Source organism: Amblyomma maculatum, chromosome 5 (assembly GCF_055883805.1).
Source record: "Amblyomma maculatum isolate TAMU_Amacu chromosome 5, ASM5588380v1, whole genome shotgun sequence".
Classification (NCBI taxonomy): domain Eukaryota; kingdom Metazoa; phylum Arthropoda; class Arachnida; order Ixodida; family Ixodidae; genus Amblyomma; species Amblyomma maculatum.
In genome coordinates, this window is record NC_139348.1 from 69,094,934 (window position 1) to 69,167,022 (window position 72,089).

The 72,089-nt window shown below is 45.7% G+C and overlaps 1 long non-coding RNA gene across 1 annotated transcript; it reads right to left on the bottom strand.

Moving 5' to 3' along the window:
- Positions 1-13,181: 13,181 nt before the first annotated feature.
- On the bottom strand, positions 13,182-23,071 carry LOC146188465 (uncharacterized). Its single transcript, XR_014707211.1, has 3 exons — positions 22,956-23,071; positions 19,980-20,040; positions 13,182-13,442 (listed from the first exon to the last, which is right to left on the bottom strand). It is a non-coding gene; the product is annotated as an uncharacterized LOC146188465 (long non-coding RNA).
- Between the last annotated feature and the right edge of the window lie 49,018 nt (positions 23,072-72,089).

Genomic DNA, 72,089 nt, shown 5'->3' on the forward strand with positions numbered 1-72,089 from the left:
GAGCAGTGGGAGGCGGCCCTGACCAGCGACAACCTGGACCAGCAAGCCTGGATTATCCAGCTAGTCCGCAAGTCAGCTGCTGCCAGCGGAGCCCTGGACTAGGGGCACCGACCACCCAGCTCCTGCGAATTCTTAATGATTATTATGCTCATTGAGTGTTTCTCTCCCTCTCTCTCAGCACCACATTTTGCTCTCCGTAAAGTCAGCTGTGCGGTGTGGGTATTTTGCCCACATGCTCTGTCTAAGACAGCATACACAGTTCAGTAGGCTTGCATTCGAGTATGTATGGGCTGTCTGGGTAGCAGCGTTTGTTGCACCCCAGAGTGTAACTATTTCTCGTGTTACTATTGGGGTCAAAGTTGCATAGAATACTTCTGAGGGTGCCAGAGGTTTATCATTTTTTATAGGTGTATATGGCTTGTTTAAATTCTCTCGCAAAGGTGGTGGCTCCAGTGCAGATTATGTCTGTTTCTCTGGGGGATTCTGCTGAGGCTAACGAGTTGCAGGTTATGATGGTTCCAGCAGTAACATCCTGTATTACCCAAGCCCGGTAGTGTTCCCAGCTGCTGTCAATCACTATTGTCATCAAATAGTCCAGTTAGGAAGTGACGCTTCCCTATGTGCGCAGAAAACAAGTGTTCGCTGTAATGAAGGGTATCCGCAAAGACGCATGCGCTCGTATTTCCAAGACCACGGTTTCATTCCCTGGTCAGTGTTCGGCGTGGCTGTATAGGTTTGCTATCCTTATGATGTGAAGTGTGTGTCTCATTGAAAGTAGCTCTTAACAATTTTATTCATCGCGACTAAAACATAATTTTATCCTTCGACGCGACGCTGCGCTCGCCACCAAGGCTTCCCACCCACCTACTTGGGCTGCTGTTGTGGGGCTGGGACTAAGTCGACCCGGCCTTCACTTGGTAGCGTGCAGAGACTCCGGGTTGATGAAGGATTGAATCTTCGAAGTTGGTAAAATATCTACAAGCAGGTTTTATGGCGCTTTCAGAAAACTTATTTACATGAAAAAAGGGTATATCAGCAAAAAGGCAAGCGTTAAGAGTTCATAGCGAGAAGCGTCTGGATGAGCCGTTTACCCAGGGCTCAGAGCGTCTTTTCGTGCTCTGCAACGTCCTTAAATCCCCCTATGTCCAGCCCCTCTCTGAAGATGCTGACCAACCAGTTCCAGGGCACGCCCCTCAGATATCGGCATCCAATTGAACACATCACTGCACTGATGGTCCGATGCACTGACTGGGCGGTATTGTTTCGTCGGGCGTGGTAACTTGTTGGCGGGTAGAGCTTGAGAACCGCGAGGAGGTACATTTCTATTCAGCAAAGATCCGATATGGTGGTTCCGGCAAGTGGATTTCCTCCTCAGAAACCCAAGTGTACGTGCGCGCCACGAAAACTGCTCCCAGCATTGTCCCTTTCCGGCAATTGCAACTCTTTCCTGCATTCCCGGGAAATCCTCTAATGGCCGTATTCGTCATGCTTCTTTCTTCTCCTGTAAGTCAGCGGACGTGTCATTCCGATCGTCTCATTTGGACAATAGGCATTCCTCACTTGACAATAGCGCCTCTCGACGGGAAGGGTGAACAGTTGAACAAACGCACTTCCGGCTATTTCCCACAGGGCGACATTTCTTTGTATTTTTCTTGAGGTTCCCTTGACAGGGCCAATTTAGCAGTTGTAGTGTCTCGACAAAGCAAAGCAGGCTCACACAAAACGATTTCTGGAAACAGGCTCACTTAGAGCCCTTGCACCAACAGCACATATTAATGCCATGCCCACAGGCGAACAATGGGGCGCGCAAGCGCGGACCATGCACGGTCACAACAGCCACCTCCCCCGCCAGAAAAGTGACGGAGGGCAGCAGTCGCAGCTGCTGCATGAAGATACGACTTAATGGCCTGCACATCAACGCTTGAAGCTCGCTGTCGCTTGTCGCGTTGTCTTGATTGTCGTTGGCCAAATGGCTTGAGCTATCTGAAACTCAACCACATGTCTAAGCAAGCACTCGGCTCCCGTCTGAAGAGACCAGGTCAAAAGAAAACTGTCATCGTTGTCCGAGAAAAGCCCTTACTCAAGACGCTCAGGACCCACATATGCCTAGAAAACCAAACGTGCTGCTTCACATAGTCACATAAATACAAGCGCACGAAAAAAAAGAACCTGAGTATCAATTTAGACACATGGTGAGGAGCACCTCGGACCGCATAGAAACAGCGGCTAAGCGCGTCCGCATTCCCATTTAACTTCCCCTTTTTGTACAATATTTCAAAATTGTACTGTTGTAAAATCAAGCTCCACCTCAGAAGGAGACTGTTCTTCGATGTCGCAGTTTGCAGCCAAGCCAGGGTACAATGGTCGGTCTCTACGGTGAATTTCGCCCCTCCAAGATAGCACTGCAATGTTTGAATGTCCCATACAATGCAAGCGCACTCTTTCTCTGACGCGTAATAAGCCCTCTCTGCTGCGCCTCTTTGAGAAGCTCCTGAGAGTTGCTTTCTTCTCCGCTGAGGCAAATCAAGTTGTCCCCCATCTCCTCGGGAAGGTTTAACGGTAGATTTACCACGGCTTCCCTCTGCACATAAGGCTTCATAAGGTTGCAGTGATAAATGCGCACTTCTTTACGCCTACCGGGGATTTTCACGCGTAGTTAGTGTTAGAAAGCTTTGCAATGACTTCAGAAGGTTCTTCCCACTGTACTTCGGGCTTATTCTGCCTTGAACCTCTCAGCAACATCACCTGGTCCCATATACGAAACGTCCTTCGACGGGCTTACTTATTATAGTACACTTTGAAACTAGCCTGGGATGACTTCATGCTGGCCTCAACGAGTTCTTTAGTGTTATGTAAGCGATTCAAGAGGTTCAGAATGAATTCTGCTACTGTTGGGTAGTAGAATTCATTCCCCTCCCAGGCTTCGCGCACCATTCGCAAGGTGAGCGCAGTGACATTCCGTACACCAACTCGGCTGGGCTAAATCCAGTGGATTCATGCGGCACTGACTGCAAAGCGAAAAGTGCTGCAGGCAGGCAGGTATATCCCATTCGTGCTTGTTTTCATAGCCCAGTCCCCTCAGGACGCGTTTGAGAACAGAATGACATCTTTCTACGCTGTTGCTATGCGGATGGTGGATCGAGCTGTGCACTACCTTAATGCCGCATCGCCTGAGAAATGAGGTGGTGAGGACACTTTTGAAAACACTACCCTGATCACTTTGGACCTCGGAAGGGAATCCAACTCGTGCAAACACTGACAGCAGCGAATCCACTACACTCTCGGACGTCACCTCGCGCAGCGGAACAGCCTCTGGAAACTTTGTGGCTGGGCATAACATAGTGAGGATATAACGGTACCCTGACTCTGTCACAGGAAGTGGCCCAACTACATCTATTACTAACCGGTGAAACGGCTCGGTAATGATTGGCACTAACAACATCGCAGCTTTCCACTTATCTTGCGCCTTTCCAACACGCTGGCACGTGTCGCATGAGAGTACAAAATTTTCCGTGTCCTTAAAACATCCAGGCCAATAGTATTCTTGCAACAGCCTCTGCTTTGTTTTCCTTATTCCAAGGTGACAAGGCCACGAGCTGCCATGCGAAAGTCGCAGTAAGTCTTCGGGGTACTTTTGGGGAACGACTAATTGGTCCCGCTCTACTCCGCGCTCATCCTTGAATAAGCGATACAGCACTCCATTTCTCACCTCTAAATTAATATTCTTTGCTGTCTTAGTGGCGCGGTGGCGCTTCCTTATCTCCTGTATCTTAGGATCATTGGCTTGCTCCATAGCTAAGTCCTCTCGTGTTTCACTTAGCAGTCTCGTGAGATTATTAGACACTGGCAGCAAGAATTTACTCTCAAGAACGTCCTCATTCCGCGTCTCATCAAGCTCACTTTAGAGTTGACTTATCTGAGATGCCTCGCTCTCAAAGTTTTCTGACCCGCTATCTTCCTCATCGACCAGTGTTTTAACTGTCGTTTCCTCCGTTGTGGAATTTTCTGGAATGAGCAATGTAGCTAGTTCTCGTGCCCTTGAACGTGTCAAGGCTTGCACAACTCTGTCTCCGAAAAGGATGCCTCTCTTTCGCAGCAGCATGTCCGATTTGTTGGAAAACAAATACGGATTGTACTTAGGAAGCTTTCCTGAAACGGCAGCCTCGGTTGTTAACTCGCCGAAAGGGCCCTTGATGACCACGTTCGCGATTGGCAAGCACACACTCTGTTCCTCCACTACCTGGCGGATCCATGCACACAGTCCTGTATAGTCGGAAGGAGACACATACGCCGGATGGACAACATCCATCGTTGCGGCCGAGTCGCGCAGTACCTTGCAAGGCTTCCCGTTGACTACTAGGTCATGCAGGTAGGGCTCCGAAGGCTGTATATTTTCATCGCAGTCACTGACATACGAGAAAGCAATCTTTTCTTTCAGGCAATTGACGGCAATGTGACCCTGCTCATTACACGTAAAGCATGTGAGCGGCTTCCTAGCCTCAAGCTTATTCTTTGTGTTCTGCGCGTTGGTCACATCCCCACTTTTCTCACTGCCGTCCTTTCTAGGGAGTTTGCCTGAAGAAACCCTAATTCCTTCGTTTGCAACTCTAGCAAAGTGCCTTTCCTGACGGTTATTCACACTCAACTTGGGATTGTGGGGCCTATTCATTGCTGGGTTGCTGAATTGTCGGCGCGAAGCGTACTCCTCAATGAATTTGGCAGCTTCAGTTGCCGACCTAATGTCGCCTCGGTCCTGTAACCAATTTCTTTCATTTTCTGGGAGGCAGTAATAAAACTGCTCCAAAAGAATTCGCTCGAATACAGCGTCCCTATCACTGTAGGAATCTGTGCTCTTTAGCCACTCGCCCAAATTGACTTTTAAATTGTGCAGGAATTCAGGGTAACTCTCGTCCCTGGACTTAGTAGCGTTCCGAAAACGTTGTCTGAACGCCTCGGCGCTAAGCCTATCTATATTTTCTCAGAAGACAAGCCTTGACCTTCTCGTAGTTGTCCGCGTCCTCCTTGCTTAGCCGCGAGACAACGTCCGCTGCCTCGGAGGGCAGAACCGTCAATAATCTCTGAGACCAAGTTTCTCTTTGGAAGGACTGTTTTTTGGCAGGTTCGCTCAAAGTTAGCCAGATACAGACCGATATTCCCTGATATCACATATGGCTGCATGTACTTTGACATCTTGAAATCTGCCTCCTTGTTGAGCAGAGGTACCGCTAGCTGGGGACAATTGCCCGACCTCTTGCTCAACTCTACTTCTAATTTCCGGAGCTCAATTTCATGCTCCACCCTTTTTCCTTCTCTCTCAAGTTCACGCTCAGGCCTCTTTTCCTCTTTTTCCCGCTCTTTCTGCTGTCTGAACTGCTCCTCCTTTTTTGTCCGATGAGATTCCATGCTTGACAGAGCTCCACATCATCGGTTCCCAAATCAGTGATTGCCTTTAAAATCAAAGGTTTTCGAGCCAAACCACTTGTATCAATTCCCAATCCCTCACACAATAGCAACAGTTCCGGTTTCTGCAGCTTCTGTAGGTCCATGATCGCTCCGAGTGTCGGCTACTTCCAAAACAACTGTGCAAACTACCAAACCTAAAGGCGTTTCAACACACTTTACCAGTTATAAAATCTAACCCTGTGCTAGAACCTGGTCCACATCACAAGAAAAGTCAAGCACTCACCCACACATGCGATCGATGTTCCGAGCTGGTCTCTTGTTGGCCGATTGTTGCTCCTACTTGTTGAGTGAGATGCCACCTCCGATCACCAGATATTGTGGCTTGTAGCTTCAGATGCCAATTCCGATCACCAGATGTGGCTTGTAGATTATGATCCACCTCCAATGACCAGATGTTGTTGCTTGCAGATTCAGATCCCACCGCTGGTCACCAGTTGTCGTGGGGCTGGGACTAAGTCAACCCGGCCTTCACTAGGTAGTGTGCAGACTCCGGGTTGATGAAGAATTGAATCTTCGAAGTTGTTAATATATATACAATCAGGTTTAATGGCACTTTCAGAAAACTTTTTTACATGAAAAAAGGGTATATCAGCAAAATGGCAAGTGTTAAGAGTTCATAGCGAGAAGCGTTTGGATTTGCCGTTTACCCAGGGATCAGCGTCATTTCGTGCTCTGCAACGTCCTTAAAACAACCTATGTCCAGCCCCTCTCTGAAGATGCTGACCAACCAGTTCCAGGGCACGCCTCTCAGATATCGGCATCCAATCGAACACATCACTGCACTGATGGTCTGATGCACTGACTGGCCGGTACTGTTTCGTCGGGCGTAGTCACCTGTTGACGGGTAGAGCTTGAGAACGGCGAATAGGTACATTTCTATTCTGCAAAGATCCGATATGGTGGTTCCGGCAAGTGGATTTCCTTCTCAGAAACCCAAGTGTACGTGCGCGCCACGAATACTGCTCCCAGCATTGTCCCTTTCCGGCACTTGCAACTCTTTCCTGCATTCCCGGGAAATCCTCTAATGGCCGTATTCGTCATGCTCCTTTCTTCTCCTGTAAGTCCGCGGACGTGTCATTCCGATCGTCTCCTTTGGACAATAGGCATTCCTCACTTGACAATAGCGCCTCTCGACGGGAAGGGTGAACAGTTGAAGAAAAGCACTTCCGGCTATTTCCCACATGGCGACATTTCTTTGTATTTTTCTTGAGGTTCCCTTGACAGGGCCAATTTGGAAGTTGCCGGATCTCGACAAACCAAAGCAGGCTCACACAAAAAGATTTATGGAAACAGGCTCACTTAGAGCACTTGCACCAACAGCACATATCAATACCATGCCTACAGGCGAACAATAGGGCGCCCAAGCGCGGACCATGCACGGTCGCAACACTGCCTAGATCTCGATGCTAAAGGTCATTCGATAGCGCACTAAAATATACAATTGTGGGCTTTTGTGCACGCCGCGGTTGAAGAAGCCGCAACCGCTATGGATGGTACTTTCTTGTGCAGTGGAGCTTCGCAGATTTCGAAAGCGTACAACGTGTTCGCGTATACCTCTGATCATTACGCTTAGAATTTTGTCTGCAGGAGTGCTCGAAAACGATACTTTCTTCTTGCAGGGAACTCAGCCGCCAATGTAGCAATGTACAAAGCCATGTATTCCAGTGGACGCCTAATTATGATTTCCTTGACGTAGCGCAAGTAAAAAAAATGTTGAAGACAGCGGAATAAGCCACTGATGTGCACTTGCTGTGGGAGAGGATGATCGAGTTATGCGTGCATATCACCATACTTTTCACAGCTTAGTTGTCTGTCATGCAACCAAAGATTGTCGCGTCTATGGCTGGCGATGGTTTACATAGGAGGCAATGGCCCTAGGGAAGGTTAGCCTGGCTGGTCTGTCTATCTTGGCTTGCGTATCCTCCAAATCGCAAACCTACACGGATCATCTTCGTTACTCGCGGCATCTACATATAAGGCTTCTGCGACATGTTCAGGGTGTCAGACCTGAATTGTACTAGTCGTTGTTAAGTGGTGTCACAAAATTCCTATGCAAAAAGAGGTCCCATAGTCGACAACAGAAAAGGAATATTAGGTTGCATGCACCCATGCAAAAAGTAAACGCGCTGCATATTACAGCTACAAGGCACGTAATTATCGAATACGTAATATATATGTTAGTATGGCTCGAATAGAATGACTACATCACGAAAACAACTAGGAGTGCTAACAGTTACAATATCTGCCCAGCCGCGGTGGTGCGTATTTTAAGATGCTCGACTAATGTGCCGAATTTCCCGGGTAGGTTCTCGAAATCTGGCGGCTGCGCTTCGATGGAGGTGTTAAGGTAACGCGTCCGTGTGCTGTGCGATGTCGGTGCAAGTAATATTTGATGCACCGGAAGGGAAGGGTGCAGTATCTGTCGCACTACCCAAGCAGCACACCAGCATTGGTCCAACAATGGTTCATTTTTGGAAAAGAATGGCATCAATATTGGATTGATATTTGCATTTGGGCCTTTTACTGCATTCTCCATTCTTCGCCCATCTCTATTTCCAAGTCTGGTCCAGTGTTCAGCCAAGCTGGAGCCACCAATGTAGGCACAGTATATGACTTTCAATTTATGCACCATGATTCTTGCCAATACTGTCCAGCATTATACCAACATTGTATTACCAATATTTGTTTAATACCAGCTATTCCATTGATGACTTATTGTCAATGCAAATATGATACTGATGGTTAGCCATTGCAGGTGCACTGGCTATTCCATTCATGCCGCATATTGTCGATACCGATATTCATCCAATGGCTCATGGGTACACCGGCTACTCCATTCATGTACAATTGATGATGTCAAGATTACACATTTTGTGGCACTGCCTGTGCAGGCCATAAAATGCAGCCTTTTGCATTCAAGCAATATTCGTGACAGCACATCGAACTTGCTGGGACAATAATGGTCTTTCAAATAGGAGTGACCATGATAATTCAAATTGCAGCTCATGAGCAACCAGTCGATATTCACGAAAAAAGGGCAGGGTTCACAAAAAGATAATATTTATTGCAATTGTTACTAGACAGCAGTTGTTACTAGCCAGCGCTGAGAATACACACAGCCGCAGCTGGCGGGGCAGTGGCAGGCATAGTAGCAGCAGGGGCGTGCAGGGCAGTGGCAGGGTTGGGCAGAGCAGGGCGGGCTCTCGAGAAGTGGAAGGGGCCAGGGCAAGGGAGGGCACACTCATAGACGTAGTGAGGGGGCTGACCGTGCAATTGCCTTCACAGGTGGCATGCTTGGTTCGTCTGGAGAGGATTCAGCATAATGCCTTTTTTCTTCACCCATTCTGTCACAGGAACCAGGCAGCCACTTTTTCGCAAATGGCACCTGCACAAAAACAACGCGGAAACAAAATTTATAACACTGTTACGAGGCATATAAAATCGCGCGCATTATTTTAGGAAGATGTAGAAAATTCCAGGATTCATGTACCGAAATTCATGGTCAATGAGAAACGCTATACTGATTCGCAGCTGGCTGCCTGGTCCCTGTGACAGAGGGGGTGGAAGGAAAAGGCGTTATGCTGAAACCTCCCCTAGCGAACCAAGCATGCCACCTGTGAAAGCGATTGCACGGTCAGCCCCCTCACTACTCCTATGAGTGTGCCCTCCCTCGCCCTGGCCCCTTCCACTTCTCGAGAGCCCGCACTGGTCTGCCCAAGCCTGCCACTGCCCTGCACGCCCCTGCTGCTACTCTGCCTGCCACTGCCCCGCCAGCTGCGGCTATGTGTGTCCTCAGCGCTGGCTAGTAACAACTGCCGTCTAGTAACAATTGCAATAAATATTATCTTTTTGTGAACCCTGCCCTTTTTTCGTGAATATCGACTGGTTGGTCATGAGCGGCATTTTGAATTATTAAGGTCACTCCTATTTGAAAGACCATTATTGTCCCAGCAAGTTCGATGTGCTGTCACGAATATTGCTTGAATGCAAAATGAACCATTCGATGAATATTGGTATCGACAATATTCATCCTGCAATGGCTAACCATTGGTATCATATTGGCATTGACAATGGGTCATCAATGGAATAGCTGTTATTATACAAATATTAGTAATATAATGATGGTATAATGCTGGACATTATTGGCAAGAATCATGGTGCTTGAATGGGGTCTAATATTGTGCCTACATTGGTTGCTCCAGCGCCCCGCCGGGGTGGTGCAGTGGTAAGACGCCCGACTACTGTGCCGGAGTTCCCGGGATCGAATCCCGGCCTCGGCGGCTGCGTTTCGATGGAGGCGAAACGAAGCGGCGTCCGTGTGCTTTGCGATGTCAGCGCACGTTAAAGATCCCCAGGTGGTCGAAATTACTCCGTAGCCCTCCACTACGGCTCCCCATTCTCTCAATCCACTTTCACTCCCACCTTCATCCCTTCCCTAACGGCGCGGTTCAGGTGTCCACAGAGCAAGTGTGACAGATACTGCGCCTTTCCCTTCCTATGAAACAACCAACCAATTGGTTGCTCCAGCTTGTTTGAACACTGGACCAGTCTTGGAACGAAAGATGGGCCAAGAATAGAGAATGTAGTAAAATGCCGAAATGCCAATAACAATCCAATATTGATGCCATTCTTTTCCAGTGATGAACCATTGTTGGACTAATGCTGGTGTGCCGCTTGGGTAGTGCGACAGATACTGCGCCTTTCAATCCTGTGCATCAAATATTACTTGCACTGACATCGAGCAGCACACGGACGCCTTTCCTTAACACACTCCACCGATGCGCAGCCGCCAGCTGTCGAGAACCTTCCCGGGAAATTCGGCACATTAGTCGAGCATCTTAAAATACGCACCACCACGGCTGGGCAGATATTGTTCCTGTTAGCACTCCTAGTTGTTTTTGTGATTTAGTCTATTTGAGCCATACCAACATTTATATATTAGGTATCCAATAATTACGTGCCTTGTAGCGGCAATATGTAGCGCGTTTACTTTTTGCACGGGTGCGTGCAACCGAATACTCCTTTTCCGTTGTCGACTATGGGAGCTCCTTTTTCATAGGAATTTTGTGACACCACTAAACAACGACGACTACTGTTCAGGTTCTGACACCCTGAAAATGTCCCAGAATTAAGCCTTATATGTAGATACCGCGAGTAACGAGGATGAGCCGTATAGGTTAGCGATTTGCAGGATACGCAAGCCAAGATAATAGGACCAGCCAGGCTAACCTTGCCTGGGACTATGTAAATCATCGCCAGCCATAGACGCGACAATCTTTGTTTGCATGATAGACAACTAAGCTGTGTAAAGTATGTTGATATGCACGCATTATTCGATCATTCTCTCCCACAGCAAGTGCACGTTAGTGTCCTAATCCGCTGTCTTCAACATTTTTTTGCTTGTGCTACGCCAAGGATATCATAATTAGGCGTCCACTGGGACAGATGGCTTTGAACATTGCTACATTGGTGGCTGTGTACCGTGCAGAAAGAAAGTTTCGTTTTCCAAGCACTCCTGTAGACAGAATTCGAAGCGAAGTGGTGAGAGGTTTATGGGAACAGGTACGCATCGAAATCTGCGGAGCTCCACTACCAAAGAAAGTACCATCCATTCTGGTGCGGCTCCTTCAGCGCTCCTTCAGCCACCGCCTTTGTGAGCGAAATTAAACAAGCCATACACACCTATATAAAATGATGAACTTCTGGCACAGTCAGAAGTATTCTACTCAACTTTGACCCCAATGGTAACACGAGAAATAGTTACACTCTGGGGTGCAACAAACGCTGTTAACGCAGCCCATACATACTCGAATAGATGGCTACTGAACTGTGGACGCCGTCTTAGAGAGAGCGTGTGGGCTAAATACCCACTCCATACAGCTGACTTTACGGAGAGAAAAAGGTGGTGCAGAAAAACCGTGAAACCGTATATATGAAATAATTAAATTCCAGATTCCTCAAGTCAGAAATCAACTCGAACTGCCTCTTCTGTGAGGTGGAAAGTTGGGCGAGTTGGTAATTAGACATGATTGAAAAAATACACTGAGGTAAAAAGGACGACGGCTAAACAATTAAAGCTTGTAAACTTTTGAAGCGCTTGTCCAGTTCTTTAAGTGTTTAGTAGTCGCCTTTTTTCGCGCAGCGACTTTTTTTTTCAAATATGCCATTTATCTTTGCAAAAGGTAAATGTAGATCACTAAATGTACGTCAGTTGGGCTACACTACTTGCGTTACCTCTAATCCCTTGCTTGATGCCTCATGTAATATAATGGCCAGCGACGACCCGGATGTCCAGATCCGAGCCATGGCGTGGGGCGTGTCGCCCGGTGTCATCATTGGCGGGGACGCACCTACTGGCCACCTTCTAGCACTACCTACATTTTGCCCATGAAATTATAGCTGACTTATTTCTCGCTTAAGACATTGACGGTATATTCGGCAATTTTTTTTGTTTATCGCAAGGGGCTGGCCTAAAATGCGTCTATATTGAAAATCGCTAGTGATTTTATGTTCTGTTTTTAGAGCTTCTTTTATTACGACGAAGATGGCTTAAAATATCTTCAGTAACCGATATCACTCCGGCCTTGGTGAAATAGCGGCCTTGGTTAAAGTTATAATCAGGATGATATTTGCCCATTCCTTTTATATTATTTATTATTGGTTTGGTTAGTTTTTGGGGTTTTAACGTACCAAAGCAACTCAGGCTATGAGAGACGCCGTAGTGGAGCACTCGGGAAATTTCGACCACCTGGGGTTCTTTAACGTGCATTGAGATCGCACAGCACACGGGCGCCTTGCTTTTCGGCTCCATGCAAAAGCTGCCGCCGAGGCCGGGTTTCGATCCCGCGTCCTTGGGAACAGTAGTCGAGCGCCGTAACCACTGCGCCACCCCGGCGGGGTATATTATTTAATATATATTGAGCGTATATTTGCAATTAGGACACAATAGCGAAGATCGGTGCGTCTGTTTCCGAATTTTAGATGCGACGATATTCAACTTGCTTGTGTGGCACGATGCTCAAAGGTACCTTCTTCAGAAAGAAGCTTATGCTTATGGACTCACGCTTATGGATTCTAAGTGCCCATAGCAAGTTCTCCCCGCCCCTTTTTTCTGATCAGAAGCATAGCCTGCCGGGGCTCAAGGGGGGGAGAAACCTTAGAAGGGTGTTAGAGTTGAGAGCTGCCATGAGGCTGTTTCATCGTTCTGGACGGTCACAAATAATACTGCAAGTGCGTCATCTGTAATCTGTTTTTCCACGTTCAATTTCTTTTGGATGACCAGGAGATTAAGGTAATATAGTTCTCTAATTATAAATAGATGTCTGTCTCATGGTTTGAAAATAATTACATGATTACATTTACTTGCGCAAAAAATTGCTGATCGCATTTGTTTTTTTTTTCTATTTTTCAATACAAAGCCACTGTGTGAGAAACCATAGTTACGTAGGTCAAGGAGTGTAAAATTCACTACACCATGTAAAGATCTAGATATAAAAGCGGCAAGAACTTATTTGCAGAATTCGATTCCACACGTGCTGAAGCTTGTCTTTTATGTGATTTCATTTGTCTCTGAAGAATTCGTAAACAGCTCGCTTTCCGAGTTGTTCTCTGGATTTTCCGAAAGAATAGTGCGTAAAATTTCACCGTGTTCATAGAATGGTATTCAAACCTTTGCAGCATCGCTGTAGAAATAATTTTAGAGAAAACCGACAGCTTTTGAATTCTCCCTCAAAGAGAAAGAAGTAATGTACAACTCTTTATTTCTAGAGCACGCTGTACGAAGGCTATCTTCGGTAGAAAACTCCCTGCACACATCTTCAGGAAGATTGTCCAAGGTAGAGTGTCTGCCGGCATTCAGTTCTTGTATTTGGGAGTTCAATCCGAAGTAATATTTAAGCTTTCCTCTCTTCACTGGGGAGGCGGGCCCGGTTTCACTAAATGACCCAAGATAGGAGTACCGCCTCCTGCTGATAGAGTTACTGGAAAAAAATGAAAAGTATATATTAGTTCACTTGTTCATTCTACATTCTAATTCAACAGTGATTGGAAATATATTTACGGTGACTCGACTATGCTTACCCAATGATTGAAACTGTATCAAAGCATTACAACTGCAGCAAACTGAAGCCATTATTTTGAGCAATTTATTCGTTTTCTCAAAGTATTTCTGTACTCTGTTCCCATGAATATAGACATAATGAGGAAAATATATGTTTGCATTTACAGAAAAACATCCAATGCCTAACTATACTTCGGGCTATAAAAGGGTGTGCTCAATGATTTCAATCACTCTGCGCTAAACGAGAGTTTACTCAGCGAATAGAGCCGCTTTCCTTCGTATGGCCTGAATGTGGAGAGGCGATCATACCGGAGAGGTCGCTGGGGACAATGGTGAACGTAATCGATGGGACCTGCATAGCCGTATTCAGTGCGCCAAAACATACAGCATGCCAGTACCTCCTGCTATAAGAAAGCAGCATAAGCAAGTTGCGTTAGGTATCTATTGATTATTTTTGACGTTTAGAGAATAAGAATTCGCGATCCGTTTTAGCACACAGTTTTTCAAACATTTGGAGCTGTTGCTTTAAGCTTCACAGCCGCACAGTATGACTTGCAGTGAATTCCCAGAACTCCAAATCTTGTGGAAATATTTCTTTGGTCCTACCCTCTCAAATAGCTAGGACTTTCACGAATGTAAACAAAAAAAAAACTCTCAACATTAGTAAGAAGCAAACCTCCTGGGCTCCTCTAAGAAGAAGCTCCCTACAAAACATTGGGGATACTACTTCAATGCCGTCTGCAAATATTCATTGGGTACTGATGTGTCCACTGCTTGGCGTCAAGATCAACACGGACTTGACAAAAGTGTTTCCTTGAATTGCCCCGTTGGTAAGACGCCCGACTACTGTCCGGAGTGCCCGGGTTCGAACGCGACCGCGGCGGCTGCGTTTCGGTGGAGGCGATGGATGGATGGAAAAACTTTATTTTCTTCAGAGAGCATGTATGGATGGTTTCGTGTTAGATGGCCATCAACCCATGGCTGACGACGACCTGGGTAGCCCACTCCACGGCCCTGGTCTGGACGACCGTGTCTGAGCTGGCCAACACGGCCTCCCACTGCTCGAGGGAAGGATCACGCATAATATCCGCCGGTGGCGGTGCTATGCTACAGCTCCATAATATGTGGTCATAGGTTGCCAATTCCTGACACTATTTGCACTCCGGCTGAATGTCCGGGTAGATTTTGCTCAACACGTATGGGTTGAAGAAACATCTAGTCTGCAAACGTCGCCAGACGCATTCCTGCGCCTTCACCAATTGCTTGTCGGGGCTGGGTAAATCCTCCGCTCAAGTTTGAAATGATTAGTAATGTCATGAAAGGATACCAGCCCATCTCTCGTGGACCTTCCCGGAACGTCCGGCTCACCTACTCGGCTGACGAAACCTCGAGCATTCATGTGAGCCGTCTCGTTCCCAGGATTCCCAGAGTGTGCTGGTACCCAGACAATTTCCGCCTTCGTAGTCCCTCGCCCTGTGGCCCAATTCAGCAATCGCGCCGCTGTGACAGATATTCTGCCCTTCGCCAAATTTCGGATGGCTGTTTTGGAATCGCTGAAGATCAAGTCAGCATTACTACTAGTAATAGCTAGTGCTATCGCCGCTTCCTCTGCAGATTCTGGGGAGCGGGTTTTGACTGATCCGGAGGCGGTCAAGCGTCCCCGCCCGTCCACCACCGCAACTGCAAATGCGTCCTTGTCCCTATACTCGGCGACATCTACATAGACTGCCCTGTTGTACTCCCCGTACTTAAAATGTAAAGCTTTGGCTCTTGTCTTCCTGCGGTCCTCGTTATGTATTGGATGCATGTTCTTGGGCAAAGGTTTTATGTACAAGCCCTTGTGCATTTCCCGCCTAATCTGAATTTTAGTGTCACAAGCTGGAGCGTCAACTCCAATGCCGATCCTTTGCAATATGTCCCTTCCTGCTTTTGTTTTTGAAAGCCTACCGAGCTGCATCAGCAAGTGAGCCTCCCGTAGTTCTTCTAGGGTGTTGTGCACCCCTAATCCCAGCAGCCTTTCGGTAGACGCATTGTGAGGCAACCCGAGGGCCGCTTTATATGCCTGCCTAATCATAGCCTCCACCTTGTTTTTTTCCGTCGCGTCCAACTTCAAATAAGGCGTCGCATGCACTATTCTACTGAGCACAAACGCCTGCACCAGCGTACACAAGTCCTTTTCCTTAACACCTCTCTTACGATTAGCGATTCTCCTGATTAGCGTCACGGTAGCATTGACCGTATTTTTGAGCCTTTTCAAGGACTCGCTATTTTTCCTGTTAGTCTGCAGATACATACCCAGGATCCTGATCGTTTGGACCTCAGCGACCGGTACGCCCCCCACTTTGACCTCTAAAGGCGGTGCCTCGCATGTATCCCTCTTGTTTTGTCCCTCAGCACAAAAAGCTCGGACTTGGGCTGAGAGCACGAGAGTCCTGCTTCCCCTGCTAGCTCCTCAACAATATCCACCGCGTGCTGTAGAGTTTCTTCCAAATGTGCGTCACTGCCTCTTGTTACCCAAAGAGTAATGTCATCTGCATAAAATGTATGTTTAAGTCCCGATATCCCTTGCAGCCTGGGTGGTATCTTGATCAAGGCGAGATAGGAAGGGATTCGATTTTATTGCTCCGACTATAATCTCCGCAGTCCTACCCTCCAGAAACGATCTGATGTACCGGAAGGTTCTACCCCCCGGTCTTATGTCCGATAGGTTCCTCAATATTGCCTCAAGGGTAACATTGTCAAAGGCCTTAGGTCGAGCCCCAAGATAGCCTTGGTGCCCGTGCCGTACCCAGGATCAACCACGTCTTTTTTTAGCTGTATCAACGAAGAGGCGTCCGTGTGCTGTGCGTTGTCAGCGCACGTTAAAGATCTCCAGGTGGTCGAAATTACTCCGTAGCCCTAGACTACGGCTCCTCTTTCTCTCTTTCCACTTTCACTCCCACCTTCCTTCCTTCTCTTACGGCGCAGTTCAGGTATCCACAAAAAAAGTGTGACAGTACTGCGCTTTTCCCTTCGTGCGAACCAACAATTATTATTAATTGAATTTCCCCGTCTGACACGATTTCGCTATGAAGGCGGAGCCTTTAATGCCTCAACGTTATAAGTAATAGTTGTTGACAGAAATATCGCGCTTTTCAGTTGGTCGAAATGATCGCGACTTAACAGTGCTCGAATTTCAAACGGGGCCAATTGTACTTGGGGTAGGAACCATGCAACCAATTAAAGGTATATGGTATAGTGATGCTGCAATTAATTGGGACACCATTTAGTTAACGGTTATGTAGCCATACAGCTTATTTACCTAATTAGAATATTTATTCAATAATTAGTCTCCTAAATATACACTTAGTCAAGCGAGCCTGTACTTACAATAGTCAATTACATTATTGGACGAATTATCAGAGTAGTTGTAATTAGGTTATTAGCGCTAGTTTATGCTTGCTGAATCTGAACTATGTCATACTGATAGGTATGCTTCGTAGTGACAATTGACTGAAGTATAATACACCAATTAGCTAATTAGCGTGCCTGTGCTAATAAGCAAGGTTATAGGCAACTAGTGAAAGTTTATGCTTAGAGAATTGGGCCTTTTGGTTGCCGGTAATTACGGCCTAGGGCAAAATACACCCGTCACTCATTACTGCATCCGCCTTGAAGCACTTCAGTGAGCCAAAGTGTCCCCTGAATTTTATGACACCATCGAACTCGACACCTAATAGAACCAGGGCACGCTTACAAGTTTCGCACGTTATAGTGTTGCTATCGCTTTAAATTGTTTCGTATTTGGCGCGCATCTGTTCAAGTAAAAAACAGTAATTTCTAACGCACATTAATACGAAAGTTTATGAATCAGACATCCCGCAACCAAAATTTAAAATTGGCGCTAGAATGCTGCCAGATTTGCAATGGGTAAAATAAAAAAAATTATTTCATTGAAAAAGAGATTCGAATATAAAAGAGTAACAATATCCTGAGTTGCTAGCCGGTAGTGCAATTGCTGAGATGTTAAATTTAGTTACTGCAAGTATAAAAATATTCCATATATGGACACAGTCAGAGTGGCTGAAATCAGTGAATAAGGTCAAAGCTGCTTCTACGTCATCGTGCCGCTGTGAGATTTGACCCTTGGCTCAAAATGTCACATTCAGGGAATTATATGCAAATCTGTTGCTAGGTGCCGTTCAAAGAGATTGGATTATTTAGCAGACCTCACTCGATATCGAAGCCTATCTGTGCTCAAGAACAGCTGTCTAGAAAGAAGCAATAACGCAGCTGATTTACATTGTTTACGTACGCGTCGCCATTGACATATTTCAGTCGCAGAAAGTAAATTGTTTGCAATCCCAATTCGCGACCCTGCCCTAAAGTCACTAACTGACTGTACGATTTGCTGCAAAGAAACTCAAGCCCCCAGCAGCTGACCGCCGATTTTATTCACGTCAGTGGCCCAGAAAACACAAAATGCGCTTTTCTAAACAATCAAACATTTTAAATGGGTGTGACTGCGTTTAAGGAGCTTTACATGAAAAGCCCCAATCTTTATTTGATGATTCCTATTGTGCTATCTCCCCTCTTCACCCAATATTTGAATTTAAGCCACGCCTTAGTGCGAAAGGCAATTGCTCGGAAAAATGCGACGTATCATAAGCATCCAGGATGTTTCAGCAGGATATAACAGAAATTCAATGTGACTTTTCTATTTACCCTGAATCGTACAGTCAATGCCTGGCAATTCTGACAACCTTACGTAAAAAGATAACAATTCGCTATTGAACAAGTACTTTCAGACTGAACGTGTAGTAATAAATGAGCAGCATAGAATATTTGACTTTCCTTTGGTACGTACCTTTGTATGTCTCTAACATCGATCAGTTACATGCGCCAATAGGCTTTGTGTTCTGGCGTTATTTGAAAATGCTTTTATTTCCGGCATAATTCACAAGCAGAGATGATTAGACAATGCTTCCTACACTTTTGCTATCACTGGCGTTTAGTGGTGGTAATAACGTCGTACTTTTCATGCCAAGACCGGACGTTGAAGGACAAACCTCACAGTTAGTCTAAAGCGTCTCTGACGTCACAGTCGGCATTATCAACTAAAAAATTACTCGTTATCATTACGGAGAATATCTGAGCAACCGTGCTCAGAAGAAAATCAGCGTGGAGTTGAAAATTCGTGACGCAGATTCGTTGGCGTGTATCATAGAAAGCCCGCTGTGTATTTCTAATGTGGGAGTTTTTACACCGTACATGGTGTTTCTTGCAGACAGGCGTTATATACAAAGAACATTAAAATGAACTAAGATAATCGCTTCATTTCCTTAGCTTGACTGAGAACATAGCACAGTAAAAAAAGGCTGTAACGATAAAAGCCGCATCAACAGAGGACGATGCCCGACGGATCATAAATGTTCTCCATCTCGCTGGGACAAAATACTTAGACTAAATTGGCTTCTAGCTCGCGTATATTGCATAGGCTGTGAAATAAAATGAGAAAAGGTTTCATGGAGTCCGCAAGCAGGTTCAGTAAACGGAAGGTAAATTAAAATGCAGGATTTTAATAACACTTTTTTTCTTCATTACTAGTATCTCCTGCCCTAGCCCGAAACATATACGGCTTTGGAGTTTCCACGCCCAAATTTAATGAATTCAAAAACAGTAGTAAATAGATGACACAACATATTTAAATGTTGTCCAATATAAAACAGTCAGGGCACCAATATAACGTTTTTGTCGTCAGGAGAAATTGACATTTTGTGCACCTGTGATGCCACATGATGGGCCTTAAGGTCAGACTACAAATAATTACGCAGAGATGGCGCAAAAACACGGTTTACAGGATACGTTTTATGATGTCCTCGACTTATTGCACTCAGGGAGCACTCATGTAGTACCTGTCAAACCAACACCACCACAATCGCATCATATTGCAGCATGCGCCGGCGTCTCTAGTTAGCACTAGCTCTAGACACCATTTGTGGGCGCGTTGAATAGCCTCAGTGACAGATAACAGTCTTGGAGCTTTACAGGAGTGCACAGAAAACTCCAGGAGTACCGTCAGCCGAAGCCACTATTAGATTGTTAGCGGGAACTAAATATATGTGCACTTTGAGGAACCGAACTCCTAAAAAGTGCAACAAGCTGGTCCTCACACGACAAACCTTGAGCTCCCTCACGGTGCTTTCTAGCCGTTATTAAAAATGCATTCACGAATGTTGTACTGTAGATTTCCCGTCAGTCGCTTGCAGCTGTGGGTGACCACGGTTCTTAGTTGTAGGTTATACTGTGCGGAGCTTTTTGACAGATAAAATAATTTATCAGGAACATTTTGGCAGCAGGGAATAATATACTGCCCCAGGTAGAGTAGGGTGCTGCGATTGCTCTTGCTCTGCACTCGGTGCCCAAATTTCTCCTTCAACACAATTGTCTATAATTGAAACGTATTTTTTTTACGCACCTATAACAACCATCGCCAGCGATAACATGAATCCTGAAAGGTTTTCCATGGCTATTCGGTCCTGCAACAGAAGAAGAAATGTTATTTTGCCTGCCTGTTTTTTACGTACACTACAATAGGGATACATATTGCCTTCTTCATAGTGTGATTCGATTTTATTCGGTTTATTGGTTAACGGTTTAACGAAGAGAAGCAACACAGCATACCACAGACGATGTATTTCATGCTTCCGAGCCTTTCGGCCACCTACAGTTATTTAACATGCACTAACATCATATAGCTCACGGCTGCCTTGCATTAACCTCCACTGGAAAGGGGGCGCTGTTGTCCGGATTCGATCTTCCATGACTGGGTACACCGGACAGCTGCCCTAACCACTCTGACAGTGCAAAAAGGGAATCTTCTGATTTGAAAAGGTTATCAGGGCATAGTAATAGTGCACTCACTATCAAATAGTAGGCGTATGTACGATCAAACATATATGATCATACTCTTGCGGGCACTGTTTAGTTTGATGCCTCTGCACCAATTTCTCCGTTTTCTGAATAAAGTAAAAGGGGTAAGCCTCAGTGCGCAGGTCGACACAATGTTTCGCTAGAATAGCGCTTGTTGTGTCGTCCTCTAACCTTGTGCTCCCGTCCACATTCCGCGCTGTTACCTCAAGATACAATGTATCGACAAATGAACTTGGCTTCGTATGCTCAGACGAAGACAAGTCCACTTGTCGAAACATCGGTTCGACCTGCGAAATGAGGCTTCCGCCCTCTACCCATTTTCAGTGCTCTGTCATATGTGTTATCTATCTCCCACCTCTCGTAATACCTCGGCGATATGAAAACACTTAACTCCAGATTGTGGATACAAAATAGTTTCTTCCTCTCAGCTTTCTTATACAGAATCCTTATATTAAGAATTATCTACGAAAGCAATAGCGTTAGTGTGTACGGACAAGGGCTCTAAAACCAACTGCAAATCGTGTGGGCACATATCTGAAGCCGGCTTGGCAAACAGAAACACTTATTATTGCGGGTTAGCTACGCAGAGTCTGCATTTTGAACTATACGTAAGCCGGAGCTGATCTCATACACTGACAACAACCCAGGCGCGCTAATCTAGCTTTAGTTTGTACCGCGGCATTTGTTACAATAACCGATCACGCGTCGTGCTTTAATACTAGTATATTACGCGGTACCTTCGATGTTGTCATATCAATCTAGTTACATATATACTCAAGTTGTCCAAGCCAACCGTTAACGAATACCGCTCGTAGTATGAATTATAAGTAGCAAGAATTTGTACCATAATGATCTCTATCTCCAGCTTGGCTGTACCCATACCGCCTGAATGGAGATATCCTCTCTCAGATTCCGCCAAATACCCAGTTAATTTGGGTCCCAAAAACCTTACTAAAGTAAAGCGTTTTTCTTCTCCCTATTACGCTTGCCTTCTTTCGGACTTCACTCTGTCAACCTTAGGTAAAAAAGGATATCCTGGATTAGAATTGAGTTTAATGGCTACGCCTTTGTCCGCTAGGCTGTTATTAGCTGATGTTATTTCGCTGATTCATTCGGCACACTTCCCCTCCTTTAACCCTGCACCCACCATTTTCGTTTTATAGTTAAAAGCGTGGTTATCAGTGCAGGTAAACTAAACCAAGTTTAGGCAAACAAACATAAAAATAAACTACGTGCAGTGCAGCAAAGGTTCTAACCAGGAATTTGGCAGATATTTGCTGAAGGACTTGGTATGAAATCACATCCGCGAACCAAAAGAGGAACGCCCAGAACACCGGCGCAATGAAAACAACACGAAGCGAGAAACAGAACGGCGGAGCATGATACCAATGGTAATTTAAAAACGGATGCCGAACCTCCTTTATCACAGCCGGGCTCAAAGTTTCCCTTTACGCACAAATAAATAACACTTGCACATCATTTCCCAAGCGAATGTGTCTGGCCAAAATTAAAAGTTAGCAACACTCACATCCAAGAAATAAACAGTGAAACACGGCACCGGTGCCTTTTATATACTGTTTTTCAAACGGAAGCCGAACATCCTCTTTCACACGCGAACAAAGCTTTCTCCTCTACATCCAAATTCATCACACTCGCACACCTCTCCTTCCTCAAAGAGATGTGTCTGGCGAAGAATAAATGTTAGCAATATTCACATCCAAGGTGGCGTCCTAGCGCCGCTATTCTAGATATCATGCTCATACTCGCCCTACAGCCTGTCATTAAGAGGAATGTCCTTCCACAGTGCCTCAGCGGTTACGGGTCTCGACTGCTGTGCCCAAGAAAGCGAGGTCGAATTGTGTCTGCGGCGGCCTTTTTTCGATGGAGGAGAAAAGTGAAACGAACATGTGCTGCAAGATGTTAATGCACGTTAAAGTACTCCACGTACTCCCCTACGCGCCTCTAGAGCCGGAGTCGCTTTAGGACGTCAGGACCAACAAACCCCATCAAACGAATACTAAAATTGAAATCACAAGAGAGAGATAGCGCACATGCTTCGGCCGTGGCACGTTCGACTGACCTAAGTACACAGATTTCTGAATGTCAACCCAAACACAATAAAATTCGGAATGATGTAAGGCCTGTCACTGATAAAGACTGACTGATCTTCAATGGACGCGTGAGCAGATAGCACAATACTAGGGATCTCCACCCGCAACATAATCAATCTTAGAGATGGCCACCAATGATTGGTCCCCTTTCTTGAACTAGCCAATTGCTTAGAATCATTGCTTTCATGTAGCATTATCCAATAATTGTAGCCCCAATGATCCGAAAGCAAGCCGTCAACACTAACATTTCAGTGGTACTATATAATCTAAATTAATAAGTCCATTCTTTTAGAACTGGTCTAACGTTTCTCTCATTGGTATAGTGTTCAAAATGTATTTTCTTAAAAGCGATTGCAAAAACATTAGACGATAATATTGATGGAAGGTTCAAACAGTCTAGCAAAACTCACACACAGCCTGCTGGGATTTGCTCGACAAGAGAAGTGTCTACTGAACTGATACCTGCATAGCTCGGTATTTATATAGCGAAAAATTAGACTTGCCCACGTTGTCAAGATGGACAAAAGTATAAACATTGCTTTTACACAAAATATATGACGACGATCGCCATTTTAAAAGTTGCCAAACCGGAGAATATATAGGGTTGTTGCGAGGTCATTTTTGATTGACAGCAACAATGACGTTGCACAGTAAGATGTCATTCTCTATAATTACATTTATTCCGTTGGTGAGCCAATCATTGTATGTTTAACCTCTGGAAATGAGAGTGGCAAATTGTTTCAATTTAGATACAGAAATATGGGATGAAATGCTTTTATTTATTAGGGTTGTAACATTTGCACGCTAGACGGATTATTAGATTGAGCAAGAGTGAATGGCCGCGAAATACCAGGCTGCTATGAATATATACAGATGTGAGACTTTGTATAAACCCATAAGCTGCTGTTAATCGGCATTGCAGCATTCAATGTGAATATTTCTCCCCTGTTTAGTGACTGCTTGAATGTCTTGTTTATTACTAAATGTTTGCAAAATATTGAGGAAATTGCACTTTTAAAAGCGAACACTCAGTTCGCATCAACCCACGAGAAAAACGTAGCGGAGGGTCCCTAAGACTGATTTTTTTCGGTGAAGGCAAAAGCATGAATATCCGATCGTGTGTTCTTTTGTCGCCAGTGTAAATCGCCTTCGTGCTCTATCTTCTAACTTGGTTATCAATTCAATCCTGTGAGGTTAGAGAAAACGAATGACGCTCACCTAATGCCACTGTAAGACAAACCGTAATGTCTCAGCTGTTAAATAGAAAGGAAGGGAAGCTCTAGTCTTACACGCCCATTTCAATTGTCCTGAGTTGGAATTCGTGTCTCGAGATAAACTTCCCTACTTCTAAAAGACGTATGCTACGTGAGATAACTCGAAACTCGACTAATGCCTGCGTCCCGAAGTTGATACGAAAGTCCGAATTACTTCAAATTGGGGCGTTGCAACTGATGATGCATCTCCACCGATTATCATCTCTATCCTAATGCTGACTCCAGTTTGCCCAGTAGGTGGATGCGAAATGGGAAGTGAATTGGTATGACTTCCCTTGAAGGGTGCAAAAAAGGCGGTTGTGTCAAAAGTTTGATACGAAATCACGTAATAATTGTCACCATTCTTGCAAATGCCATTCATATCGCCCTTTTCTCACTCCGGAGGTGGTCCGGACGTACAATGGAAGTCATAGCCAACACTAAACGGTTGAAACCGAAACCGAGAATAGAAGATCGGCTACAAATTATTTGCGGTCGTTGGTGAAAGCGGGTGGTGGTCTGAGAATGCCAAAATCCTACACAACATCATCAGACTTACGTATTCCGCCAAGAATTGTGCGTGTATAATATTTTCGAAAAAAAAAAGACTATTGTTTAACATTGGTGCAAAAAAAGCTCACAGCTGCGTGGTTGCAGTCCCGTTAAGTACTTGTTATATGCTGGAAAGGTTCACTTCTTGCTAATGCTTTTTTTTGTGTGTGTTACTGCAAACCAATTCGCAGTGTTGAATTGCGCACATTTGTGTCTACAGAGCGAATGTTCAGGTCTTTCGTTGACCTGACCTCAGGTGAACCCTTTTATTATGGGTGTTTTGGCTTCCATATGGGTATTTTGAGCTAGTAATTAGAGAAGAGAAAACTGCAAACGTGCACCAGGATGACATCAGAGAGCAATACAGCTTTATTGAGCGAGCCAGGCATGTTTCTTCTTATCAAGTGAATCATCAAATTTAATAATTAAGCAGAATTCTTTTGTGTCAATTTGAAGTGCACTATTACACGCTGCTTTGATTTGAGAAAATAAATCCAACATCGGTTGTGTGCCTAACTAAATGTCCAAGTCCTCTTCTAGCGCTGTTGTTACCGTGTGACACACGTAATACAAGGTTTTTTTTAAATACGCGTGAAGCACATAGGGTGGTGCGAAACTGTACAGTCTTCCTGATGTCTAATAATAACACGGGAGCACCGTTATCGCGTCGAAAAGGTGCCAAGGCGAAGCAGAACGGCAATTTGAGAAGACAGGGAGCACGCGCACCGCTCGTGCTATGACAGTGACTATTTTCGCCATCGCCCGAAGCAACCAACCTCGAAGCACACTTTATGTCCGAAATGTGAGAGCATTCCTCTTGTGTTCTTGATGTGGGGCCATGTTTGTGGCTTTGGAATGGGAAAATACCCAACACTGTATGGACGAGGATTCCAAGAGGACAAGCCTCTTGGAATCCTTTAAGGAACCGACCAACGCAGTTTCCAAATCTATTTTTGGTCAAGGTACTCTCACCCTTTTACACATGTGCTACGATACCGTAATGGAGGCACTCCACGTAGGGGCGCTTTGTCGTGAGTTGAAAATACGCACCAGGACGAAGTTTTAATTTACACAGTTTATATAAAAGCCATGCAGTTTCCTTTTAAATTGTAGATTTGCATTTCTGTGGACGGTAAATAGTAAATACTTCCATTAACCTAAAGATAGTTAGCCCCTAATGAAAGTCGCTCTCAGGTATTTGTTGTACCTAACAAGTGAGATGTCTTTCTTGGCCTTCTAGGTGCTTTATCGCGACTGATCGCTCCTCTCGGCATTGCTTGGTCTAGATGTTGGGGGTAAAAATAGTTAGCCATAGTCATTTTGTGCTCAATTTAATAATAGCTGATAATGATTGTCAGAAACCATATTTGCAGTAACCAGGACCGCGTATGCCGGGTGACTCTCACTCTATAACAGCCACTGTGGGCTCTCCCTTGCCCTCACAGCCCTTCTCATCGTCCTCATCCTCCAGTGCCCAGGGCTAAAATTAAAAGCCTGTCAGTCTCACGTAATGTCTCCTGCAGCGACCAACATCCCCGCAGCGACCAACATGCCAGGATGCCTCTGTCCTAAATAATGCTTTTTGTTTCTCTCTAAACGAAGGTAGGCAGTCATTAATGCGAACGCTGTTCTACGAAATATATCGCTTGTCTTAATCCCAAACTCCGTGTTCTCATGAATCACTCATTCTTGTTAGGTTTAAATTGCCTGTCAGCCATGGCTTTCTCCTTCAAATAACCGCAGTATTCTGTTTTTCCTAACCTTGTTCCGTAAAAAAATGCTATTTTTGTTTTACGTTTGACGAAATAATTTTGGTTGTTTGTTGTGTGTTTCGTGTAAAAAATAAAAGATTCTTGCACGTGTCGTTTGTTTCTTGATCTTGAAAAAATATATACATGAAGTATATGAAGTTATAGAAGAGAAATCTGAACTGTAGAGGGAGTTGGAAAAATAGGTTCCAGGTTGTATGAAACATTTAAACTATTCATGACTAGTACAATCGAGCAACTGAACAAAAAACATCCAGCCTTTTGCGAACTTCATTGATTAACGATTTGAATTCTTGAATCCCCGGGCAATTTAAATTCTTTCATGGAACTTGAATGCAGCCTTCTCCACATGCACATAGTAGCCCAAGGGCGTAAACTTGGAAATGTCCCGCTATACCGTACAGATCAGGACAGCAACTTTATAAAGGAGCAGACCTGATAACGTTTCATGAACTCGTTCACCATCCTTTGACATTGTTCTGTGTTTGAGTAATGTTGAAATCGAAAACGTTTTTTTGGTAATTACCCTAGAGCAGTTGCGTGTTTTAATTTCGCTTATTGGATATTAAAGAATTCGTAGCTTCATTATAATGTCAATCGTCTATTTTGATTTGATATCGCGAACGCCGATTGATTCATTCAAGTTCACTGAATATTAAGATATATATAAGGAAACATAATTATAGTCAATGTCATTTGTTCTTTGTGCTTACGACTGTAGTGGCAGGCTGACGTGAGTAGATTCGATAAGTACATAACAGTGAAACTACCATACCGCAGTCAATAGGATACTGATTTGTACATTGCATAATTCAATCCCTTATAAAAACTGATATAATAGGAAAGGAGCAGTAGCCTTATACTGTAAGGAGCTGATGCACTCAGTTTCACCGATCACTCAGTCACGCCGGATCAAAAGCGCCCTTTGGATCATTTATATTGTCACAAGTTCCCAGTATGCAACCCGTGCCAAAACCGAGTTAAAACATCCCAGCGCGCGATTTCCCTTGGTATGCTCATAACCAACCTACTTGCTACTCCTGCAAATTGCTTTACCCTGCTGCCTGCTTCTGGCTTCGCCATCTAGAGATTGCAGCAATACCTGCTCCGTATTCCGAATACTTACTTCCATCTGGTCAGTCTTACGTGAACGACAATCCGGTGGCCTTTGTCTTTCCGCCATTCAATTCAAGCTGACGGACGACAACTTTACCAGCAGCCCGGCTCCATTTTTCCGATGCTTCATGGCTCAAATATTTTAACTAAGATCTTGGGGTGAAACCTGCGCCCCATAGAACTTTCCTTGACAAATTAATAACACACATTTATTCAAATATTGGTCATGCAAATTTTTATCGTTATCATGGGCTTCGTCGTCTTGTTGCAATCTCTTTAGTAAGTGTCTATGTGACGGTCAATTCAGCGCCACAAGTTATATTTGTGTAGCCAAGTTGCCCGCATAAACGTTCTGCTGAGTTTTTATTGTGGTCTTGACGACAACGGAGGTGAGAATAGCTCCAATGGACGGCAAGTGTGTCCCTCTTTCAGTCAAGACAAATATTCAATTGCAGGTCTCTGGCTAAGCGCAGGAAGCCGTTAGAAGGATACCATGCATGAGCCGTGATCCAGGACTGCATTTAGACGGTCGTACTGAGACCTTAGGATGGGATTTCCTCCGACGCAATTCTCCTAAAATTGATTGTGTTCCGGCTAAGGTTTCCGCTTTTACATATCCACTGCAAAAACCTGCTTATTCGATTCCCAGTGTTATTGCCCCGTAGTCTGTCATCGGCTGTCTTCTTTGCTCTAGAAGGCCGTTCTTGTACGCCTTCCTTGTGTCTCTTTTAGTTTACACGAAAATGTAAACAGCTGTGCAGAATTTCCGTAAAAGGCACACAAACTGAATGCAAGTTAAGAATCAATCGATGGGAGGAACAAACAGCAGATACCCAGGAAACTACATAGAGCTTAGTAAGTCACGTAAGCATGCAAGCTGGAGCCAGTCTCTAAGCTAGGCGCTTAGGGACACAAACCTCATTGAAGTCAACGCGAAGCAAAATAGTCCGTCGGCGAGAGCGCAAGAGCATTTCATTACGTTTAGCAGTATACCGGCATGCGAGAGGCAGTTCTTGACGTATTTCAGGGGGATAGACGTTGGTGCCAAAATCAGAAGAAAACACGGCTGCGCCCGTATAGTCTCGTATTCTCCTTATGTGCTCCAAAAAGAGCATCCAAAAAGATTTGAGAGCTTGGAGAAACATGAAATGAAATGGTTTAAAACATCGCATTAAATTCATACACCATGTCTGCGCATAAGACCAGTTTTGATGCACCCATCGACTTTGTAAGGGGACTGCTTATATCTACCGCCGATATTTAAAAATAAAGAGTTGTGCACCGGCAAAAAGTGCATTGCGCTCTTGATGTACTGGATGAACTGAGGTCCTTTGGCTAGACTGAATCCATACACTGGACTGAATTCCACGCTGAAGAAAGTGGCGCCATTTTTGTTTTTCATAACAATAAATATCGAAGCCCAAATGTTGCTTTTGAGCTGAATGACGGCTTGCTGTAGTCTTTCGTATAATATGCTCCTCATTATACTGGACATTGATTGCATACTCATCACAGAGTGATTTCGTTTATTATTTTTTCAGATTTGAAGCTCACGATATGCAAGGCAAAGCGCTCCAAACATGTCAAATTGCAGGACCACTCGAAACGGTTGCCAATAGAATCGCTGCCAATGTTTTTTCTTTCCCCCTAGAAACTCGCGCATGATACATGTGAGGGCGAACGCAGAGTGGCAGTTATGACAGCATTGCGCACTAAACCACCGGGACCCCTTTGTAATTGGCTTTCAAATTGTGGTCGGCATCACGCCGTTATCTTGCGCAAAAGATTTCATTAGGCAGGGGAACATCCTTATGAACGCCTGCTCGAGGACCATGCAGACGGGGAATGGGCTACCATCAAATTCCATTTTGCTGCACGATGTAGAAAATGAAAGGTGTGGTTGCCAAGGTTTTGGAAAGCACGAGTCATTAAAAACAAAAAAGGAACAACCAGCCGGAAGATCACAGAAGCGTTTCTAATATAAAAGCAGACAAAAATACGTAAGCGCCACTTGTGTTTCGTTAAGAAAAAACGTGCCAATCTGTTTGAGTGTGTGGCATCATTCATTGTTAGTTACTCGCACCCTTGCTTGTTTCAGGTGCTGTATAGGAATGAAAGTCTGAACACAAAATAGATATGAAAGCTTTGATGGTTGATTACCGTGCCAAGATTTGATTTTCGTTGCTTGTCGAATCGATAATTGTTTATATCTTATGAGATACGTGCAGAAAAGCTCTCAATTGGAGAAGTGCTGCATCCGTGTACCTACTCGTCATCGTCCCTGTTCCACTTCGTGCACTTCAATTTGAAAAGCGATAACCAAGATCGCCCATGAATCGTTTCTACGGGAAGATTCAGGCGCTGTAATGTATGGGCACTGGTATGCAGGGTGTGCAACTGCGTCCACTGTGGCTGAGCAACATCGTAGGCTTTGGAGCAGGGCAAACTTATATAGAGGAACAAATGGGCCCTCAAGATCATGCACAGAACGCTTTTATAGGGAGGTATACACAGTCAAAAATTTGTCTAACATGGAAAAAGAAATAGTGGACTAGGATTGGGCTGGAGACCTCTCGTTCGGAGAGCCATCACAAACAGTGAGTACGAATGTAACGCCTCGAAGAGCCATAAGCAACTATATTCATGTCTAGGCTGGTTTAAACTAAGAGTCACAAGAAAGGCGCTTTTGAAAGAAACAGCTTTCGGCAGCGGGCATGGGAAAGCAGAGCCCTCCACCCAAACACAATCGATTTGAGCCCCATTGATGCGACACACTCAGCCAGATTGGCACGGTTTTTTTCTTAGTGACTCAGAAGGAGTGCCTAAATAGTTTCATTTGCGCTTTGATTAGAAGCGTTTCTGCGGTCTTCAGTCTGATTTTTCTTCTATTGAAATGTGGATTTAATAAATGGTTGGAACGTCTAGCGCTGGCAGTAAATCGGGCACAGCAGGATCGAACTACCAGCCGCAGGGCATAGCTTCAGCGCGAGCGAGCTGGGCGCCAAGCGATGGTTATGGCGATGCCGCAGCGTTGTTTGTTCTTCGTCTTCTTTACATTTCCCCCGCGTGAAGAAGTCGCCATCCTGGCGACTCACGCAGAAGGGACGACCCTCTTGTAATACGGCTTGAGGCGGCTAACATGGACAACCTCACGGCCGCGGCGGCGGTGGTCGGAAGAAAAGCTGACTAGCACGATGATGTAGTTAATAGGAGATGTGCGTCCCAAGACGCGATAAGGACCGTGGTTTTTCGTTTCTAGTTTGCTGGTGGCAGGACCGCATAGCCAAACGAAGCTGTCGGCCAGGAACGTTGGAGCAGCGGTATCGCTATCATGCTGACCTTGCGATAGCCTTGAGTGTTGGAGGTAAACGTGCGGGCTAGCTGATGGCATTCCTGGGCCTTCTGTACAATATCGGACAAAGCACTGTACACAGAGGCATCTAGATGGTATGGCAAACTTGTGTCCAGAGTGCAAGATGGTTCACGTCCGTATAAGAGAAAGGAGGGCGAAAAACCTGTTGTTGCTTGTGTGGCACTGTTGTACGCGAATGTTACGAATTGCAGTACCTGGTCCCAGTTGGAGCTCCCAGATTCAGATGTAACATACATTTCGTGCATGTCCCCAAGCGTAAGGTTGAAATGCTCCGTGAGGCCATTGGTGTGCGGGTGATACGCGGTAGTAGGCCGATGTATTGATTTGCAAGACGGGAAGAGCTCTTGGACTACTTCGGAAAGAAAGACACGGCCTCTATCACTCAGTAGCTCGCGAGGGGCGCCGTGTCGAAGAATGAAGTGGTGCAGAAGAAAATGGGCTACCTCTCGGGCTGTTGCCGCAGGAAGTGCAGCGGTCTCCGCGTAACGGGTCAGGTGGTCGACGGCGACGGTGACCCATCGATTAACGGCGGCACTGCATGGTAGCGAACTATAAAGGTCGATTCTCACGCGATCAAACGGGCGAGCTGGACACGGTAAAGTCTGGAGAGGGCCAGCGTGGTGGCGGGAAGTCTTGCGTTCTTGACAGGCGGTACAAGAGCGAATGTAACGACGAACAAAATTGTACATTCCCCGCCACTAAAACATCTGACGAATTCGATCATAGGTTTTCAGGACACCGGCATGAGCGCTTTGCGGGTCTGTGTGATGGTGGGCACAAACCTCGTAGCGGAGTTGGCGCGGGATGACAAGAAGCCATTTTCTGCCGTCTGAGTTGTAGTTCCTTCGGTAGAGGAGGCCGTCCCGAATAGTAAAATGGGAGGCCTGTCGGCGGAGTGCCCGAGGATGCATAGCCGCGGAAGTACTGCCTAGGATATCTAGCAGGTCAGAAACCCAAGGATCTTGTCGTTGCTCAAAAGTCATATCCTCAATGGTGAGTGCTGACGAGGATGCTTGAGGAGGGGATGATGAGTTAGGCGAACGTACTGGTGACCGAGAAAGAGCGTCGGCATCAGAGTGGTTGCGGCCAGAGCGGTACACTACACTGATGTCGTATTCCTGAAGCCTGAGAGCCCAGCGCCCGAGATGGCCAGACGGATCCTTGAGAGACGCGAGCCAGCAGAGAGGGTGATGATCTGTAACTATCTCGAAGGAGCGGCCATATAAGTACGGGCGGAAGTTCGTTATAGCCCACACGATTGCTAAGCACTCCTTTTCGGTAACGGAGTAGTTAGACTCGGCTTTGGTAAGAGCACGGCTTGCGTAGGCGACAACGTATTCGGAGAAGCCAGGCTTGAGCTGAGCGAGGACGGCGCCGAGGCCGACACCACTGGCATCGATGTGAAGTTCTGTAGGTGCAGTAGGGTCGTAATGGCGAAGGATTGGCGGTGATGTCAGGACACTGCGCAGCGTCGTGAATGCATCATCGCAGGCTGGCGACCAAGAGGAGAGGTTAGGGGCGCCTTTCAAGAGCTGTGTAAGGGGGGCTAAGATGGTTGCGAAATTCCGAACAAAACGTCGAAAGTACGAGCAGAGGCCCACGAAGCTGGCAGTTGTTTCAAAGTGGTCGGTTTCGGAAAGTCAGCAACGGCGCGCAGCTTCTCAGGATCAGGCAGAACTCAATCTTTGCACACAACATGTCCGAGTATTGTGAGCTGGCAAGCACCGAAGCGGCACTTTTTGAGGTTCAGTTGAAGACCGGGGCGGGTTAGGCAGGCGAAGACCTGGCGAGGTCGACTCAGGTGGGTCGGAACGTCGGTTGAAAAGACGACGATATCATCGAGGTAGCATAAACAGATGTTCCATTTCAGGCCACGCAGTACGGTGTCCATCATTCTTTCAAATGTGGCTGGGGCGTTACAGAGTCCCAATGGCATAACATTAAATTCGTATAGTCCGTCTGGGGTAATAAAGGCGGTCTTAGCACGATGCTACTCTGCCATGGGCACCTGCCAATACCCTGAGCGCAAATCAAGTGAGGAAAAGAATTCTGCGCCTTGCAAGCAGTCTAGGGCACCGTCGATTCTTGGGAGGGGGTACACATCCCGACTAGTAATTTTGTTGAGGCGGCGATAATCAACACAAAATCGTATGGAGCCATCCTTCTTCTTAACTAGAGCCACAGGAGACGACCATGGACTACAGGATTCTCTAATTACTCCGGGTTGCATCATGTCATCGACTTGTTGAGCAATAACACGGCGCTCAGTCGCGGACACCCGATACGGCCGCTGATGGAGAGGTGGGTGAGCGCCAGTGTCGATGAGGTGGGAACGGTCATCGCGCGGCCCAAGGAATATTGCGGAATGTCGAAGGAGGCGCGGAATTGGTGTAGAAGGTCAAGAGGTTGATCGCGGTGGTGCGGTTCTAGAGCGCTGTCCACAGAATGATAAAAAAGGTCCCGCTGTAGCGGATGTGAAGCCACACTAGTTGGAGTCAAGGCACTCCTCTTCGATCAACATAGCGGGAGACGCAAGAGGATTGGCTACCAGAAGTGCGCAATTGCGCCGTTGTTCATTGCAAGGGTGGAAGAACGGGCTAGTTGGTAAATCTTCTTGGAAAGCAACATAGCGAACTTCAAAACATAGACACAGGAAGGGAACGACAACAGAGAGCTATTTTTCTTCGCGTGGGAATCGACATTTATGGTCCGCTACCATGCAGTGCCGCCGGTACTCGATGGGTCACCGTCGCCGTCGACCACCTGACCCGTTACGCGGAGACTGTAGCACTTCTCGTGGCAACAGCCCGAGAGGTAGCCCATTTCTTCTGCACCACTTCATTCTTCGACACGGCGCCCCTCGCGAGCTACTGAGTGATAGAGGCCGTGTCTTTCTTTCCGAAGTAGTTCGAGAGCTCCTCTTGTCTTGCAAATCAATACATCGAGCTACTACCGCGTATCACCCGCAAACCAATGGCCTCACGCAGCGTTTCAACCGTACGCTTGGGGACATGCACGAAATGTAGGTTACATCTGAGTCTGGGAGCTCCAACTTGGACCAGGTACTGCGATTCTTAACATTCGCGTACAATACTGCCACAGAAGCAACAACTGGTTTTTCGCCCTTCTTTCTCTTATACGGCCGTGAACCATCTTGTACTCTGGACACAATTTTGCCGTACCATCCAGATGCCTCTGCGTACAGTGCTTTGTCCGATATTGTACAGAAGGCCGAGGAATGCCGTCAGCAAGCTCCCGCGTTTACCTCCAACACTCAAGGCTATCGCAAAGATCACCATGATAGCGATACCCCTGCTCCAACGTTCCTGGCCGACAGCTTCGTTTGGCTATGCATTCCTACCACCAGCAAACTAGAAACGAAATACCACGGATCTTATCGCGTCTTGGAACGCACATCTCTTGTTAACACATCATCGAGCTAGTCACCCCTTCTTCCGAACACCGCCGCCGCGGCCGTGAGGTTGTCCATGTTAGCCGCCTCAAGCCGTATTACAACCCTCTAGTCGTCCCTTCTGCGTGAGTCGCCATGATGGTGACTTCTTCACGCTGGGGAAATGTAAAGAAGACGAAAAACAAACAACTCTGCGGCATCGGCATCACCATCGTTTCTCTCCTGGTCCCATCTCGCTCGCGCTGAAGCTGTGCCCTGCGGCTGGTAATTCGATCCTGCAGAAACGCCTCTAATCAAAGCGCGAAAAAAACTATTTAGGCGCTCTTCTGAGTCACTAAGAAAAAAAACTTGCCAATCTGGCTTAGTGTGTAGCATCAATGGGGCTCAAATCGATTGTGTTTGGGTGGAGGGCTCTGCTTTCCCATGCCCGCTGCCGAAAGCTGTTTCTTTCAAAAGCGCCTTTCTTGTGACTCTTAGTTTACACCAGCCTAGACGTGAATATAGTTGCTTATGGCTTTTCGAAGCATTACATCGTACTACTGTCTGTGATGGCTCTCCGAACGAGAGGTCTCCAGCCCAATCCTAGTCCACTATTTCTTTTTCCATGTTAGACATATTTTTGACTCTGTATGCCTCCCTATAAAAGCGTTCTGTGCATGATCTTGCGGGCCCATTCGTTTTTCTATATAAGTTTCCCCTGCTCCTAAGCCTACGATGTTGCTCAGCCACAGTGGACGCAGCTGCACACCCTGCATACCAGTGCCCACACATTGCAGCGACTGAATCTTCCCGTAGAAACGATTCATGGGCGATCTTGGTTATCACTTTTCAAATTGAAGTGCGCGAAGTGGAACAGGGACGATGACGAGTAGGAACACGGACGCAGCACTTTTGCAACTGAGAGCTTTTCTGCACGTATCTCATAAAATATAGATAATTATCATTTCGAGAAGCAACGAAAAGGCAAACTTGGCACGGTAATCAACAATCAAAGCTTTCATATCTATTTTGTGTTCAGACTTCCATTACTATACAGCATCTAAAATAAGCAAGGGTGCAAATAACTAACAATAAATGATGTCACACACTCAAACAGATTGGCACGTTTTTTTTAACGAAGCACAAGGGGCGCTTACGTATTTTTGTCTGCTTTTTATTAGAAACGCTTCTGTGATCTTCCGGCTTGTTGTTCCTTTTTCGTTTTTAATGACACGTGCTTTTCTAAGCCTTGGCAACCAGTCCTTTTATTTTCTACATCGTGCAGCAAAATGGAATTTGATGGTAGCCCCGTCTGCATGGTCCTCGAGCAGGCGTTCATAAGGATGTTCCCCTGCCTAATGAAATCTTGTCCGCAAGATAACGGCGTGATGCCGACCACAATTTGAGAGCCAATTACAAAGGGGTCCCGGTGGTTTAGTGCGCAATGCTGTCATAACTGCCACTCGGAGTTTGCCCTCACGTGGAACTTGCGCGAGTTTCTAGGGGGAAAGAAAAAGTATTTGCAACGATTCTTTTGGCAACCTTTTCGAGTGGTCCTGCAATTAAACATGTATGGAGCGCTTTGCCGTGCAGGAGCCTGTCACTGTCCTTGCATATCGTGAGCTTCAAATCTGAAAAAATAATAAACGAAATCACTCTGTGATGAGTATGCAACTTGCATTCAGTTTGTGTGCCTTTTACGGAACTTCTGCACAGCAGTTTCCATTTTCGTGTAAACTAAAAGAGACACAAGGAAGGCGTACAAGAACGGCCTTCTAGAGCAAAGAAGACAGGCGATGATTGACTACGGGGCTATAACACCGGGAATCGAAAAAGCAGGTTTTCGCAGTGGATATGTAAAAGCAGAAACCTCGGCCGGAACACAATCAATTTTAGCAGAATTGCGTCGGAGGAAATGCAATCCTAAGGTATCAGTACGACCGTCTAAAAGCAGTCCTGGATCACGGCTCATGCATGGTATCCTTCTAACGGCTTCCTGCGCTTAGCCAGAGACCTGCAATTGAATATTTGTCTTGACTGAAAGAGGGACACACTTTCCGTCCATTGCAGCTATTCTCACCTCGGTTGTCGTCAAGACCACAATAAAAACTCAGCAGAACCTTTGTGCGGGCAACTTCGTTACACAAATATTATAACTTGTGGCGCTGTATTCAGCGTCACATACACACATACAAAAGAAAATGCAAACAGACGTCGAAGCCCATGATAACGATACAAACTTGCATGACCAATATTTGAATAAATATGTGTTATTAGTTTGTCAAGGAAAGTTCTATGGGGCGCAGGTTTCACCCCAAGATCATAGTTAAAATATTTCAGCCATGAAGCATCGGAAAAATGGAGCCGGGTTGCTGGTAAAGTGGTCGGCCGTCAGCTTGAATTGAATGGCGGAAAGACAAAGGCGACCGGATTGTTGTTCACGTAAGACTGACAAGATGGAAGTAAGTATTCGTAATACGGAGCTGGTATTGCTGCAATCTGGAGACGGCGAAGCCAAAAGCAAGCAGCAGGGTAAAAGTAATTTGCAAGAGTAGCAAGTAGGGTGGTTATGAGCGTACCAAGGGAAATCGCGCGTTGGGATGTTCTAACTCAGTTTTGGCACGGGTTGCATCCTGGTAACTTGTGACAATATCAACGATCCAAAGGGCGCTTTTGATCCGGCGTGACTGAGTGATCGGTGAAACTGAGTGCATCATCTCCTTACAGTATAACGCTACTGCTCCTTTCCTATTATATCAGTTTTTATAAGGGATTGAATAATGCAATGTACAAATCAGTATCCTATTAGACTGCGGTACTGTAGTTTCACTGTGTATGTTCTTATCGAATCTACTCACGTCAGCCTGCCACTACTGTCGTAAGCACAAAGAACAAATGACATTGATTATAATTATGTTTCCTTATGTATATCTTAATAGGGAGTGAACTTGAATGCATGAATCGGCGTTCGCGATATCAAACCAAAATAGACGCATGAAATTATAATGAAGTTACCAATTCTTTAATATCCGGTAAGTTAAATAAAACACGCAACTGCTCTAGGGTAATTACCATTAAACGTTTTCAATTTCAACATTACTGAAACACAGAACAATGTCAAAGGATGGTGAACGAGTTCATTAAATGTTATCAGGTGTGCTCCTTTATAAAGTTGCTGTCCTGATCTGCACACTATAGCGGGACATTTCCATGTTTACACCCTTGGGCTACAATGTGCATGTGGAGAAGGCCGCATTCAAGTTCCATGAAAGAATTTAAATTGCCCGGGGATTCAAGAATTTAAATCGTTAATCAATGAAGTTCTTAAAAGGCTGGATGCTTTTAGATCAGTTACTCGATTGTACTGCTCATGAATAGTTTAAATGTTTCAAACAACCTGGAACCTATTTTTCCACTCCCGCTGCAGTTCAGAGTTCTCTTCAATAACTACACACGTGTATATTTTTTCCAAGATCAAGAAACAGACGAAGCGTGAAAGAATCTTTTATTTTTTACAAGAAACACACAACAAACAACCAAAATTACTTCGTCAAACGGAAACGAAAATATCATTTTTTTTACGGAACAAGGTTAGGAAAAAACAGAAGACTGCGGTTATTTGAAGGAGAAAGTCATGGCTGACATTTAATTTAAACCTAACAAGAACGAGTGATTCATGAGAACCCGGAGTTTGGGATTAAGACAAGCGATATATTTCGTAGAACAAGGTTCTCATTAAAGACTGCCTACCTTCATTTAGAGCGAAACAAAAAGCATTAATTATGACAGAGGCATCCTGGCATGTTGGTCGCTGCAAGAGACTTACGTGAGACTGACAGGCGTTTAATTTTACCCCTGGGCACTGGAAGATGAGGACGAGGAGATGGGCTTTGAGGGCAAGGGAGAGCCCACAGTGGCTGCTAATAGAGTGAGAGTCAACCGGCATACGCGGTCCTGATTACTGCAAAAATGGTTTCCGTTAATCACTATCAGCTATTATGAATTTGAGCACAAAATGACTATAGCAACTATTTTTACCCCCAACATGTAGCGCGGGCAATGCCGAGAGGAGCGATCAGTTCCGATAAAACACCTAGATGGCAAAGAAAGAAATCTCACTTGTTAGGTACAACAAATACCCGAGAGCGACTTTCATTGGTGGCTAACTATCTTTAGGTTAATGGGAGTAATTACTATTTACCGTCCACAGAAATGCAGCTCTACAATTTAAAAGGAAACTGCATGGCTTTTAATAAACTGTGTAAATTAAAAATTCGTCCTGGAGCGCATTTTCAATTCACGACAAAGCCCCCCTACGTAGAGTGCCTCCATTACGGTATGGTAGCACATGTGTAAAAGGGTGAGAGTAACTTGACCAAAAATAGATTTGGAAACTGCGTTGGTCGGTTCCTTAAAGGATTCCAAGAGGCTGGAGTTGAACCGCAAAGAAAATCACAAAAACGCCCTCGTCCATACAGCGTTGGGTATTTGCCCATTCCAAAGCCACAAACATGACCCCACAGGCAGAACACAAGAGGAATGCTCTCACATTACGGCCATAAAGCGTGCTTCGAGGTTGGTTGTTTCGGGCGATGGCGAAAATAGTCACTGTCATAGCACGAGCGGTGCGCGTGCTCACTGCCTCCTCAAATTGCCGTTCTGCTTCGCCTTGGCACCTTTTCAAAGCGATAACGGCGCTGCCGTGTTATTATTAGACATCAGGAAGACTGTAGAGTTTCGCACCACCCTATGTGCTTCACGCGTATTTAAAAAAAACCTTGTATTACGTGTGTCACACGGTAACAACAGTGCTAGAAGAGGACTTGGACATTTAGTTAGGCACACAACTGATGTTCGATTTATTTTCTCTACTCAAAGCAGCGTGTAATAGTGTACCTCTAATTGACATAAAACAATTCTGCTTAATTAATAAATTCGATGATTCACTTGATAAGATGAAACATGCCTGGCTCGCTCAATAAAGTTCTATTGCTCTCTGATGTCATCCTGGTGCACGTTAACAGTTTTCTCTTCTCTAATTACTAGCTCAAAATACCCATATGGAAGCCAAAACACCCGTTATCAAAGTCGTCACCTGAGGTCAGATCAACGAAAGACCTGAACATTCGCTCTGTAGACACAAATGTGCGCAATTCAACACTGCGAATTGGTTTGCAGTAACACACACAAAAAGAAGCATTCGCGAGAAGTGAACCTTTCCAGCATATAACAAGTACTTAACGGGACTGCAAAAACGCAGCTGTAAGTTTTTTTGCACCAATGTTAAACAATAGTCTTTTTTTTTCTCTAAATTATTATACACGCACAATTCTTGGCGGAATACGTAAGTCTGATGATGTTGTGTAGGAATTTGGTACCTTCAGACTACCAACCGCTTTCACCGACGACCGCAAATAATTTGTAGTCGATCTTTTATTCTCGGCTTCGGTTTCAACCATTTAGTGTTGGCTATGACTTCAATTGTACGTCCGGACCACCTCCGGAGTGAGAAAAGGCCAATATGAATGGTATTTGCAAGAATGGTGACAATTATTACGTGATTTCGTATCAAACTTTTGACACAACCGCCTTTTTTGCACCCTTCAAGGGAAGTCATACCAATTCACTTCCCATTTCGCATCCACCTACTGGGCAAGCTGGAGTCCACAATAGGATAGAGATGATAATCGGTGGAGATGTATGTTGAGCTGCAACGCCCCAATTTGAAGTAATTCGGACTTTCGTATCAACTTCGGGACACAGGCATTCGTCGAGTTTCGAGTTATCTCATGGAATTTCATGTTACACGTAGCACACGTCTTTTAGAAGTTGGAAGTTTATCTCGAGACACGAATTGCAACTCAGGACAATTGAAATGGGCGTGTAAGACTAGAGCTCCCCTTCTTTTCTATTTAACAGCTGAGACATTACAGTTTGTCGTACAGTGGCATTAGGTGAGCGTCATTCGTTTTCTCTAAGCTCACAGGATTGAATTGATACCAGGTTAGAGGCTAGATCACGAAGGCGATTTATACTGGCGACGAAAGAACACGCGATCGGATATTCATGCTTTCGCCTTCACCGAAAAAATCAGTCTTAGGGACCCTCCGCTACGTTTTTCTCGTGGGTTGATGCGAACTGAGTGTTCGGTTTTAAAAGTGCAATTAGCTCAATATTTTGCGAACATTTAGTAATAAACAAGACATTCAAGCCGTCTCTAAACAGGGGAGAAGTATTCACATTGAATGCTGCAATGCCGATTAACAGCAGCTTATAGGTTTATACAAAGTCTCACATCTGTATATATTCATAGCAGCCTGGTATTTCGCTGCCATTCACTCTGGCTCAATCTACTAATCCGTCTAGCGTGCAAATGTTACAACCCTAATAAATAAAAGCATTTCATCCCATATTTCTGTATTTAAATTGAAACAATATGCCACTCTCATTTCCAGAACATAAACATAGAATGATTGGCTCACCAACGAATAAATGTAATTATAGAGAATGACATCTTACTGTGCAACGTCATTGTTGCTGTCAATCAAAAATGACCTCGCAATACCCCAATATGTATTCCGGTTTGGCAACTTTTAAAATGGCGATCGTCGTCATATATTTTGTGTAAAAGCAATGTTTATATTTTTGTCCATCTTTACAACGTGGGCAAGTCTTATATTTCGCTATATAAATGCCGAGCTATGCAGGTATCAGCTCAGTAGACACTTCTCTTGTCGAGCAAATCCCAGCAAGCTGTGTGTGAGTTTTGCTAGACTGTTTGAACCTTCCATCAATTATTATCATCTAACGTTTTTGCAATCGCTTTTAAGAAAATACATTTTGAACACTATACCAATGAGAGAAATGTTAGACCAGTTATAAAAAAATGGACTTAATAATTTAGATTATATAGTACCACTGAAATGTTAGTCTTGATGGCTTGTTTGCGGATCGTTGGGGCTACAATTATTGGATAATGCTGCATGAAAGCGAGGAATCTATTCAATTGGCTAGTTCAAGAAAGGGGACCAATCATTGCTTGCCATCTCTAAGATTGATTATGTTGCGGGTGGAGATCCCTAGTATTGTGCTATCTGCTCGCGCGTCCATTGAAGATCAGTCAAACTTTATCAGTGACAGGCCTTACATCGTTCCGAATTTTAATGTGTTTGGGTTGACATTCAGAAAGCTGTGTACCTGGGTCAGCCGAACTTGCCATGGCCGAAGCATGTGCGCTATCTCACCCTTGTGATTTCAATTTTTGTATTCGTTTGATGGGGTTTGTTGGTCCTGACGTCCTAAAGCGACTCCGGCTCTAGAGGCGCCTAGGGGAGTACGTGGAGTACTTTAACGTGCATTAAGATTTCCCTTAATGACAGGCTGTAGGGCGAGTATGAGCATGATATCTAGAATAGCGGCGCTAGGACGCCACCTTGGATGTGAATATTGCTAACATTTATTCTTCGCCAGACACATCTGCTTGAGAAAGGAGAGTTGTGCGAGTGCAGTGTATTTAAGTGTAGAGGAGAAAGGTGTGTTCGCGTGTGAAAGAGGAAGTTCGGCTTCCGTTTGAAAAACAGTTTATAGTAGGCTCCGGTGTCGTGTTTCACTGTTTATTTCTTGGATGTGAGTGTTGCTAACTTTTAATTTTGGCCAGACACATTCGCTTGGGAAATGATGTGCAAGTGTTATTTATTTGTGCGTAAAGGGGAACTTTGCGCTCGCTGTGAAAAAGGACGTTCGGCATACGTTTTTAAATTACCATTGTTAGCATGCTCCGGCTTTCTGTTTCTCGCTTCGTGTTGTTTTCATTGCGCCGGTGTTCTGGGCATTCCTCTTTTGGTTCGCGGATGTGATTTCATAACTAGGCCCACAACAAATATCTGCCACATTCCTGTTTAGATCCTTTGCTGCAGTGCACGTTTATTTTTACGTCTGTTTGCCCAAACTTGGTTTAGATTACTTGCATTGATAACCACGCTTATAACTATGAAACGAAAATGGTGGATGCAGCGTTAAAGGGCCACTGTCCAGGGAACGACCTTTTGAGCAAAGGAGCCCAGCGTTTCGATCAGGTACCGGAGATAGTCTGTGCAAAATGCTACAGTGACACGCGCGCCGCAAAGCATCGAAAATACAATTCAAATCACTCTCATGCTCTCCTCTGGGAAGCCGGTGTCCCCGTTTCCTGAGCTGGCCCGACGGGCCACAGCAATGACGTGCGTACCGCGAACGATGTTCATTGGTCCGTCTCGCTGACCGACGGGAGAAGGATGGGTGTCTACCGCTCGCAGCGCGCTTTTCCCTCGCCACGGCTAGACTGAATCCAGCGGCGCGCGCTCCCTCGACCGTTTTTTTTTTCGCGCTCGCGGAGAGCCACGCCCCACCTCCCGCCAAACGCGGAGGAGGAAGGGGAATTTGTATTGCGGAGGCTAGACGACATCGGGCAGGAGAGTGAAAAACCTTTGCGAGGGAACGGAAGGAGAGAGGCATGACAGATCCGGGTGATTGCGGTGGCTGTAACTGCGTTATTAGTTACTCTTTTCAAAAACATTTTGCGGCTTTGCATTCTAGGGGCGAAGTCTCACAGTCACCGGGGAAGAAAATATTTTCGACCAGAGGGTGGACAGTGGGCCTCTAAAGGAGGGGAAGCGTGCCGCATGAATCAGCGAAATAACCTCAGTTAATAACATTCTAGCGGAAAAAGGCGTAGCCAGTAAATTCAATTCTAATCCAGGGTAACCTTTTTTACCTAAGGTTGACAGAGTCAAGTCCGAAAGAAGGCAAGCGTAATAGGGAGATGAAAACCCTTTATTTTAGTAAGGTTTTTGGGACTCAAATTAACTAGGTATTTGGCGGAATCTGAGACAGGATATCTCCATTCAGGCGGTAGAGGTACAGTCAAGCTGGAGATGGAGATGATTATGGTATAAATTTTTGCTACCTCCTGATGCATATTACGAGCGGTATGCGTTAACGGTTGGCTTGGACAACTTGAGTATATATGTAACTATCTTAATATGACAATATCGAAGGTACCGCGTAATATACTAGTATTAAAGCACCATGCGTGATCGGTTATTGTAACAAATGCTGCGGTACAAACGAAAGCTAGATTAGTGCGCCTGTGTTGTTGTCAGTGTATGAGATCAGCTGCGGCTTTCGTATAGTTCAAAATGCAGACTCTGCGTATCTAACCCGCATTAAAAACATATTTCTGTTTGCCAAGCAGGCTTCAGATACATGCGCACACAACGACTTGTCGTTGGATTTAGAGTCCTTGTCCCTACACACTAACGCTAACGCTTTCGCAGATAATTCTTAATATAGGGATTCTGTAAAGGAAAGCTGAGAGGAAGAAACTATTTTATATCCACAATCTGGAGTTATCTGTTTTCATATCGCCTAGGTATTACGAGAGGTGGGAGATAGATAACACATATGAAAGAGCACTGAACATGGGTAGAGGGCGGAAGCCTCATTTCGCAGGTCGAACCGATGTTTCGACAAGTGGACTTGTCTTCGTCTGGGCATACGAAGACAAGTTCATTTGTCGAAACATTGTATCTTGAGGTAACAGTGCGGAACGTGGACGGGAGCACAAGAATAAAGGACGGCACAACGAGCGCTATTCTAGCGAAAAATTGTGTCGACCTGCACACTGACGCTTCCCCCCTTTTACTTTATTCAGTGCTCTCTCATATCGCCTTGTATTTGAGTTCTCTTTATGATTAATGATGATGGACAGCGGACAAATTGGTGCAGAGGCATCAAAATAGACAGTGCCCGCAAGAGTATGATCATATATGTTTGATCGTACATACGCCGACAATCTCATAGTGTGTGCACTATAACTATGCCCTGATAACCTTTTCAAATCAGAAGATTCCCTTGTTGCACTATCAGAGTGGTTAGGGCAGCTGTCCGGTGTACCCAGTCATGGAAGATCGAATCCGGACAACAGCGGCCCCTTTCCAATGGAGGTGAAATGCAAGGCAGCCGCGAGCTATATGATGTTAGTGCATGCTAAATAACCGTAGGTGGTCGAAAAGCTCGGAGGCATAAAATACAGCGTATGTCGTATGCTGTGTTGTTTTGCTTCGTTAAACCGTTAACCCATAAACCGAATAAAATCAAATCCCACTATGAAGAAGGCAATATGTATCCCTATTGTAGTGTACGCAAGAAACAAGCTTGCAAATTAACATTTCTTCTTTTGTTGCAGGACCGAATAGCCATGGAAAACCTTTCAGGATTCATGTTATCGCTGGCGATGGTTGTTATAGGTGCGTAAGAAAAATACGTTTCAATTACAGACAATTGTGTTGAAGGAGAAATTAGGGCACCGAGTGCAGAGCAAGAGCAATCACAGCGCCCTACTCTACCTGGGGCAGTATATTATTCTCTGCTGCCAAAATATTCCTGATAAATTATTTTATCTGTTAAAAAGCTGCGCACAGTATAACCTACAACTAAGAACCGTGGTCACCCACAGCTGCAAGCGACTGACGAGAAATCTAGAGTAACCATTCGTGAACGCATTTTTAATAACTGTTACAAAGGACCAAGAGGGAGCTCAAGGTTTGTCGTGTGAAGACCAGCTTGTTTCACCTTTTAGGTGTTCGGTTCCTCAATGTGCACTTATATTTTGTTTCCCGGTAAGAATCTAATAGTGGCTTCGGCTGACGGTACTCATGGAGTTTTCTGTGCACACCTGTACAGCTCCGAGACTGTTATATGTCTCTGAGGCTATTCAACGTGCCCACAAATGATGTCTAGAGCTAGTGCTAACTAAAGACGCCGGCGCATGCTGCAATATGATGCGGTTGTGGTGGTGTTGGTTTGTAAGGTACTACAAGAGTGCTCCACGAGTGCAATCAGTCGAAAACATCATAAAACGTATCCTGTAAACCGTGTCATTGCGCCATCTTTGCGTAATTATTTGTACTCTGGCCTTAAGGCCCATCATGTGGCATCACAGGTGCACAAAATGTCAATTTCTCTTCACGACAAAAAAGTTATATTGGTGGCCTTCCTGTTTTATATTGGACAACATTAAAATATGTTGTGTCATTCGTTTACTACCGTTTTTGAATTCATTAAACTTGGGCTTGCAAATTCCAAAGCTGTTATATGTTTTAGGCTAGGGCAGGAGTTACTAGTAATCAAGAAAAAAAGTGTTGTTAAAATCCTGCAGTTTAATTTACCTTCTGTTTACTGAACCTGATTGCGGACTCCCATTTAAAAGGTTTGATTGTTTTGAAAAGCGCGTTTCGTGTTTTCTAGGCCGCTGACGTGAATAAAATCGGCCGTCAGCTGCTGGTGGTTTGAGTTTCTTTGCAGCAAATCGCACAGTCGGTTAGTGACTTTACGGCAGGGTCGCGAATTGGGATTGCAAACGATTTACTTTCTGTGACTGAAATAAATCAATGGCGACGCGTACGTAAACAATGTAAATCAGCTGCGTTATTGCTTCTTTCTAGACAGCTGTTCATGAGCACAGATAGGCTTCAAAATCGAGTGACGTCTGCTAAATAATCCAGTCTGTTTGAACGGCATCTCGCAACAGATTTGCATATAATTCCCTGAATGTGATATTTGAACCAAGGATCAAAACTCACAGCTACACGATGAGGTACAAGCAGCTTTGACCTTATTGACTGATTTCAGCCAATCTGACTATGTCCTTATACGGAAGATTTTTATACTTGCAGTAGCTAAATCTAACGTCTCAGCAATTGCGCTACCGGCTAGCAACTCAGGATATTGTTCTCTTTTATTTCAGATCTCTTTTTCAATGAAATAAAATTTTTATTTTACCCATTACAAATCTGGCAGCATTCTAGCGTCAATCGAAATTTTAGTTGCGGGATGTCTGATTCATAAACTTTTATGTTAATGTGCGTTACAGATTACTGTTTTTGATTTGAACAGAAGCCGCGCCAAATATGAAACAATTCAAAGCGATAGCAACACTATAACGTGCGAAACTTGTAAGCGTGGCCTGGTTCCTTTGGGTGTCGAGTCCGATAGTGTCATAACATTCAGGGGACACTTTGGCTCACTGAAGTGCTTCAAGGCGGATGCAGTAATGGGAGACGGGTGCAATTTTACCGTAGGACGTAATTGCCGGCACAAAAAGGCCCAATCCTCTAAGCATAAACTTTCACTAGTTGCCTATAACCATGCTTAATAGCACAGGAACGCTAATTAGCTAATTGGTGTATTATACTTCAGTCAATTATCAGTACGAAGCATACCTATCAGTAAGACATAGTTCAGGCTCAGCAAGCAAAAAATAGCGCTAATAACCTAATTACCACTTATCTGACAATTCGCCCAATAATGTAATTGATCATCACTTCGCTCAATTGTTAGTACAGCCTCGCTTGACTAAGTGTATATTTAGGAAAATAATTATTGAATAAATATTCTAATTGGGTATATAAGCTGTATGGCTACATAAACGATAACTAAACAGCGTCCCAAATAATTGCAACATCACTATACTATATACCTTTAATTGGTTGCATGGTTCCTACCCCAAGTACAATTGGCCCCGTTTGAAATTCGAGAACTGTCAAGTCACGATCATTTCGACCAACTGAAAAGCGCGACATTTCTGTCGACAACTGTTAATAACGTTGAGGCATTAAAGGCTCCGCCTTCATAGCGTATTCGTGTCAGACGCCGAAATTCAATTAATAATAATAGTTGAGGTTAGGGCGGAAGCCGGCTTGAGCTGGATGAAATCCAGGACTGATGTATTCAATGTAGTAACTAATCCGGGTATGCAGCAGGCGCTCGATGAGTTTACAGATATGTGAAGTCAGTGCAATTGGACGCAAATTACTAGGAAGTCGAGGGTTTTCGCCAAGTTTAGGGATAGGAAGAATAAGAAAAAGCTTGAGGTTATCCGGTACCGTTCCGGTCTCCCAGTAAGAATTAATGATGTCGAGAAGGGCATCCTGGGCTGCCGAGTCGAGATTGCGAAGCTCCTGCCAACTGACTAGGTTATGCCCGGGTGTGGGGCGAGCTCGGCCCCTTCCGAGGGCTGCTTGCAGTTCTCCCTTTGAGAACGGGCGATCCAGGTCTGGAGCAGGGTTTCCGACTGGGAAAATGGAAACTGGTGGTGGAGGCGTTAGGCTGGCGTGTGGGAAAAAGGTGCGTATAACTTCATCTTACACACCAGCCGGGTTGCCATTGAGAAGCAGATCGGCGAGAGGTGGTGCCCCGCGTGCCTTGCCACTTAGCCCACGAAAGATGCGCCAAAGTTGTGATAGGCCCGGTACTTGTCCAAGACGGTCGCATGTAGAGTGCCAAGCCTCACTTTGCAGGTGAAGCTGGTATGCCCGGATAAGCTTGAATTGCCGTCGAAGAAGCACGAGATCTTTGTGACGTTTACCGCGGTCCGAAAACGTTGCGTGAGGTGATCTGCGCGACGCCAAAGGTTAGCCAGGTGAGCATCCATGCCAACTGTGGAATCGTCACAGGGGATATATTCGAGAGCTTGAGTGCGGGCATCTCGGAGTACAGACAGGAAGGAGTCAATATCCGAGAAGGGGGTCGTAGTATTAGCACGAAACTTCTCCCAGTTGAAAAACGAACGTGTTGTCCGAACGCGAAGACATTTACGATTGAGAGTGAGCAAGATGGGTAAGTGATCACTACCCCGAGAATTAGAAAGGACTTCCCAGCGCCGAAGATGACGCGGTGGTGAGAATGTAAGGTCCAGTGTAGTGTCTGCTTGAGAGGGATGGAGACCGATGCGGGTCGGCGCGTTAGGTTCGTTGCACAGGGTAAGAAGAGATTGATCAAGGGCGTCATATAGGTGTTTACCACGTTGATTAGGCTGAGATGAGCTCCAGGCTGCGGGATGTGCGTTGAGATCTCCGCCAATAAGAATAGGATAAGGGTGTGCTGCGTTTTCTAGGTCAGGGAGCCAGGTACAGGGTGCTGCCATGACGCTACCTGGCCGGAAATAGGCCGATGCTACTACGAAAGGTTTTTGGTCAGGGGGGAAGATTTTTACTGCAACAATCTCACGAGTGGAAGAGCAAAGGGACTGAAGCGAGGGCTGAGTGGAAGGACAATCGTTTCGGATTAAGACGGCCGCCTGTCCCTCAGAACGGCCGATTTTATGTTGGATAGTAGGTGTCTGGTATGTGCAGTAACCAGGAATTTTACAAGGACCCCGCGTTTCGTGAAGAAGTATGAAAAGAGGACGGCGCTGAGGCACAAATGTACGAAGGGTAAGACCGTTCTGATTGAAGCTTCTGCAGTTCCACTGAATCCCATGAGCCATAGTACTCATGAAAGGGGCACAGATTTACTGCGTTTACTATCGTCTGTGAGTGTGGTACGTTGGAACTCCTGAAACATAGTCGGCAGGTTACCTCAAGGTACCCCTCTTCACCCTGAACTCCTCGCGATTTGGGGAGCCTTGCCAGGAGTGCCATGCACCGGAACTGGGTCAATGCGTATTCTTACTGATTCCTTTGAAGCTTACAAGGAAATCGCTACTCCGGGTTCACAAGATGCAACAGCTACGGCTATACAGCGCCTCCTTAAACGCCACCAACTCGCGACCAGAACTGTCGCTATTCACTGGACCCCAGGTCACTCGGACGAATCAGGGGGCCATGCGGCGGCACACGCCGCGGCTGCCTTGGCAGGGGGGATGTCCACATTTACTTCCCCACCCCCCTTGCTTCATCCTTATTCGAGCTTGGGCGGGCAACTCACCCTTTCTATTGCCCTTATGCACTATACTCGGACCAGTCTTCGTAGCCTCAGTCAGCATCGCATGCAGGTGGCCACACCAGACCCACCTTTTACGAGAAGAACCCAGCTCACCCGAAGACAAGAAGTATTTTTGAACAAGCTCATCGCCCATGCGGCTTACACGCCACGTATTATGGCCCGCTGGCGTCAGTATACGGAGAAAATGATTACGTGCCCCCACTGTACGACTCTAACCTGCGGCGGCATATCTCATTTACTTTGGGATTGCACTGCTTTTTCTACTGGACGCCCCGAGATCGAACCCTACCGCCTGAACTACCATTCCCTTCTAGAAAGTGATGCTAACACAGATATTTGCCAAGTATGGCTCGCTTAGTGGCCTGGTTAGAGCAATGTGATTCGAGTGACGACCTAAACAATGAAGATTATGTCTACTCCCCTTTATCCCCATCCATGGCTGAAACCTTCCCATTCAATAAAGAACATTAAATCAATCAATCAATAATGGTTGATTGGCAGGAAGGGAAAGGCGCGGTACTGTCACACTTGTTTCTGTGGACACCGGAACTGCGCCGTAAGAGAAGGAAAGAAGGTGGGAGTGAAAGTGGCAAGAGAGAAAGAGGAGCCGTAGTGTGCGCTTAACCGTGCCTGACATCGCACAGCACACGGACGCCTCTTCGTTTCGCCTCCACCGAAACGCAGCCGCCGAGGTCGGGTTCGAATCCGGGCACCCCGGACAGTAGTCGAGCGTCTTACCAACGGGGCAATTCAAGGAAACGCTTTTGTCAAGTCCGTGTTGATCTTGAGGCCAAGCAGTGGACACATCAGTACCCAAAGAATATTTGCAGACGGCATTGAAGTAGTATGACCAATGTTTTGTAGGGTTCTTCTTCTTAGGAGCCAAGGAGGTTTTCTTCTTACCAATGTTGCCAGTTTTTTTTTCTACACTCGTGAAAGTCCTAGCTATTTGAGAGTATAGGACCAAAGAATTATTTCCTGAAGATTTGGAGTTATGGGAATTCACTGCAAGCCATATTGTGCGGTTGGGAAGCTTAAAGCAACCGCTCCAAATTTTTGAAAAACTGTGTGCTAAAATGCTTGGTCGCGAATTTTTTGCTTTCTAAACGTCAAAAAGAATGAATAGATACCTACCGGAACTTGCTTATGCTGCTGTCTTATAGCAGAAGGTACTGGCATGCTGTATGTTATTGCGCACTGAATACGGCTATGAAGGTCTCATCCATTACGTTCAACATTGTCCCCAGCGACCTCTCCGGTTGTCACCCGTTAATAATTAGGGGGTATTATTAACGATGCGCCCTTAACGGTGCGCACACTCCCAGACACCCTTAGAGTGAGTGGGGGTAGCTGTTCCGGTCGCGAAGGAGATGCCCTCGACTTGCGTGGCAAGCTCAGCCGGAATCCAACTACCTAGTAGTGACAGAAGGGGGTGGCCGTTTGGTGCCCAGCTGTCGCCGGTTCAAATCAGAGTAAGGATCGGAGTCAGAAGTAACAAACAAAACACAATTTATGCACAGCAAGAGACGATACAAAGGAACACACAAGATCACTTGAAATACAACAGACGAGAGGTTCACAGAACAAAAACGCTAAGCATGCAACTACAGAATGATTCAATAACACAGGCCTTACAACAGATCAAACACGAGAGAGTTACATAAACAAACACCAAATTGTTCACCGGGCACTGTTGCAGTCCGACGCCTCAAGAGTCACGATGTGGCCGCCATACGAGACGAGCGCCGCTCCCTTGAAAGTCCGTGGGCTTGCTAGCAGCGGGTGATCACCGGGAGTCCAGCCGAAGCACAGGCGAACACGTCGCAAAGCACTGACGAACTGACTGACTGGCTGTCTCAACAAGCGGCGCGGTCGCTTTAAATAGGGCGCGCCGCGTCTGTTTGTTAACATGCACCAAAGCTAGCGCGCACACACACACAGCTTCGCTGGTTATAGCTCCCTCTTCTCCCGTCGAGCCGCGCGTCGTCATTGGCTAGGTCCCGTAGAAGATGCTGCAATTTTCTGGCTGATTCCATACCGATGAACCACCGTCCTAGGAAAGAGGGTGACGGCAACGCGTACAAAGCTACGCGCTCTCCCGCGCGGGGAAGGGGGCTTTTCTCTACATGCTTTCCACGCGACGCCGCGCGGACCTCGCGCCGTGCCGACTTGATGAATATGTGCGCCGATTTCGTGACACCGGTATGATCGCCTCTCCACATTCAGGCCATACGAATGAAAGCGGCTGTGTTCGCTAAGTAAACTCTCGTTTAGCAAGTAAACTCTCGTTTAGCGCAAATAAAGTGATTGAAATCATTGAACACACCCTTTTATAGGCCGAAGTATAGTTATACATCGGATGTTTTTCTCTAAATGCAACTGTATATTTTCCTCATTATTTCTATATTCATGGGAATAGAATACAGAAATACTTTGAGAAAACGAATAAAATTCTCAAAATAATGGCTTCTGTTTGCTCCAGCTGTAATGCTTTGATACAGTTTTAATCATTGGGTAAGCATAGTCGTGTCACCGAAAATATATTTCCAGTCACTATTGAATTAGAATGTAGAATGAACGACAAGTATACTAATATGCACTTTTCAATTTTTTCCAGTAACTCTATCAGCAGGAGGCGGTACTCCTATCTTGGGTCATTTACTGAAGCCGGGCCCCCCTCCCCAGTGAAGGGAGGAAAGTTTCGATATTACTTCGGATTGAACCCCCGAATACAAGAACTGAATGCCGGCAGACACTCTACCTTGGACAATCTTTCTGAATATGTGTGCAGGAAGTTCTCTACCGAAGATAGCCTTCGTACAGCGTGCTCTAGAAATAAAGAGTTGTACATTATTTCTTTCTCTTTGAGGGAGAATTCAAAAGCTATCGGTTTTCTCTAAAATTATTTCTACAGCGATGCTACAAAGGCTTGAATACCATTCTATGAACACGGTAAAATTTTATGTACTATTCTGTCGGGAAATCCAGAGAACAACTCGGAAAGCGAGCTGTTTAAGAATTCTTCAGAGACAAATGAAATTACATGAAAGAAAAGCAGCAGCACGTGTGGAATCGAATTCTGCAAATATTTTCTTACCGCTTGTACATCCAGAGCTTTGCATGGTGTAATGAATTTTACACTCCTTGACCTACGTAACTATGGTTTCTCGCACAGTGGCTTTGTTTCGAAAAATGAAAAAAAACAAACAAATGCGATAAGCAATTTTTTGCACAAGTAAATGTAATCATCTAATTATTTTCAAACTACGAGATAGACATCTATTTGTAATTAGAGAACTATATAACTTAATCTCCTTGTCATCCAAGAGAAATTGAACGTGGAAAAAGAGACTACAGTTGACGCACTTGCAGCATTATTTGTGACCGTCGAGAAGGATGGAACAGCTTCATGGCAGCCCTCAACTCTAACACCCTTTTAAGGTTTCTCCCCCCCTTGTGCCCCGGCATGCTATGCTTCTGTTCAGCCGGCAGAAATAGGGGGGGGGGGGGGGGGGGGGGCTTGATATGGGTACTTTAAATTCATAAGCATGAGTCGTTTTGTTTCTGGAAAAGGCAGCTTTGAGCATCGTGCCACATAAGCAAGTTGAATATCGTCGCATCTAAAATTCAGAAACAGACGCACCGATCTTCGCTATTATATCCTAATTGCAACAATACGCTCAATATATATTAAATATTATAAAAGGAATAGGCAAATATCCTGATTATAATTTCACCAAGGCCGCTATTTCACCAACGCCGGAGTGACATCGGTTACTGAAGATATTTTAGGCCATCTTCGTCGTAATAAAGAAGCTCTAGAAACAGTACACAAAGTCAGTAGCGATTTTCAATATTGACACATTTTCGGCAAGCCCCTTACGTTAAACGTTACGTTTTTGTTTCTATTTTCTTTTTGGATGAGACATGCCGTTTCATTGCGCCTATGATGCTGTCAAGTGTATAGGGGGGCCTCCGGCTTTGTCAAGCTGTCGCTTGTGACAGCTTTTACTGCGGGTCTCCCGCGCCATGTATTCATTTGGCGCAAATAAAACCATTATTATTATTATTATTATTATTATTATTATTAAACAAAAAACAATTGCCGAATTTGCCGTCAATGTCTTAAGCGAGAAACAAGTCAGTTATAATTTACTGGGCAAAATGTATGTGGAGCTAGAAGGTGGCCAGTAGCCGCGCCCCTGCCGATGATGACACCGGGCGACACGCCCCGCGCCACGGCTCGAATCTGGACATCCGGGTGGTCACTGGCCTTTATATTACATGACGCATCAAGCTAGGGATTAGAGGTAATGCAAGCAGTGTAGCCCAACCGTCGTACATTTAGTGATCTACATTTACCTTTTACCAGAATAAGTGGCATATTTGAAAAAAAAGTCGCTGCGCGAAAAAAGGCGACTACTAAACACTTAAAGAACTGTACAAGCGTATTAAAAGTTTACAAGCTTTAAGTGTTTATTCGTCGTCCTTTTTACCTCAGTGTATTTTTTCAATCATGTCTAATTACCAACTCGCCCAACTTTCCACCTCACAGAAGAGGCAGTTCGAGTTGATTTCTGACTTGAGGAATCTGGAAGTTAATTATTTCTATTATACGGTTTCAGGGTTTCTCTGCACCACCTTTTGCTCTCCGTAAAGTCAGCTGTGCGGTGTGGGTATTTTGCCCACATGCTCTGTCTAAGACGGCGTCCACAGTTCAGTAGCCTTGTATTCGAATATGTATGGGCTGCCTGGGTTAACAGCGTTTGTTGCACCCCAGCGTGTAACTATTTCTCGTGTAACCATTGGGGTCAAAGTTGAGTAGAATACTTCTGACGGTGGCAAAGGTTTATCATTTTATATAGGTGTATATGGCTTGTTTAAATTCGCTCGCAAATGTGGTGGCTCCAGTGCAGATTATATATGTTACTCTGGGGGATTCTGCTGAGGCTAACGAGTTGCAGGTTATGATGGTTCCAGCAGTAACATCCTGTATTACCCAAGCCCGGCAGTTTTCCCAGCTGCTGTCAATCACTATTGTCATCAATAGTCCAGTTAGGAAGTGACGCTTCAGCTATGTGCGCACAAAACAAGTGTTCGCTGTAATGAAGTGTATCCGCAAACACGCATGCGCTCGTATTTCCAAGACCGCGGCTACATTCTCTGGTCAGTGTTCGGCGTGGCTGTATGGGCTTGCTATCCTCATGATGTGAAGTGTGTGTCTCATTAAGAGCAGCTCTTAACTATTTTATTCATCGCGACTAAAACATAATTTTATCCTTCCACGCGACGCTGCGCTCGCCACCAAGGCTTCCCACCCACCTACTTGGGCTGCTGTCGTGGGGCTGGGACTAAGTCGACCCGGCCTTCACTTGGTAGCGTGCAGAGACTCCGGGTTGATAAAGGATTGAATCTTCGAAGTTGGTAAAATATCTACAAGCAGGTTTAATGGCACTTTGAGAAAACTTATTTACATGAAAAAACGGTATACCAGCAAAAAGGCAAGCGTTAAGAATTCATAGCGAGAAGCGTCTGGATGAGCCGTTTACCCAGGGCTCAGAGCGTCATTTCGTGCCCTGCAACCTCCTTAAAACCCCTTATGTCCAGCCCCCCTCTGAAGATGCTGACCAACCAGTTCCAGGGCACGCCCCTCAAATATCGGCATCCAATGGAACACATCACTGCACTGATGGTCTGATGCACTGACTGGCCGGTATTGTTTCGTCAGGCGTGGTCACTTCTTGGCGGGTAGAGCTTGCGAACAGTGAGGAGGTACATTTCTATTCTGCAAAGATCCAATATGGTGGTTCCGGCAAGTGGATTTCCTTCTCAGAAAACCAAGTGTACGTGCGCGCCACGAATACTGCTCCCAGCATTGTCCCTTTCCGGCAATTGCAACTCTTTCCTGCATTCCCGGGAAATCCTCTAGTGGTCATATTCGTCATGCTCCTTTCTTCTCCTGTAAGTCAGCGGACGTGTCATTCCGATCGTCTCCTTTGGACAATAGCCATTCCTCACTTGACAATAGCGCCTCTCGACGGGAAGGGTGAACAGTTGAACAAAAGCACTTCCGGCTATTTCCCACAGGGCGACATTTCTTTGTATTTTTCTTGAGGATTCCTTGACGGCCAATTTGGCAGTTGCAGGGTCTCGACAAAGCAAAGCAGGCTCACACAAAAAGATTCATGGAAACAGGCTCACTTAGAGCCCTTGCACCAAAAGCACATATCAATACCATGCCCACAGGCGAACAATAGGGTGCGCAAGCGCGGACCATGCACGGTCAGAACAGCCTCCTCCCCCGCCAGAAGAGTCACGGAGGGCAGCAGTCGCAGCTGCTGCATGAAGAGACGACTTAATGGCCTGCACATCAACGCTTGAAGCTCGCTGTCGCTTGTCGCGTTGTCTTGATTGTCCTAGGGCAAATGGCTTGAGCTGTCTGAAACCCAACCACATGTCTAAGCAATCACTCGGCTCCCGTCTGAAGAGACCAGGACAAAAGAAAACTGCCATCGTTGTCCGAGAAGAGTCCACACTCAAGACGCTCAGGACCCACATATGCCTAGAAAACCAAACGTGCTGCTTCACATAGTCACATATATACAAGCGCACGAAAAAAAAAGCACCTGTGTATCAATTTGGATACATGGTGAGGAGCACCTCGGACCGCTTAGAAGCGGCGGCGTAGCGCGTCCGCATTCCCATTTAACTCCGCCTTTTTGTATCTTATTTCAAAACTGTACTGTTGTGAAATCAAGCTCCACCTCAGAAGGAGACTGTTCTTCGGTGTCGCAGTCTGCAGCCAAGCCAGGGAACAATGGTCCGTCTCTACGGTGAATTTGTCCCCTCCAAGATAGCACTGCAATTTTTGAATGGCCCATACAATGCAAGCGCACTCTTTCTCTGACGCGCAATAAGCCCTCACTGCTGCGTCTTTTTGAGAAGCTCCTGAGCGTTGCTTTCTTCTCCGCTGAGGCAAATCAAGTTATCACCCATCTTCTCGGGAAGGTTTAACGTTAGATTTACCATGGCTTCCCTCTGCACATAAGGCTTCATAAGATTGCAGTGATAAGTGCGCACTTCTTTACGCCTACCGGGGATTTTCACTGCGTAGTTAGTGTTAGAAAGCTTTGCAACGACTTGAGCAGGTCCTTCTTACTGCACTTCGAGCTTATTCTGCCTTGAACCTCTCAGCAACATCACCTGGTCCCCGATACGAAACGTCCTTTGACGGGCTGACTTATCATGGTACAATTTGGAACGAGCCTGGGCTGACTTCATGCTGGCCTCAACGAGTTCTTTAGTGTTATGTAAGCGATTCAAGAGGTTCAGAATGAATTCTACTACTGTTGGGTCTTCTCCGCGCCCCTCCCAGGCTTCGCGCACCATTCGCAAAGGTGAGCGCAGTGACCTTCCGTACACAAACTCGGCTGGGCTAAATCCAGTGGATTCGTGCGGCACTGACTGCAAAGCGAAAAGTGCTGCAGGCAGGCAGGTATCCCATTCGCGCTTGTTTTCATACCACAGTCCCCTCAGGACGCGTTTGAGAACAGAATGCCATCTTTCTACGCTGTTGCTCTGCGGATGGTGGATCGAGCTGTGCACTACCTTAATGCCGCATCGCCTGAAAAAGGTGGTGAGGACACTTGTGAAAACGCTACCCTGATCACTTTGGACCTCGGAAGGGAATCCAACTTCTGCAAACACTGACAGCAGCGAATCCACTACACTCTCGGACGTCACCTAGCGCAGCGGAACAGCCTCTGGAAACTTTGTGGCTGTGTATACCATAATGAGGATATAATGGTACCCTGACTCCGTCACAGGAAGTGGCCCAACTACATCTATTACTAACCGGTGAAGCGGCTCGGTAATGATTGGTACTAACAACATCGGAGCTTTCCATTTATATTGTTCCTTTCCAACACGCTGGCACGTGCCGCATGACCGTACAAAATTTTCCGTGTCCTTAAAACATCCAGGCCAATAGCATTCCTGCAACAGCCTCTGCTTTGTTTTCCTTATTCGAAGGTGACATGGCCACGAGCTGCCACGCGAAAGTCGCAGTAAGTCTTCGCGGTACTTTTGGGGAACAACTAATTGGTCCCGCTCTACTCCGCGCTTATCCTTGATTAAGCGATACAGCACTCCATTTCTCATCTCGAAAGAAATATTCTATGCTTTCTTAGTGGCGCGGTGGCGCTCCCTTATCTCCTGTATCTTAGGATCATTGGCTTGCTCCATAGCTAAGTCCTCTCGGGTTCCGCTTAGAAGTCTCGTGAGATTACTAGAAACTGGCGGCAAGAGGTTACTCTCAAGAAAGTCCTCATTCCGCGTCTCATCAAGCTCACTTTCAAGTTGACTTATCTGAGATGCCTCGCTCTCAAAGTTTTCTGACCCGCTATCTTCCGCATCGACCACTGTTTTAACTGTCGTTAGCTCCGCTGTGGAACTTTCTGGAATGAGCAGTGTAGCTAGTTCTCGCGCCCTTGAACGTGTTATGGCTTGCGCAACTCTGTCTCCGAAAAGGATGCCTCTCTTTCGCAGCAGCATGTCCGATTTGTTGGAATACAAATAAGGATAGTGCTTAGGAAGCTGTCCTGAAACGGCAGCCTCGGTTGTTAACTTGCCGAAAGGGCCCTCGATGACCGCGTTCGCGATTGGCAAGCACACACTCTGTTCCTCCACTACCTGGCGGATAGATGCACACTGTCCTGTATAGTCGGAAGGCGACACATACGCCGGATGGACAACATCCATCGTTGCGGCCGAATCGCGCAGTACCTTGCAAGGCTTTACGTTGACTACTAGGTCATGCAGGTAGGGTTCCAAAGGCTGTATATTTTCATCGCAGTCACTGACATACGAGAAAGCCATCTTTTCTTTCTGGCAGTTGACGCCAATGTGACCCTGTTCATTACACCTAAAGCATGTGAGCGCCTTCCTTGCGTCAAGCTTATTCTTTGTGTTCTGCGCGTAGGTCACTTCCCCACTTTTCTTACTGCCGTCCTTTCTAGGGAGTTTGCCTGAATAAACCTTCCTTTCTTCGTTTGCAACTCTAGCAAAGTGCCTTTCCTGACGGTTATTCAGACTCAACTTGGGATTGCGGGGCCTATCCACTGCTGGGTTGCTGAATTGTCGGCGCGAAGCGTACTCCTCAATGTGTTCAGCAGCTTCAGTTGCCGACTTAATGTCGCCTCGGTCCTGTAACCAATTTCTTTCATTTTCTGGGAGGCAGTTATAAAACTGCTCCAAAAGAATTCGCTCGACTACAGCGTCCCTATTACTGTAGGAATCTGTGCTCTTTAGCCACTCGCCCAAATTGACTCTTAAATTGTACAGGAATTCAGGGTAACTCTTGTCCCTGTACTTAGTAGCGTTCCGAAAACGTTGCCTGAACGCCTCTGCGATAAGCCTATCTATACTTTCTCAGAAGACAAGCCTTGACCTTCTCGTAGTTGTCCGCGTCCTCCTTGCTTAGCCGCGCGACAACCTCCGCTGACTCGCAGGGCAGAACCATCAATAACCTCTGAGACCAAGTGTCTCGCTTGAAGGACTGTTTTTCGCAGGTTCGCTCAAAGATAGCCAGATACAGAGCCCATATCCCCTGATATCACAAATGGCTGCATGTACTTTGACATCTTGAAATCTGCCTCCTTGTTGAGAAGAGGTACCGCTCAGTTCAGTTCAGGCGTTCAGTCGTGTCCGACTCTTCGTGACCCTATGGACCATGTCACGCCACGCTTTCCGGTCTCTCGCTATCTTCTTAACATCACATAGCTTCATCTGCAATGCCTCGAGAATGCCATCTAACCATCGCGTTCGCTGCCTACCCCTTCTCCGGCGACCCTCAACCTTTCCCAACATCAAATCTTTCTCCAGCGACTCCTCTATTCTCATCAGATGACCAAAGTAGCTGAGCTTTAACTTTAGAATTTGACCCTCCAATGAGCAGTCAGGTTTTATGGTCGACAATATCGACTGATTTGATCTTCTGGCAGAGGTACCGCTAGCTGGGGACAATTGCCCGACCTCTTGCTCAACTCTACTTCTAATTTCCGGAGCTCAATTTCTTGCTGCAGTCTTTTTGCTTCTCTCTCAAGTTCACGCTCAAGCCTCTTTTCCTCTTTTTCCCGCTCTTTCTGCCGTCTGAGCTGCTCCTCCTTTTTTTGTCCGATGAGGTTCCATGCTTCACAGAGCTCCTCATCATCGGTTCCCAAATCAGTGATTGTCTTTAAAATCAAAGGTTTTCGTGCCAAACCACTTGTATCAATTCCCAATTCCTCACACAATAGCAACAGTTCCGGTTTCTGCAGCTTTTGTAGGTCCATGATCGCTCCGAGTGTCGGCTACTTCCAAAACAACTGGGCAAACTACCAAACCTAAAGGCGTCTCAACACTCTTTACCAGTTCTAAAATCTAACCCTGTTCTAGAACCGGGTCCACATCAGAAGATAAGCCAAGCACTCACCCACACATGCGATCGATGTTCCGAGCTGCACTCTTGTTGGCCGATTGTTGCTCCTGCTTGTTGACTGAGATGCCACCTCCGATCGCCAGATGTTGTGGCTTGTAGCTTCAGATGCCACCTCCGATCACCAGATGTGTCTTGTAGATTCTGATCCACCTCCAATCACCAGATGTTGTGGCTTGTAGATTCAGATCCCACCGCTGGTCACCAGTTGTCGTGGGGCTGGGACTAAGTCGACCCGGCCTTCACTAGGTAGCGTGCAGACACTCCGGGTTGTTAAATGATTGAATCTTCGAAGTTGGTAAAATATATACAAGCAGATTTATGGCACTTTGAGAAAACTTATTTACACGAAAAAAGGGTATATCAGCAAAATGGCAAGCGTTAAGAGTTCATAGCGAGAAGCGTCTGGATGAGCCGTTTACCGAGGGCTCAGAGCGTCATTTCGTGTTCTGCAACATCCTTAATACCCCCTATGTCCAGCTCCTCTCTGAAGATGCTGACCAACCAGTTCCAGGCACGCCCCTCAGATATCGGCATCCACTCGAACACATCACTGCACTGATGGTCTGATGCACTAACTGGCCGGTATTGTTTCATCGGGCGTGGTCACTTGTTGGCGGGTAGAGCTTGAGAATGGCGAGGAGGTACATTTCTATTCTGGAAAGATCCAATATGGTGGTTCCGGCAAGTGGATTTCCTTCTCAGAAACCCAAGTGTACGAGCGCGCCACGAATACTGCTCCCAGCATTGTCCCTTTCCGGCAATTGCAACTCTTTCCTGCATTCCCTGGAAATCCTCTAATGGCCGTATTCATCATGCTCCTTTCTTCTCCTGTAAGTCCGCGGACGTGTCATTCCGATCGTCTCCTTTGGACAATTGCCATTCCTCACTTGACAATAGCGCCTGTCGACGGGAAGGGTGAACTGTTGAACAAAAGCACTTCCGGCTATTTCCCACAGGGCGACATTTCTTTGTATTTTTTTGAGGTTCCCTTGACAGGGCCAATTTGGCAGTTGCAGGGTCTCGACAAAGCAAAGCCGGCTCACAAAAAGATTCATTGAAACAGGCTCACTTAGAGCCCTTGCACCAACAGCACATATCAATACCATGCCCACAGGCGAACAATAAGGCGCGCAAGCGCGGACAATGCACGGTCACAACACTGCCTAGATCTCGGTGGTAACGGTCATCCGATAGCGCACTAAAATTTACAATTGTTGGCTTTTGTGCACGGCGCGGCTGAAGAAGCCGCAACCGCTATGGATGGTACTTTCTTGTGCAGTGGAGCTTCGCAGATTTCGATGCGTACAACGTGTTCGCGTATGCCTCTGTGCACTGCGCTTAGAATTCTGTCTGCAGGAGTGGTGGAAAACGATACTTTCTTCTTGCAGGGCACTCAGCCGCCAATGTAGCAAAGTACAAAGCCATGTGTTCCAGTGGACGCCTAGTTATGATTTCGTTGACGTAGCGCAAGTAAAAAAAAGTTGAAGACAGCGGATTAAGCCACTGATGTGCACTTGCTGTGGGAGAGAATGATCGAGTAATGCGTGCATATCACCATACTTTTCACAGCTTGGTTGTCAATCATGCAACCAAAGATTGTCGCGTCTATGGCTGGCGATGGTTTACATTGGAGGCAATGGCCCTAGGGAAGGTTAGCCTCGCTGGTCTTCCTATCTTGGCTTGCGCATCCTGCAAATCGCAAACCTATACGGATCATCTCCGTAACTCGCGGCATCTACATATAAGGCTTCTGCGACATTTTCAGGGTGTCAGAACCTGAATTGTAGTAGTCGTTAAGTGGTGCCACAAAATTCCTATGCAAAAAGAGCTCCCATAGTCGACAACGGAAAAGGAATATTAGGTTGCATGCACCCGTGCAAGAATTAAACGCGCTGCATATTACAGCTACTAGGCACGTAATTATCGGATACGTAATATATAAATGTTAGTATGGCTGAAATAGAAAGACTACATCACGAAAACAACTAGGAGCGCTAACAGTTACAATATCTGCCCAGCCGTGGTGGTGCGTATTTTAAGATGCTCGACGAACGTGCCGACTTTCCAGGGTAGGTTCTCGACAGTTGGCGGCTGCGCTTCGATGGAGGTGTTAAGGTGTGCTGTGCGATGTCAGTGCAAGTAATATTTGATGCACAGGAAGGGAAAGGCGCAGTATCTGTCGCACTATAGATTTTTTGAACACCCGAAAAAAAAAACTGTTTATATGAAGGGAGAGGCGCGCTAACTGTCTCCCTTGTTTTCTGTGGACACCACAACCGCGCCGTAAGGGAAAGGAGGAAGATGGGAGTGAAAGTGAAAAGAGAGAAAGAGGAGCCGTAGTGGAGGGCTGCGGAGTAATTTCGACCACCTGGGGATCTTTACGTGCGCTGACATCGCACAGCACACGGACGCCTCTTCTTTCGCCTCCATCGAAACGCAGCCTCCGAGGTCGGGTTCGAACCCGGGTACTCCGGCACAGTAGTCGGGTGTCTTACCACTGCACCACCCCGGCGGGGCCTTTCAATCACGCCGTAAGGGAAGGGAGGAAGGTGGGAGTGAAAATGAAGAGAGAAATAGGGGCCGTAGTGGAGGGCTAAGGAGAAGTTTCGACCTGGGGCTCTTTACCGTAAGCTGACATCGGACAGTACACGGACGCCTCCTCTTGTTTTCGCCTCCATCGAAACGCAGCCACCGCGGTCGGGATCGAACGTGGGCACTCCTGAACATTAACCACCGCTCCGGGGCTCAGTGTACGTAAAACATCTCGAAGGGGTCGAAATTACTCCGGAATCCTCCACACCGAAAAACATCCCAAGGTGGTCGAAATTACTCCGGAACCCTCCACTATGGCCAGCATCATCTAACCCCTTTGTCTTTAGGCTTTCAGTCGCTTTCCACTTTTTACTACAGCGTGGTTGAGGTGTCCACAAAACAAGCATGACAGAGACCGCGCCTTTCCTTTGCTGAGAAACAATTATTAATATTCTTAATAAAATATTAGGGGGTTTTTGATAATCATACAAAAAAGGCGTAGAACTATCACCCTTGTTCTCTGGACATCTGACCCAAGCCCTAAGAAAAGGGAGGATTGTGTTAGTAGAAGCGGAAAGAGAGAAATCGGTGCCGTATTTGGTATGCAATTTTTAAAGACGGAATGCTAGCAGCGAATCTTTCTCAGATTCCTTTATTATATGTCATTTTATTCTATTTATTTTACTCTCATCTAGAAACTTCAAAAATCCTTGACATTTGCTACAGTTAATGCCTGATGTACACTGGTTTCGTACGGCTTTATGATTTTAACAGGTGCAGCCAAAGGGGCATGCTAACGAATTGCTTTGCTCTGTTGAAAATGGTAGAACCAACTTAACTGGTGGTCATCGGTAGGGTCCTGAATTTAGCAGCAAACGTGGTTCATTTCCATCTGAGAAGCAGGCACTGGTCAAAAGAATTCCCTATAGCGAGTTTTTAAAACCATACAAATCCTCTATTAGCCTTAGAATAAATTTGATTACACAGATACCATTTCCATAGTTTTAGACCATTTTCAACAATTCATGCAATACATATTTTAGGTTTTTACTTACACTCTGAAGAAAATATGTCTTATTACAAAACGTCTAGCGAACTTAAACTGCTCGGAAGCAATACGTAGTTACCAGTACGTTTTGCTAGCATTCGGTTCGTTCATTCCAATGGAGACCTCGAAGAAATATCTTAAGGAAACGCATCATGCTTATCTTTAGGCTATATCCTCTGAATAAAACAAATTTATTATTGCCATGCGCGAGCCGTTTCAGCAATTAAGTGCGCAGGTCGCTGCTTTCTTTCTCTTAGTAACTGTATCGATCTCATCATTTTTCTTTCACAATTGCAAGCTGTCCCAATTTGATTGTGTATATGAGGGTACATACTTTCCAAAATGCTGCTCAAGAAACAATATCTAATCGACCTAAATCCACAGGCACGACCAAGTATCGATCATCATCTATCAACTACAAATGTCTCCTCGATCTGGTCGCAGGCAATAGGCAAACATACGCTACTCTCATTACCTAGGTAGCTGCCTTTCACAGGCACGCTCGCCTTGTAACTCCACAGGCCAAACGTCTAATGGGCGGACAACGTCCTTTTTAGCAGCTGAGTTACGGGAACCTTTACGCGGTTTTCCTTATTTCGCTCGCCCTCCCCGAAAGGGCTGCATAACTCGCGACTTGCCGCAATTAGACTGACACGAAAAGGTAATTATTGGCTTACGGCCACCGGTCGCTATATGGCCAGGCTCTTGGCAGTGGAAACAGACGATCGGTTTCCTAGCTTTAAAATCCCTCTCCTTTATCGCCTCTTCTTTTATAATACCTGTTGCACATTTATCTCCAAGTGGGGCTTTAACCGACGCATTTCCTGTGCCAGTCTTGGCCTCCTCATTTGCATTAAACTGCGCCTGACTATGCCTACCCACCTTCAATCCGAATCGCACGCGCTCTTGCTCCGATCCTCTTCGTTGCAGTTAGTGATCTCTGATTTCAATTTTTGCGTGCACCGTGCTTGCCTTATTTCTAGTCGCATTACTTCCGGTAAATTTCATCTCTACTATTAGTAAATCCAATCTTTTGAGCTCTAGTTCTCTTTCATTTGCTCTCTTAATTCTGAGCGCCTCTTCCTCAGCTTCCCTGACTTCTCCTGTATGAAATCCCGAGTCTCGGAAATTTTATTCTCCTCAGCTCCACACTCCCGAATTGCCCTCACTATTTGCGACTCTTTAAGGCTTTTCCCGACTTCCATGCCCAACTCTTCACAAAGAAAACTCTGATCTCTAATTTGCTCAGATCCATGGCCACATTCGATCGAGGACTTTCTCAAATTGTAGCGTGATAACCGCTTCACCACGCATGCTACACAAAAGCAATATCTACTGGTTTTGATAAAATCGCTGCGTTATCACACCTGGCAGATTCTCAAAGAAAGTCGAGCGCTCACCATAATACCGATGCCAGGACCAAGCGTGGACGATCTCATAGCTGCCATCCAGTTGATGTGGCTGGGGTTCGGGGGCCTAGCCTTCACCGCAGTGGAACCATCAGGAGTAGAGATGACGGAGCGGAAACAGCCAGGGAGTAGAGGCGAAGAAGAGCGTTTTATACAACTTTTTACATGATGCTCATTTACAGGTCAAGAGAGCAAAACGGAGCTCTCGGTGGAGACAATTTCCACCGCCTAAATACGGTTGACTATCCCCACTTCCCTAGCTGGGGAAACAAAGTTCAATTTGTGCAGTCCAATCAGTGAGCATAAGAGATCACTCGAGGTGCCGCCTAATGCCGAGGGTGGTGCTCTGACTTTCTCTCACATCTTTTGGATGGCGAGGAAAAAGGATAGGTTCCCTGTTATCGCCGCCGTGGCGGCAAGGGGATTAAGGCCCGAACGGCAACTCGCCTCTATCCCGAAGGAGGGGAGGCGGGAAGTTTTGGTCGCCGCAGCTGTAAACAAAGCTCATTCCGCCGCACTTGCCACCGCCTCGCTGCCCTTGACGGGGGTTGCTTGCCGGCGTTCAGGTTTCTCGCTGTTGCAGCCGAGGGTGCTAAGGGGGTTAATGCTCGAAAGGCAGCCCGTCTCCATATCGAAGGGTGGGAAGGGTTGGCCACGGCAATCGGAAACAAAGCATCACTCCGCTGCCGTCGCCGCCGCTTCGCTGCTTTTGGCGGCGGTCGCTCGCGGGCGTCCAATAGGTACTCCTCCATTTTCAGCTGCTTGAGTCTGCGCATATCTAGGCCGGAACCCCGGTCACAACAGTACCTATATATCAAAAGCAGCCACCCACACCATTCTAAAACCAGCATACTCACAGGCCCGTAGATTCCAACGGATTTGCTCTCAGCTTGAGAACTTTGACCGCCATGTGGAGCAACTAAAAACAAATCTGCAAAAGGAATAGCCCCCCTCCATTGTTGATGATGCTATTGGGAAAGCATGAGGCTTAGACAGAAATGAAGTAATCAACTTTAAAAAATCGCACCAGAATAACAGGCAAACAAACCTCGTTCTTACACATTCCTCAAATATGCCACAGGTTAATAATATCCTATCGAGTCATTTCAATATAATGCAGCAAAGCATTCACTTGTCTTCCATTTTCAAACAGCCACCGAGAGCAGTGTATCGGCGCTCTAGAAACCTAAAGGACATGTTGGTTAAATCAAAAACGACCGCTAATGCTAACCCTAACCCCGGATGTAAACCGTGCTGAAAACCATGCTGTAAAGTTTGCGATCATGTGCAGTCGACAAATATTGTAAAGGGCCACTTCTCTGAGTTTGCCTTTAAGATTAAAGCATCCTTGAACTGCAAAAGTGCCAATGGGGTATATATGTTCAGCTGCGTTGAGTGCGGCATGGAATTCATCAGCCAGACCGAAACACCATTCAGGTTTCGTTTCAATAACCACAAGGCCCACGTACACACGCTGCCAAATCTTCCTTTTTCTAAGCACCTGTAACTTCCAAACCATACTTTCGAAAACATTCGGGTCATTCTCTTTCAATCAGGCTTCCAAACAAGTCGACAAAGAGAACAAAAATAATCGTACTTCATACACAAATTTCAGACTATAACCCATGGAATTAATGAAAATTTGGGCAACTTTGCCTTTCTGAAAAGCCTACATAAGTAATAGATGAGATATTTATCTCTATTTACCCACTCCCAAGATTTTTTTCTTTTCACGCAAACTATACTGTTCGTGATTTAGCTCCTTGGCCTCCCCACTCTGGCCGGTTTCCTTTCCCGCATCAAACGCCTTCACTTAGAACATGCTCGCGAGAACGACTTGACTCGAATGCCCGGCTGCGGCATCGGGTTTCGGGAGAGGGCGTCAGGCCGACGGCTGGTTCGTCACCGCGGCGACGCGCTGCTCTCGCTCCGATCGCTGGCTCGTCGCGGGGAGAAACAACTTTGTCTAGAACACATAGCTTATCCCAATGGTGAATTTTTCGTACCTGTATCCTGGCGTGCCTGGCTGGAATCTTCTTTACCGAAGGAGTAGCTAGCCTTGGTACAGCAGGCAGCCGACCTGTTGGACACTTAATTTGATTCCTAAATAAAGTGCATTACTACTGCTACTACTATCCCAACGGTTTTTCGAGCACCTGCACCACTGGGGAGCGGGCCGTCCTGGTATCATGATCGCGTTGTCTGTTTTCGAGTCGGCTTTTTTATATAGTTATTCTGAACCATCCCCTTCATGGATCACTGCCTTGTCGTGGCGGAGGGGCTTGCGAAACTCGATGAAGTCGTGAGCTCTGCTCTGTAGGGCCACCCAAGATAGACAGGTCACGGCAGAGAGTTCTGACAAAATGTGATTCACTGGAGAAGGTAATGGCAGCCCACTCCAGTATTTCCTGCCAAGAAAACTCTATGGCCAGTCACAATACCATTAATGATATGGCGCCGGAAGATGAGCCCCCCAGGTTGGAAGGCGTCCCACATGTTACTGGGGATGAACAAAGGGCGATTCCTAGTAGCTCCAGGACGAATGAAGCGGCTGGGCTAAAGCCAAAAGGACGCTCAGTTGTGGATGTGTCGGGAAGCGACCGGAAAGTCCGATGTTGCAAGATGTATCACAAAGCAACATGGAATGTAAGATCTATGACGCAAGGTAAAATGGATATCGTCAAGCGAGAAATGGACAGATTGAACATTGATATCTTGGGTATCAGCGAGCTCAACTGGACCGGAATGGGAGAATTTAACTCCGGCGACCATTATGGGCACGAATCCAAGAGAAGGAATGGGGTCGCTCTCATAGTAAACAGAAGAATGGGCAAAGCAGTGCTAGGTTACAACCCCAAAAACGACCGAATGATTTCACTTCGGATCCAAGGTCACCCTTTCAACATAACAGTTATCCAAGTCTATGCACCTACCACTACTGCTGAAGAAGCTGACGTTGAGAGAGTTTATGCGGACCTACAATGCCTTTTAGACCGCACCCCATCATCAGACGTCGTTTTTCTCATAGGAGACTGGAATGCTAAGGTAGGGAGTGAAGAAATATCCGGAATTACAGGCAAGTTTGGTCTTGGTGAGCCAAATGAAGCTGGGTAGAGGTTAGTAGAGTTTTGTCAAGAAAACAACCTGACCATAGCGAATACTCATTTTCAACAGCACAAGAGGCGCCTGTACACATGGACTTCACCGGACGGTCTGTACAGGAATCAGATCGATTATATTATTCGCCGGCATAGATGGAGAAACACAATACAAGCAGTAAAAACAAGGCCTGGGGCCGATTGTGGCACCGATCATCAGCTTCTTGTTGCCAAGATTAAGCTTCGATTGAGGAAAACGCAGAAAACTAGAAGGCCTTTCAGGTATAATCTGGATCAAGTTCCATTTGAATATGCTGTGGAAGTGAGGAATCGATTTCAAGAATTAGATCTAGAAGACAAAGAGCCCGAAGAGATGTGGACTGATGTTCATGATATAATACAAGAAGTTGCTACTAAGGTAGTTCCAAAGCAAAAGAAGTGCAAGAAAGCAACCTGGTTATCTGAAGAGGCTTTGCAAATAGCTGAGGAAAGGAGGATGGCAAAAGTTATGGGGGAAAGAGAAAGATACAAGGTTCTCAATGCGGATTTTCAGAAAATAGCAAGGAGAGATAAGAATGCCTTCCTGAATATACAGTGCCAAGCAGTTGAGAACAACAGCCAATTAAGGAACACAAGAGCTCTGTATAAGACAATCAAAGATATCAAAGGAAGCTTCTGTGCTAAGCTGGGCGTGATAAAGGACAAACAAGGCAAGGACCTCACTGAAGCCGCAGAGATAAAGAAGAAGTGGCAGGAATACACAGAAGAACTGTACAAGAAGGACCCGAATGTGCAAACCCAACATAAGACGGTTGTGATCACTGATCTCGAGCCGGGCATCCTGAAGAGTGAAGTTGAATGGGCCTTAGCCAGCCTTGGTAAGAACAAAGCTAGCGGAATTGATGGCATTCCAGCTGAGTTGCTTCAAAACCTCAACCATGACGCTGTTAACATTCTGCATACATTATGTCAGAAGATTTGGACAACCCTGCAGTGGCCACAGGATTGGAGGAGGTCCGTTTACATACCCATTCCAAAGAAAGGCAGTGCCAAAGATTGTTCCAACTACCGCACGATCGCGCTTATTTCGCATGCTAGCAAGGTGATGTTGAAAATCCTCCAAGGTAGGCTGCAGCAGTATGTGGATCGGGAGCTTCCGGACGTGCAAGCTGGGTTTCGCAAGGGCAGAGGAACTAGAGACCAAGTTGCCAACCTTCATTGGATCATGGAAAAAGCAAGAGAGTTCCAGAAACCCATCTACTTCTGCTTTATTGATTACGCGAAAGCGTTTGACTGCGTAGATCACAGCAGACTGTGGCAAGCTCTCCAAGAGATGGGAGTTCCAATTCACCTCATCTGTCTCCTCAGGAACCTGTATGAAGGGCAAGAGGCCACAGTCAGAACTGGGCATGGCCTTACTGATTGGTTTCCGATTGAGAAAGGAGTGAGGCAAGGCTGCATATTGTCGCCCTGCCTATTTAACCTATATGCAGAGTGCATCATGAGGAAAGCCGGTCTGGACGAGTCTTCAGCTGGAGTGAAGATTGCTGGAAAATGTATTAACAATCTTAGATATGCGGATGATACCATTTTAATGACAGAAAGTGAAGCGGAACTCAAGAGACTTGTGATGCGCGTACAAGAAGAGAGTGAGAAGTTTGGGCTTAAACTGAACATTAAAAAGACAAAGATCATGGCGTCTTGCCCTATCAAGTCCTGGAGCATCAAGGGACAAGAAGTGGAAGCTGTGACAGATTTTCTTTTCTTGGGCTCCAAGATTACCTCGGAAGGAGACTGCAGCCATGAAATTATTAGACGCCTGCTTCTGGGAAAGAGAGCAATGGTTAGCCTTGACCGCCTAGTAAAGAGCAGAGACATTAGTCTGCCAACCAAGATCCGTATAACTCGTGCTATGGTCTTTCCAGTTATGATGTATGGATGCGAGAGTTGGACTGTTAAAAAGGCTGACCGCCGAAGAATTGACGCGTTTGAATTGTGGTGCTGGCGAAGACTCTTGAGAGTTCCTTGGACTGCCAGAAGATCAAATCAGTCAATATTGTCGACCATAAACCCTGACTGCTCACTGGAGGGTCAAATTCTAAAGTTAAAGCTCAGGTACTTTGGTCATCTGAGGAGAAGAGAGGAGTCGCTGGAGAAAGATTTGATGTTGGGAAAGGTTGAGGGTCGCCGGAGAAGGGGTAGGCAGCGAGCTCGATGGTTAGATGGCATCCTCGAGGCACTGCAGATGAAGTTATGTGATGTTAGAAAGATAGTGAGAGACAGGAATGCGTGGCGTGACATGGTCAATAGGGTCACGAAGAGTCGGACACGACTGAACGCCTGAACTGAACTGAGCGGTACCTCTTCTCAACAAGGAGGCAGATTTCAAGATGTCAAAGTACATGCAGCCATTTGTGATATCAGGGGATATGGGCTCTGTATCTGGCTATCATTGAGCGAACCTGCGAAAAACAGTCCTTCAAGCGAGACACTTGGTCTCAGAGATTATTGATGGTTCTGCCCTGAACGACTGAACGACTGAACTGACTGAACGACTGAACTGACTGAACGACTGAACTGAACTGATTCTGAACCGTTGCTCAATTTCTGGCTTCTCTCGAGGGAGACTTGCGTTCCTTTAGTGTCGTCTTCGTGGAAGCACTTGTATGCAACATTCGTCGGCTTTTCACTTTCTCTTTTCTCCCCCACTCCCCCGCTCTTTTTTTTCACTTTCTCTTTCTCTCTCCATCTTTATTGCATTACCAGCCATTATTCAACGGGAGTTTTTCGCCTTTTCTATATATTAAGTAATGTTTGTTTCTCCAAAGACTGAGAGTGATAAGTCCTTCTCCCTCTCTTAACAGTGGCGTAATGTGCGGACTTATTCTCCATTCTCAATTCTACTCTGAAGAACGCCGGTCCACCGTCCGAACATGGTGGAATAAAATAGTAATCGAGAAAGGTGTGTGACATCCTGCTTGAATTTAACTGTGGCCCATAAGTGACAAGTGATATATATATATATATATATATATATATATATATATATATATATATATATATATGCAAATGGCTTGTCGCCGGACTTAGAGGCGTCGTGCCAACACACTAATACTATCGTCTGCACAGGTACATTCGTGAGCAAAAGTGGTGTAAAACACTGAGCCGTTGGCTGAGGTCGCGAAAACTGCATGCCAACTTCATCTGGCAACACCTATCTAAAATCGAGACAGTAGCGGCAGTGACCTATTTGATCCACTTACATGTGTCACTGTTGCTGTCCGTTACACTGTCGCTAGATGGCATTTCGATGCAATTTTCTTGAGCTCGGTCACTGGCTGAGTGTTGTATACCACTTTTGCTCACGACTGCACTTCTATGTATAGGGATTCTGTAAATAAACGTTGAAGAGAACAAACCCAGTCGATAAAAACTGCAGAGCCGCGTCAAAAATACGACAAAATATTCTGTAGTTATCTCGTAAACGTCATACATTTCTGTAGTGTAAAACCTTTTTGTATTTCTGTAGTTTTTCTGTAGTATGTTTCTGTTATCTGTAGTTCTGTAGCACTTTTCTGTTGTAACTTGAGAAGTGTTTGATGTTACTGCAGAACGTTGTATTGTCACAACAAGGCTCCCGTCAAACACCGCACAAAAATTCTGTCGTAACAATAGAAATGTTTTTATTTTTTCCGACTGGGAACTATCTATATCAACAACCAAACGCTACGTGCTTTTATATTGTCTAATTTTTTCTTCTCTTTATGATTATTAATGATGAACAATGGAGAAATGGGTGCATAAATATCAAATTACACAATGCCCGCATGAGTATGATCCTATACGTTTCATCGCAAACATGCCCACAATTTGATAATTCGTGGATTATTGCTGTTTTCTTACAACCTTTTAAAATCAAAAGGTGCTTCCGCGGCTGCTTTACCCAAGGATGCAGAATCGAAATCCGGACCATGGCGGACTCTGTTCAATGGAGGTGAAAGGCAAGCGGCCGCGTGCTGTGCGATGTCAGTGCATGTTAAAGAAGTGTAGATGGTCGAAAAGCTCGGAGGCCACAAATACGGCGCCTGTCTTATGCTGCGTCATTTTGCTTCTTTAAACCGTTAACCACATAAATCGTCCGAAATCAAATCACAAGATAGAGAAGGCGAAATGTATCCCTAGCGCAGCGTATTTAAGATACATACAGACATATTAACATTTGCTCCTATGTTGCAGGATCGAACAGCCATGGCAAACCTTTCACTATTCATGTTATTTTATCGGCGTTTGATCGGCGATTTACCGATCGTTATCGGCGAGTACAAATTTCACAACGATATATTCAGGTACTCTTTCTTCCCGCAAGCAATCCGTGAGGGGAATAGTCTGCCTTGCGATGCTGTCAACTGCTCATCACTGAAAGATTTCATCGCCAACCTATCACGCTTTATTTTGCAATAACGGCTACGATGCTGGTGCGCTAACTATTGCACTCTTTTTCCTTGCTGACGATGACATCCCGACTTTCTTATCTGACTCTCGCTCATTATATTTTTTTAACCATGTTGCTCGTTTTTTGTACCGTTCCGAAGTCCTCAAATATGCTACTTTTTGTTTTACCTTTTGTTTTACCTTTTGTGTAATGCATATTGCCTTGTTGGACTACGATCGCCTTTGTGTTGGCACTTACTTGACCTGTGTTATTCTAGTGTATGTGATGTCCCACTCCTGCGACGGCCTGAAATGTGAGGCCAGCAGTATGT